At 34.2% G+C, this 72,089-nt stretch overlaps 1 protein-coding gene, 1 long non-coding RNA gene, 1 other non-coding gene and 1 pseudogene across 3 annotated transcripts; 3 read left to right on the top strand and 1 right to left on the bottom strand.

Moving 5' to 3' along the window:
• The first annotated feature begins 38,543 nt into the window (after positions 1–38,543).
• LOC131594133 (uncharacterized) lies at positions 38,544–40,068 on the top strand. Its single transcript, XR_009281287.1, has 4 exons — positions 38,544–38,768; positions 38,891–38,965; positions 39,495–39,588; positions 39,939–40,068. It is a non-coding gene; the product is annotated as an uncharacterized LOC131594133 (long non-coding RNA).
• Positions 40,069–45,021: 4,953 nt separating this feature from the next.
• LOC131596487 (protein SNOWY COTYLEDON 3-like) lies at positions 45,022–50,155 on the top strand. Its single transcript, XM_058869145.1, has 6 exons — positions 45,022–46,762; positions 47,405–47,524; positions 47,946–48,062; positions 48,190–48,279; positions 49,559–49,666; positions 49,800–50,155. The coding sequence occupies exons 1-6, from the start codon at positions 45,392–45,394 to the stop codon at positions 49,863–49,865; spliced, it is 1,872 nt and encodes a 623-aa protein (XP_058725128.1). The 5' UTR covers positions 45,022–45,391; the 3' UTR covers positions 49,866–50,155.
• Positions 50,156–51,168: 1,013 nt separating this feature from the next.
• Positions 51,169–55,969, top strand: LOC131598584 (F-box protein At2g32560-like; annotated as a pseudogene).
• Positions 55,970–61,562: 5,593 nt separating this feature from the next.
• On the bottom strand, positions 61,563–61,642 carry TRNAL-UAG (transfer RNA leucine (anticodon UAG)). Its single transcript has one exon. It is a non-coding gene; the product is annotated as a tRNA-Leu (tRNA).
• Positions 61,643–72,089: the final 10,447 nt, after the last annotated feature.

The following is a 72,089-nucleotide window of genomic DNA, read 5'->3' as shown; positions in this document are numbered from 1 at the left end:
ATTTTACTGTAAACAGTTTTGAACAATCCCTTGACAGAGACAAATCGGGTCATATATATTTGTAATTGTTCAAAACTATGAATTAAAATTCTGAATTCTCAGTACAAAGTTGATTGATCAGACCTCTTTATGTTGCTGAGTGTCCTCTTTCTTGTTTTATTTGTTGCAGGAAACTTCAAGAGTAAGTAAATTGATTAGACCTCTTATTGTTGGTGAGTGTCTTCTATATGATCAATCCAATCACGTATTATAAAATGAATCCAAGCTGCTGCTAACACATTTATAACCATCCTAACTGTTTCACTAAGTACTAACCACCTATAAGAGTTTCATAACAAATTATAAAACCTCACAACTAACAGTTTCAAACCCACCAAAATCTACAGCATCTTACCATAAATACCAATTAAAATTTGCAATTCAAAACAGCATTTTGCACTTCTATGAATGACAGAATTCGACCACTTCGTACATACGAGAAACGCAAAGCACTCAGCAATACTGCAAGAATAAGAATATAAAAAACATATACAAAAAATTCAAGTCAGCAATCTAATAAACACAAAACTAATTATCAAAGTATGTTTCTACACTACCTGTATCACACAAGAAACCCAAACCATACTTATCATCATTTTTTTTCATATTAATCACAATGTTGGTATCATGGGATTAAAAATTGATAATGACATGATTTCCAAGATGTAAATGAAAAGAAATACCCATCTATTGAATAGTAGAAGAAACGGAGTTACCATTCAGTTTTAGGAGTGTGAAGATTTTGTTGTCGTCAAGTAAAGCAGCAAAGTAGTCGGACGGATGAAAAGCATTTACTGCAGCGTCGAAAACGGGAACCACGTTAGAAGCAGCTGCAATGTAAGCAAAAATATACATGTGGAGCTTTGGCAGCACCCTTTTGGAGAGGTTGCATGAGAGTAGCCACAAATAAAATATACCTGTGGAGCATCAGCTCAATTTGTCAATCTTTCAAGTTGAATCCTCCGATAGCTCTATCCACCAAAACCGAGAATTCTGTTTTATTATCCTTTATGTATATCCCGAGATTAATCTGAAAGAACAAACTAAATTATATTGTAAACCTAAATGATGGATATAATTCGATATTGAATACTACTAATGAATTTAACTGAAATTTTCTATAAAATTTCACATACCGGATAATAATCTATGATTTTTAAAGATATCGGTACAAAAAATGTAAGCTATGATTTACCACTATCCACCGTTGACACGGTATTGATATGCCTAGCAACAGAGACATCTCTTTAGGGAAGGTGTTCACCAGTCCCAACATATCGCACAAACCCGTTAGCATCATCAACACCAAACCAATCAAAAGACTTTAGGAAGGCCGCAAGATGAGGAGTACGAATCGGTCGGAGTTGGAAAAACGGTTGTCGGCAGGGGATTGTTTGAAACTACACAGAACACTCAACCAACCAAAATCATTACTCAATCAATGAAAATTGAACAGAAAATTCAGCCAACAGAAAAATAGATAATGAGGACGGTCAGAGACAGTTGGTGCTGAAAGAAGTAGCAAAAGAAGTAGCAGTTCTACTGTTCACCGTCTGTAAAACCCAACCGCAGAATACAGAACCAAAACCCTAAAATTCCATCATCATCATCCTCATCTATACAAATTTTCCAAAAACAATGAGAAGAAGAAAAAGAACGCAGTTCATATTCAATAAACCCGATACAACACTAACGTTCATGAAACCCTATTTCATCATCATCTTCCTCATTTTTTACACAAACCCTTCAGAAAGTATTGAGAGAAGAAGAGAGATTATAGAACTCAAAATACTAAAAACAAATAAAGATCTCACCGATTTGCTGTGACTTTCAGTGTCACCAACATCATCATCCATTTCCACGACCGTAACCCTCAACAACAACCATTAACGGTTCAGAATCAACATCACCATATAATCAACAAACGTGTAGAAGGAGAAGAAATGAGAAGATTTAGGGTTAGGGATTTGAGAAAAATATGAGAACTCAGAGAAAGAGAGATCGTCAAAAGGAAGTGAGAGAAAAAGAGAGAAAAAATAAAGTGGATTATGTGAAAGAGAGAGAAAGATAACAAAAGTGATAGAATTATTTAATAATATAATAATTGGTAAAAAATAAAAGACAGTAGCAATTGAAATGGAACTTTTTAAGAGCATCCACGTGGCAAGCTGTGAGAAAAGAAGGACAAAAATGGTTTTTCCAGAACAGTTTATTTTCTTATATGGTAGATAATAGATGAGTTGTATCGATTCTAGAAATAAATACAAAAAAATATAACAAAGATTTCAATTTTGCTTATTTATGTAATTAGATTTAATTATAATTAGCAATTAGAATATTCATCTTGTTTATAAAAAATACATCCTTAGCTTTTAGGTAAGATTAATTACCTTGTACATATTTTTAGATCTCCCAATTCACTCAAATCATCTTTCATAATCAAAATTTCAAACTTCGATTTAATGCCGAGTTGTATTTTTAAAACACTTTCACAATAAACTTGAATGTGAAAAAGGATGGTTGAGCACCACTTGTTCCTCCAACTCCGAATATTTAGATCGTTGGTTTTTAGACCTATTGTTTAAGACTCGTCCTCCATGTGTAAAAGACATAATAAAGTAAGAAAATTTCTTTACCCACCTCCCTATCTTCTTGGCCACCTCTGGCGAAAAACCCAAAATACCTTCACTTCGGAAATGTATTTCCGAAACGTTTTTTTTTTTTTTCAAAATTTGTCTTATTTCGAAAATGCACTTCCGGAAAAAAAAAACTGTTTTCGGAGATGCATTTCCGAAAACACCCTTTTTATAGGTTTTCGGAGATGCATTTCCGAAAACACTTTTTTTCGGAGGGGGTGTCTTCGGAGATGCATATCCGAAATATTCCAAGACCAAATTGGTCTTGGAATGTTTCGGATATACACTAATTATTAAAAAATTAAAATCAAGGTGAATCAATATAATTAATAGGTATAAAATGAAGGTGAATCAATAAAATCAAGGTGAATCAAAATTTCCTAAACAATTTTAAAGTTAAAAATTATTTTACTAACTTATATAAATCAAAAACATTTTAATTCCATAAATAAATTTTGAATTATATAGAATTAAATATAAAATTTGTTCATTAAATAAAATCAAGACAAAATCTTTTTTAATTTTTTTTAAAACTATAAAAAAAATTATAACTAATTTTTAATTATGAATCAGAATAGAAATATATAAATATATAATAATAATTATTAATTTTGTAAGTGAAATATATAAATATATAATATATAAATATATAATATATAAATATATAATAATTAATATATAAATATATAAACATATAATAATTATTATAAATTAAAACACTCATTTTTTTAATTTTTATAATTATTATATAAATATATAAATATATTTATAATTAATATATAATAATTATTATATAAATATATAATAATTTTTATAAATATATAATAATAATTATAATTATTATATAAATATATAAATTAAAACACTCATTTTTTTTAATTTTTTTAGTAAATAGATAATAATTATTTTAAATATATAAATATATAAATAAAAAATTATAACTCATTTTGTAAGTGAAATTATTTTAGTTTTTTTAATGAAAATTATTTTAAATTTTAAAATATGAATTAGAATAGAAATATATAATAATTATTATTCATAACTCATAAATTATATCAAAATATTTAATTATTATTATTTATTACTCAATAATTATATCAAATTTATGATATATGAATTAATTAATATCCTAAAATTAATTTTTGGGATTTTTAGATTTTTTTTTGTTTTTCGGAGATGCATCTCCGAATTAATCAAAATCTCAATTTTTGGGATTTTTTCGGAAATGCACTTCTGAAGTCTGGAAAAATTTAGAAAAAAAAATATTTCGGAAATGCATTTTCCAAAGCAGGGGTAAAGTGGGGTTTTCGCTGGGGGTGACCCCCATAGGGAGGTGGATAAAGAAAAAATCTAAAGTAAACCTTGTTTCACTTCACCATTTTCGTAAGATAAACTTTTGGGATGAAAGACAATTGGTTGAGCACCGCTTGCTCCTCTGATTTCTAGTAATTGGATCGTTGGTTGTTCTAGACTTGTGATCTAATACTTGTCACCCACATAAAAATAACTTCAACCCATCAAACTACCTTTTCGCCCTTGTGCGACTTTCCGAAAACCTTTTCAAAATGAATGTACCTTAGCCATTTCAACACGAAACGAACACAAAGAATTAGCCTCTCAGACGAGCAAACAAGTCAAAGTTCAATCGTTTCAAATGTCTAACGCATCGTTCTTCTAAAATCAACCAACAAACCCGTGGTTTTTTAACCCCGAACTACGGAGCTCTGACTTTCCCATTGCACGAGGGAATACGTAGGCACAAGACGCGATGTCTTGGCGAGCCCAATAAACTAAAAAACAAAAACCCGTCTTTTATTTTTTTTCTCGCTCACTAAGTAAAAGGTAGCAAATGATTCACGATAACACTCAAATACATAACTAATTAAATGGGTCCCGTTGAGTACAAAGGACGTGAGGGGTGCTAACACCTTCCCCTTGCGGAACCGACTCCCGAACCCGATATGGTTGCGATGACCATTCCCTTTCCTTTGTAGGTTTTATTCGACATTTTCCCCGTTCTTTAGGAACAAATAAATATCGATGGATACTTTGTTAATTTTTCCGGCCGCGACAACATCATTTAAAAACATGATAATCTGATTTCATCTTAAAAAATGAATAAAATTATCAAGAAAATTATTTTTTCAATTAAATATTATTAACTTAATTCATTAAACATATTCATTAAACTTATAAAACCACTAACATTCAAATACCTTATAATCTAATGAGCTTCCTTCTAAAGAGCCCTAAAACCAATCATTAATTCCCCTTCCTTGTGAAGAACTCTAAAGCCATTTCCATTCGTTCACAAATCTCCAAACCCAAAAATCGCGATTCAAGAATATGTAGATTTGTACTTCCATAATCGTTTTTCATCAATATTCAGAAATAGTCATGAACAAGATTGTCGCAGCAATAGAGAAAAACAATGAAAAGGTGAAATTATTTCTCAGGTATGTATTAATCTATCTCCCAAGATAGAAACTAGGTTGTATGCTTTTTTAAATGTACATGGTGGTTCCATTGTGTTTTAGATTTGTGATCCTTTATCTTTAGGGTTTGTGATCCTTTATCTTTTAGGGTTTGTGGTCCCACAGTTCTGTATTAATCTGACTCGCATGTATTATCTATTCCAGGCCATCTATGTGTCAAAAACTTAGGTTTATAATCCATCATGGAGGTAGGCTTGTTGACACCCCTATGTGATTATATGTTGGTGGGTTTGTTTCAGAAATGAGTTGAAAATGGGATGTTAAATACATGTCCGATATGGGATTGTTGGAATTGATTAAGAAAGAGGTATATAGAGACAATAAGTGTATCTGGTTTTGAACCCTAGGTTTAGCTTTACTCATGGCCTTAGAACACTTAATTGTGACAATGATGTGTTGCAACATATTAAAGATGGTGATGGATGTGAGTTAGTAGAATTGTACGTTGAGCCTAGAATTAGTTAACCTGGCATTATAGATGAGGAATAAATATGGTATGACATATTTTCTTATGATGTTGAAGTTGAAGTGGTTGATGAAGTTGAAGTGGATAATGAAGTTGAACTGGATGATGAAGTTGAAGTGGATAATGAAATTAGTGATGGTGAGGACAATGACCATAAATTAGGTTGGACAATTGTACTACCTAAAAAAAAAACCATATGTGAATCACTTTGACTATGGGTAGGATTTTTACCAACTTCAAACACCACCCAAGAGTGAAGATGATGAAGAATATGAGAAATTTGCAACCTATAAGGTTGTGAGGGAACCAAGTTTCAGTTAGGAGTGATATTTAACACTAAGGAGATGGTAAAGGATGCAATAAAGGATTATGCCATGATGGAGAAAAAATCTATACCTACATAAGAATGATGGAAAAAGGGTGGTTGTTAGGTGTATTGTCGACTGCAAGTTTTATATGAGAATTGTAAAAGGGTTGGTAACCAATATTGGCAAGTAGAGACTTTATATGATGGCCACACTTTTCATAGAACAACCCAAAATAAACAAGCAAAGACTGAATGGTTGGGCAAGCAATGTAGCCATATGCTAAGGCATATTCCTAACATGAAGCCAACTCGTCTAGTAACTTTGTGCTTTGAGAGATGGGGTGTTAAACTGTCGTATGATCAGGCTTATAGAGCTAAGAGAAAAGCAATAGAGATTATTCAAGGAGCAGGAAGGGACTAGTTCACACATCTAAGAACATATGCTAATGAACTTCTCAAGTCAAAACCTAATAGTAACATTGTGTTGCAATGCTCAGACTCTGCTGATGGACCTGTGTTAGAGAGAATATACATCTATTTAGAGGCATGTGAGGATGGTTTTGCATGCTATTGTAGACCACCTATAGATATGTATGCATGTTTTCTAAAAGGAGACTATGGTGGGAAGTTGATGTCAGTTGTAGGAAGGGATGAAAATAACCAGATATTTCTAATAACATGTGTTGTTGTAGAGGTATAAACAAAGGACTATTTGGAGTGGTTCTTAAATCTATTACTTGATTACTTGAAATGCCTAAATCAAAGGGCATATGCTTTCATTTCAGATCAGCAAAAGGTACTTTAATTGACTTTATAGTTTTCCTGTGACATTATTTGTGACTTTAATTATGACATGTAGGGTCTTGTCCCAATTGTTCAAGGTTTGCGTGAGCATGTGAAACAAAGGCTATGTGTGAAGAATTTGTATTGAAATTGGATGAAGAACAATACCTTCTGATCTTTTTTCCTTAGGTCACGCTGAGTATTTCTTTGCGCATCAGTTGCATCTTTTGGAAGTGCAACTGAGACATAACCAACATTGACGAGATGAAGAATATATTGAGCGCCAAGCAACACATGCATCTGAATCTTCTAGCGATTCCAGTTCTTACCATCGAACACTGGAAGTTTGATACAGACTGACGTTTTCGTTCATCCTCAACCTCGTGCAAGTCACTCAGATCTCACCAAACACAGTGTTTTCCAATCCCGCAGAATTAGAAAATGTGATTATGTTTCGATTTTGTTCAAGATTCAACACGAATACAAGAACCAAAATCAATCACACAACGCCTTACCGTTTCACTCGTGTTTTCCATGGATCTGAATCGGAGCTCTGATACCAATTGTTAGTGCACAAGGTTAAAGAACAAAAATAATAACAGAATAAAAGTGTTATGCAAATGACGGCGGAAACAATGATTCTATTAGATAATTGACAGCTACTACTCTATTTATACAGAAAATTAGGGTCACATGGACAACAAAACAAAATATTGAATTACCCTTCAATACTCTTGGATTGTAGCTTAATGAAAGTACTATATGTACTATTAGTACGATGTAATGAAGGCAAGCAAAAATAAAATGAAAATAGTACATTCTCTAACATTTAGGATGTAATAAGCTTATGTCTGTGTACCTTGTTTTATAATGTGATAGTTGTATATCTTAGTATCCAAGAAAAGAGATAAAGAAGAAGAAAAATTCATTATAATTCAATCAATAGAACTGTTGTTTATTACTGATATGTTTATTACTGATACAGTAGGCACCACACCTTTTATACAAGAGGTGCATAACAGAAAATAACAGAAAGTTGTTATGATACACCAAAACATAAAAACTAATACTAACTGTAATTAACTATATAAAGTAATAAAACTAATAATATTAATAGCATACTTACTAGCTTCTGAAAATCCTCTGCAGGAAAGGTGTGAACGTGCGGTAGTGGTAGCCTACGGGTTACTAAAAATCTCTGTTAGGAATATTACTTGGCAGGATTGGGTAGTGGATATTTTGATGGTTGCATATTCTCAATAATCATTCAAATTGCATTTAACATTTCATATTTAGGATTTTGGTTATCGGTACAATTCTCTATCCAACAACAAAATTAAATAAAACAGTATGAGAATTTCAAATCAACAACAAAATAATGATTGAACAAAGTAATCAACCAATTTATTTTTTATTTTCTTGTTAGACATAGTTAATTATAGAAATGACATAGAGGAATTGAAATATTTGTCTTCAATTACTCCAACTCTCCCTTTTTACATAGTTTTGATTGTCCCAACTATGATAGAAACCATCATTTCTTACCGACCAATAAACAGATTCATGATCTGTGTCATATGCAACCTCGAATGCGATAAATGTGCCCTCCAAATTGTTCCAAACCGCGTGACAAACACTATCCTTGGATGGTTCAACAGAAAACTTATGAGTTGATCCAAACTCGCCAGAAAAGGCTTCACCAGGGACACAACTATAGTGTACTGAAAGAGATACTTCAGTGTGGATAAAAACATCTACTGAAGCATTACATAAAGAAAACATAAGAACAACAAAGAGAGTAACATAGCCTGAGGTTAGCATTTTGACTTTTTGATGGGAATAAAGTTTGAAACATATAGTATGTATGTATACATATAGAGCAAATCAAATGAAAATAATTATTATTTATTGCTAGTTAAATGCACATAATGCACACAATGATGGAGAATTCAAAGTGCCTGCAGAAACCGTCATAGCAATCATGCCTCTCCTTCCAATTATAGAAACAATATTAATAGCATTTCATTGGTGGAAATGAATGATGATAATGTGGAGAAGGACTATAATGAGCAACCAAATCTTGTTCATGCTAATATAGAGGATGATGTTTTCTATTGAAAATATAATAGAGTATGTTTAATGTTGAAGAATTGATTAAATAATTAAAAACAAAGAAATACTACAATCACCACTAGTTTATTATATTAGAATTTTTGCATAACTTTTTTATTAATATTTGTGATATATTGACTTATAAAGACAATAGCTATTATATGAAGATAAAATTAAAAAATATAAGTTATTTTTAAACAAAAAATAATAATATATGCGCGGGCTAATGAATAAGTGAAGTAACAGAATATTCATATTATTAAAAACTTTATTGTTTGAGTTTACAATTGTAGCAAATATATATATATATATATATATATATATATATATATATATATATATATATATATATATATATATATATATATATATATATATATATATATATATATATATATATATATATATATATATATATATATATTTAGGCAGTTATATTTTTAGAAACATTTGATAAGAGAGAAAATTTAAATTTATTTAAAATTTAATTATTTTTAATTAAATTTGTGGGGGTGATTGTGATAAGAAAAAAGAGAAAAAAATATTTATTTATTTTTTAATTAATAAAAAATTATAATTAATTGTGTGTAAAATCAAGTGTTATAGTTGTATCTATCTAAGAATTTTTCGAATTATAATTTTCATAACAAGTCTAGTTATAGTTTAAATTATCATAACAAGTCTAATCATTTTAAATTTTTGTTTTCTTTCAGAACATTTATTACACCTCCTTGCAAATCGTGAGTGAAACAATGTGAACTCTGAGTTTGGTTTTAAATTTGAGAAAAATGGAGATGGAGGTAGGTTTAGTGAGAATATCATTTGCTTGTTCAGTTGATAATATATGTTTTATATACATGACTTCTAGAGATTTGACTTGAAATTTTTATTTTTTGATAAAGTAAAGATCCAAATCAAAATGTTTGGCGCAAGAGTGTAGAATAGGACTTGAAGCAACTAAGACACGCTTATGTTGTCACAGTGAATGATAGGTGGTTAGAAATTTTGAGGTGAAATTCATGTAGAAGAGACTGAAGTCATATGATTTCTTATGAGACATTCGCAAGGGTTTGATATTCAGTTGCAATACTTGATCTAGATAGCACAAACTACTTTTTAGAGGATTAAGAGACAAGATTGTTGCTCAAGTAAATAAATAGGGTAACCTATAACCTATAGAGGATCTCCTATTATTAGGATATGAAATTCTAATAACAAGATCTCACAGACAATTGAAACAATATAAGATAATCTAAACTGAATAATTAAACATGTAATAAATAAAAAACATAAGAAATTGATAATTCAATTTGGTGCAACTATCATTTACATCTAGATGGTTGCAACCCAGTGAATATCATTAATCAACCGTGAATTTTCATTTCCCACGAGTGAGTACAAATTGCTGTCACTTAATTAACAATTTGTACAACTGCGGTGATGGCGACCAAAACTGTGTAGGAAAGAAGTAATACCGTATGGAGAATAGAACCTAAAATAAAATAGAAATAGTGGTGAAACAAATATATTATTTTTGTGTTTTCTATAATATAAGAAAGGAAGATGTTCTAGAAAAAACATTTTTGCCCTTCTTTCTTTGTCTGTCACCTCATCAAAATGGGGGTATTTTGTGTCCAAAAATTACTTTATACAACCAAAGATGTCACTCAATTTCTTTGATTTTCATGATTGAACAAAATGCTGATGTCATTTTGTTATCTTTGGTTTCAAATAAATTTTTATGCTTTTTCACTTATACCAATGTCTCGTCACATCACTTTTTATTTTTTTCTAGCCATTTTCTCTTTCTTCCTCCACAAATTTGTTCTCCTCTCTCTTTATTTGTTATTCCTCCTCTTCATGTTTCTAACTCTCTCTCTCTTCCTTAGTTGAACTAAAAAACAAAAATCAACATTGTTATAACAAAACAACCTCAACCAAAAAGACCAAACGGATTTGAAAAATGATGTTTCAAATTTTTTTTTTCTTATTCACTTTAAATCTTACAAAATGTAAGCATAAAACTGCATATAGATCTATAATAAAATGCAAGCATAAATTTGTGGCGAAGGAGAACGAAAACGATAAAAAGTACTTGAATTAAAATTTGTTTGATTCGATAGAGAGCTTGCGTGAAAGGGAGTGCGAAAAACACTTCCTTTTTTCATTTCCAATCGCGGCGGTCAACGGCAAGGTTGATCAAAACAAAAAATCAATTGAATTAATAAGAAGACTACACAAAGATATGTACAAAACGAACCTTATTTCATCAATAGGCGGCACAGTGGCTAAAGATTTGGGTAGAAGGGGTGCAGCGGCGGTTAGGGCTTTGGGGGGAGAGGAGATAGTGTTTCTGCTTTTTCTGTTTTACTGATAAGGAAAAAGACATGGGAGATGAAGGAGACAGATTGAAGTTTGATACAAATCAAACATTATACAACACAACACAACACGAACAAGAGAGAAGAGGGAGAAATTTTTTTGGTTATAGCTAATAAATTAGGGTTACCTTTTCAATTGATGGATTGGGCCAACCCATTATTCCTTTGTACAACTCATTGTCTTTTTCTCATTACCATTTAATTTAGGAATAAATATTTATTGTTGATCATGTTTTACTATCATTTTCCATTGAATATGTGTTTTTTATTTATGCACTATTTTTTAAAATTATTTACCACTTAATTGAATATATTTAGTTTTACCAGATAAAATTGAACTTTTTCTTATAATATTGAAAAAATATTAGTTATTTTATAAATATAAAATATAAATGGAATATAGTTGTCATTGATAAATAAATATTTATTATTCATATACTCATTATTACAATTAAACTAATTATTCAAATAAATATTTTCAATTAATACATACCAAAAGTTGAATTAAATATTTGTATTTATTAATATAAATATAAATAACTCACGGGACAAATAGTAGTAAAAGGAAATAAAATTTTAATAAATACTATTTTTTTAATGTGAAAATTATATGAAACGGGAAAAATGAAGAAAAAAGAGAATAATAACATTATTTTCCAATCTTATATTAAATGATATAAGAAAAAAGAGAATCAATAACTCTTTCAATAAAAATTTAAGATGAGTTATCGATTTCAAATCAAGGTTGAGATAATAATAATTTTACTATTTAAGAATTATTATTATTATTATTATTATTATTATTATTATTATTATTATTAATATAAAATATTTATAGAACCATTTTATTTTTTATGCATCAACTTTACAAATTAAAACTTTATCAAATCTAACATATTATTTTGTAAACATAAACACCATATACCAATTTTTTAAACTTTATTTTGACTATATTGTCTTATCTAATTAGCTTGACAAAGTTATTATGTTAGCGTATAAGAAAAAATCACTTTATAAAGGAATATAAAATAATTGTATTAATCAATTTTGATTATTGTGGTGTTATTTTAAAAAATAATATATTAACCACTTAGTCTCAATAAAATAGAGAATGAATGCGTATCCAATACATACATAGATTAAATATTATCGAAATTAAATCTATAATATAAGAAAATTAAATGTTATGAAAAATATAATTTTAACTTTTTGTTTTTGTCCGCCACCTCATAATTTTTGGGGCATTTTGTGTAAAATTTACTTTTTACAACTATACTTTTGCAACTAAATTGTACCATTTTGTGAGCATTTTGTGTCAAAGTTTACTTTATGCATGTGTAAAATAATTATACGTTTTGGGTGCATGAGTATTATTTTCTTTTTTTAATTCACAAGTAAATTAGTTTCTAAAATATATGTTATTAGTCTAATTATGTGTCAAATGTTTGTTATAGGTCAAAGTCAAATTCTATTATTAATTTAAATACTTTTATAAATGATGCCTACAAAAAATTAATATTTTTGTATGGGGTAAAATATATTTGATCCATGTATTTTTATAAACGGTGTTATTTTTATATACGGGAAAGAAATCTATTATTGATCTAAATATTTTTATATACGAAAAATTTACTATTGATCCATATATTTTTGAAAATGATACATAAACATAAATAATATTTGTGTACAAAATTTTTTTTTATTAATCATCTAAATATTTTTTATATACGAAAGATGATATTTATGATCCAAATATGGTATACAGTAAAAAATCTATTATTGATCTAAATATTTTTATATATAAAAATTTACTATTGTTCCATTTATTTTTGTAAATGATACCTAAACAAAAATAATATTTGTGTTGTTCTGTTGGCTGGATCGTGAGCGATTGCCGTGTATAGAGTGTTTTTTGAATTAATCAAATACCATTGATTCAAAAAAAATAAAATATTTGTATACACAAAAAATCTATTATTGATCTAAATATTTTTATATAAAAAAATGATATTTATGATCCACAAAATTCTGATTCAAAAATGGTATACGAGAACAAAATCTATTATTGATCTAAATATTTTTATATACAAAAATTTACAATTGATCCAAATATTTTTGTAAATGATACATAAACATAAATAATATTTGTATACAGGAAAAAAATTATTATTGATCTAAATATTTTTATATATGAAAGATGATAAGTATACGGGAAAAAATCTATTATTGATTTAAATATTTTTATATACGAAAATTTACTATTGATCTAGATATTTTTATAAATGATACTTAAACATAAATAATATTTGTATACGGAAAAAAAATTATTATTGATCTAAATATTTTTATATACAAAATATGGTATTTATGATCTAAAAATTGTATACGGGAAAAAATCTATTATTGATTTAAATATTTTTATATACGAAAAAATTCATTATTGATTTAAATATTTTTTTTTCTTTAATCTTTTATTTAATATAAATATATTATGTAAATAAATGCGCGTACCAGACCAGAACCCGTGCGTATGCACGGGTTTGGTACTAATGTAAATAAAAGAGAAAAGTTATTTGGGATTGTTTCAACTCTTTAATTGATCTAATGACACGTATAAAATTAATTGTTTTAAATCCTATGTAAACCTTCTTATTGCATCTTATAACAGTACTGTAGTTAAATTTTTATATTTGGACTAAGTGCGCAAACAATAGTTCGTTAAGGTCGCTGGAAAGCTACTATCTGTAAGAACCAATAAACATGTTTGAAGTGTTTCTGAAGTGATCATGTATCTAATAATCATATTATAATGCAATTAATTTAATAATATACGGATTGTTCGGTTATTGATTTTAACTAATCATCAAGTTAAGTAATACAAGCTTTAAACGGACCACTTAACCAACTATTCATCATATTTTACTTTTCTTTCTCTTATGATTATGTACTTTCTTTTCTTAAAATGTGATCAAACTCTTTCTTCTAGTCAAATCTATTCACTTTCTCTTTAATTAGCAATCTAGTCACATATTAATATGATTTCAATCTAACAAAGTTTATGAAAGTGGCAAAGTAAGAAAAAAAAATTTAAATAACAAGGTTTAAAAAAAAAATTACCAAAAAAACAAGTTTTTCAAAAAATTTACTAAAGTGTCTAGGTTTTGAAGACCCCCTGGAGTATGCGCCAAATGAATTGGCGCATTAGTTAAAAAATTAGGAGTATGCGCCATATGGTTTGGCGCAAATGTGGAATTAATTTTTTTTTTTTACTTTTCACAACACATATACGCCAATTCATTTGGCTAATTCAAAAAATTTTATACTAATGCGCCAAATGGTTTGGCGCATACTCTAAGGGGTCCCGCAAAACCTAGACATTTTGGTAAAATTTCTGAAAACCTTGTTTTTTATGTAATTTTTTTTATAAACATTGTTATTTAAATTTTTTCATCGCAAAGTAAAGTGATGCTTAAATTAAAATATATACTTGAATCGGTTAGAAGTTAGGAGGAAATTATATTAGTACTTGATGAAAAGTTTATCTGCTTTTGTTACGTCCCATACTTGTCTGTTTTCAGAAATTTCCTCTCCCATTAATCCAATCTATACGACAATACGACATTCTCTTGTCATTATTAATTAAAGTAATTACATGCTTACAAAATCAAATAGGAAGAAGTTATAAGCAATTTTTCTATTTTTTCTGTCCATATATAGTAGTTATTGCTAATTATGTTCTTGCGTCAAATAGTGACTTACCACCTTAATTAATATAAAGTCAATGAAAAAAAGAACAAATCTAAATATTTAAAAAAACCAATGATAAAAAACAATAAAAAAAAACCATTATTAATAGAGTTAGGATCAAATGATATAAAAATGTCAAACTTAATAACATGACACATTCGATAACTCTTTACCGTATATTCATATAATAAAATACACTGTTAAATTAAAAACTATTATCATATCTCATGTATGCCAAAGTTTACATCAATTGAAAATATTATTTGACGTGATATTTTAGCTAAAGTAAAAACTTTTTTTTAATTTTTTAATTAAGTAAAAAAAATAGGCCTAGGCCTCTTACCCTACTAATTTGGGCCATGGGACAATCCCTACTAATTATGTAAAGAGAATTGATATTCCTACACTAAAAATCAACACTTACACTGTATAAAATACGGTTTTGGTATCTTAAAAGATTTAATTAATATTTATACGGTGTAGAGGTAATATATTTGTTTTTGGTGTATAGATAGCACCACTCTTATGTAAATGGATAGTGATTTAGAAGATAGTATACTGTAGTGCATCCCTACTAATTAATTAAAGAAGTGCATAACAAAGACACTACAGGTAGGAGCATCCATAAAAGTGATGTTTTTTGTTTGCCTTGTAAAATCATATCATTGATTAAACATCAAAGAACCTTTATTCCTTCTTTCTGTTTTCTGTTTGGGATAAAGTTCATAATGAAAATTTTCAGTTGATGTTAAACAATCATTGATTAGCAATAAAACACTGGTAAAACCATCATTAGCAATAACTCATTAGTCAATTAAACAAAATTTAACACTTTTTCCATCTTAGCCGTGGGTATTGTTTTTTCTCAATGGACAAAATGATCATTTTGTACAAACCAATATAAAAAGCTATCTTCATTGATCTTTAATTAATGCTTGTCTTGTAGAGGTTATGGGCCTCAAGTGTGGAGAATATAATGTGTCCATTTTTTAAAAACATAGTGATCGTACCTGATCAGAAGAATCGTCGTAGGCTGCTCGGACTGGATCTTCTGGGAAGGAAAAAAGGGGGGAGGTGTACCTGCAAGGTACTCCAATGCCAAAGTAAGTTGACGAGCAAAGGAGCGCAAGTACTAGCTAAGAGTGAGTAAGAATTGAATACCTGACCCTCTACTGAGAGAGGGTATTTATAGCCCCCAGCGCTGGGCCATGATCACGCTAGTGGACTGGATTTCCAAGCCCAACTAGGAGACTGCCAGGTTTCCTAGGCGGAAATATCGGAGGTGCGTGATGCCCTCTGTCCTGGTTAACCGCTCCGGAATCCAAGGGAGACGCGGTCTTATAGGGGCCACGTGGACTCCGTAGTATTCGGAGGATTGGGTGTGAAGGACCACTGCGCGGAGCAGGGTCCTCGGCAACGAAGGTGTTTGCGGGGTCGTCAATGCCGAGCATGTCTGAGATGGGTGTCCTAAGTGCGTAGGAGGGCCGAGGAGGACGTGGGCCTCTGAGGTTTATTGGGCCGAAAATCATAGTGGGCCTAACCTTGGCCCAGTCCAGAACAGGAGCCCCCCAAGTCGGAGTTTTCTGGTCAAGAAGCTGTGACTTTACCTGATGCTCGGGCCGGGGAGATGCTCGATGAGATGGCTCCTCGTCAACCAGGCGTGCTCGGAGGAACAACCTGTGGAGAGACGAAACGTCGCGCGTGGGTGGCACGCGCTGACGTGGCATAGGTAATAATGGCCTAGGGTCTAGGAGGCGGCGTTTGTCAGAAGAGGCGACGCTTCGCCTTCCGAGCCCTTTCCCTATAAAAAGGGGGCGAATCCTCTCACTTGGAAGTTTCACTCTCTCTGTTTACCTGCTCGGCATCAGACAGGCGTTCCCCGGAAGATACTTTTCCAGATTGTTCACCATACCATTCGTCTACCGAGAAGCTCATCCGGTCATCGTTACCATGTCTTCACGTAAGTTCGCTTCCCTCTTCGTTGCTTTATTCTTTTCCGTAGGGTTTGTGTGCTTTATTTTCGCGGTCGTCGTCGTAGACGTAGGCTGGAATCAACGAGCGATCGTTGTTTCCTCCTCGGGTTATCCAGGCGATGCCCGGGGGTTAGTATGGGTCGGCGGACTAGATGACGTGGCGTTGGGCCACCGTGTTTGTTCGGATGATTTTTCGTTGTCATGTCGCGTGCTTTCGCGAGTCCTCGGCTGACGGGCGTCTTTCCTCGATGGGGGTTTAGCCGGGGGCTCCGCCGCTCCTGCTCTACCCTTTCGCTTGCATTGCGGTGGAAGGGTGGATTTGATGAACTGTCGAATTCACTTTCTCCCTTCTGCGTGCAGGTGAATCTGATTCGAGCGCTAGCTCGGAGTCCGGCTCGGGATCTGGTTCGTCGTGGAGTAGCGAGTCGGATGCCTCGACGGCCACAAGTTCAGACGTCGAGATTATCGAGGATCAAAATGCGCCCTCTCTGGCCGACGACGACCATGTTGATTCACCCGGCCCGGACGCCGAGGGAGGGGTCTCCCCGATGCCCCTGTTTAGTTACGAATGCACGGTTGCGGCCGACTGGATAGCCGAGGAAGCCTTAACGGTCACTTCCCGATATACCGAGTCTCTAGATGGGGTCTTTACAGAAATCGAGGTTTTGAGAGAGGGCGAAGCGCCGAATTACCAAGTGACGTGCCCGTCTCAGGACGAGCGCATATGTTCTCGATTCAACGGGGATGGCTTCGCGATGTACGAGTACGTGTTCAAGGAGCTCGGCTTCCGACTGCCCTTCTCCGACTTCCAGAAATCGATGATGGCGTTTCTGAATTTGGCGCCGTCCCAATTGCACCCCAATGCTTTTGCTTTTATGCGAGCATTCGAGATTGTTTGTGACTACTTGGGTATTGGCGCCACGACCGCATTGTTCGGCCGGTGCTTTCGTGTTCAAAGACAGGCGGCAGACGGGCGATATGGTTGGGTGTCGTTCAAGAATGCCGAGCGGAAGCTCTTCGGGATGTACACGGACTCTGTGAAAGGTTTCAAGGATCGATACTTTGTCGTTCGTCCGCTCAGCCCGGCGGCTTACCACGATGTGTCGGATTCTGTGGTCCTTCGTGACGACGACGGGGAGTTAGTGAGGGGTGAGGACGGGCAGGTAGCAAGGGAATTCTGTACGAGGTTCCCGTTTTTCTGGTGGAAAGGTCACTTCTCGTCTCCCCCTAAACATTACGTTTGGGAAGATGGGGACCTGGACGAGCAAGACGCAGAGTCCTATTCGGTCCTATGCAAATATGTGGACAGCTTTACCATGTCCCGGTGGGTGACGAGGAATGGGAGTCCCATATTGGACGAGAATGGTGTGCCGGTCGTGGAGCAGCGGCCTATTAATACCAAGGCTCTGCTATCTTGTCGGACTCCCGAGGAGACTCGGGCGTTGTTAGGTTGTGCCTATTCACCCTGCTTTCCTTTTTCTGTCCTGTGTTTTCGCTAACTCCTTTTATTTTTTCTTTGCAGATGCCATGCCGGAGAAGGAGGACCCAGTCCTGAAGATGGCCCTGGATGCAAAGAGGAATCAGAAGAAGAAGAATCGGGGCACTGGTGCTGCAGAGAACTCGGCCTCAGCAGGTTCTCCTCGGATGAAGGAGGACGAGAGGTCTTCCAAGAGACCTCGTGCTACCGAGGGGCGTCATGAGCCGTCGAGCTTAGGTCCCGAGCGTGGTTTTGTATTGCCTCCTTGCTACAAGGATGGAGGTTATTTTGAAAAGTTTCCCATGGTTACTTCTCCGGATGAAGCTCGTCGGATCGGTGAGATGGACCCTCCGTCCCTTCAGAAACAGCTGGCGTGCGACGCTGCCGCCGTGGTGAGGGTTTTGGGGATGGCCCAAATGTTAGCCAGTGGTGGCTCGGGCTCGTCCGAGGCCCTGAAAGAGGCGGAGGCGGCAAAGAAGACTGCCGAGGACAGGGTGAAGACCCTGGAGACCGACCGCAAGGAGTTGAAGAGAAAGATCGACGCGGTTCTCAAGCAGAAGGACGGAGAGATTGCGGCGGAGAAGAAAAAGCTCGCCGACCTTCAGCTTGAGTGGGCTCCCTCGGCTGACGAGTCGTCGGATGTGGCCGTTCTGCGGACTAGGGCTGAATTCGTGGAGAAGATAGATAGCCTGAAGATAAGCTTGGCCGACATGGCTGAAGTCGGTTTCGAGCGTGCTGTCCGTCAACTTAGGCTTCTAAACCCTGGTTTGAAGGAGGATAACGTCGGGCTTTCTTCGAAGATTGTGGACGGCGCGTTGGTGCCCGAGTCTCCAGAGAGTGAAGAGTAGGTAGTGGTCCTGGGCCTGCGTGCCCTTCTTCTTCGGCCTGCGTGCCATTTTATCTTTTGTTGGGTAATGCCCGGATTACTTTGGGGGCCTGCGTGCCCGGTATTTTGATTGTAACTTTTGGACATCGTCGACCATGTTGGTCGGCAATTTAATGTTTTATAACTTTGCTTGCTTATATCTGTTTATCTGCACCTTCGGTGTTATCGTTGTAGCTCGTGTTTTGATAACTTTCCTGTTGTGCTCGTATGACGAGGTATTTCCTCCATACTTAGAATATTTTTCGATTGTTTTAGGTAACTGATGGCTTATGCTCGGAACGCCGGAGAGTTACTCATATACTTGTGATATTATCGGTTTTGTGGACTATGCTCGGCCTAGATTGATTGCCCGGGCGTGTTGAGTACGGCCCGGGTGCGCAGAGCAGGTGTGCGCTTTTAGCGAGTACGAGTCCATGATCATGGCCAAGTCCTCGCGGCGTGAACGGTCCCATCGCGAGCTGGGGTTCTGCCATGCAGGTACTTCCACGGAGGGTCTAGGTGTAGAGTCTTCCGTGTGGTCGGTTCTCCCATTTTGTGGTAGTATCCGACCGCTGCTGTCGTGGAGTCCTCGCGTTCGTACCTACGACGCGGGTCCATACCCGGTTAGCACCTGTGTCGGATACAGGCGTCCGGGAGTGTTAGGTCGGGTCTAACTGTAGTAACGTCTGAGTTTTTCAGCGTTCCAGGGCCGAGCAAGTCTTACTCCGAGGAGATCCTCGAGGTAATAGGCACCGTTCTCTGTTTTATCGTAAACTCGGTACGGGCCTTCCCAGTTTGGGGCCAGTTTTCCCTCGCGTGAGTCTTTCATGTTTCTGCGGAGCACTAGGGCGCCGATTTCAAATTCGCGCTTTATAACTTTGGCGTTATGGCGAAGGGCTATTTGCTGTTTTAGTTTAGCTTCTCGGAGGGAGGATCCTGCTCAGATCTCCTCTACCATATCGAGCTCTTCCCTCATGGCCTCGTCGTTAAGTTCTTCCTCGAGGGGGTATTCGGTGCGCCGAGAAGGTTCTCGGATTTCCACGGGGATTACGGCTTCGGTGCCGTAGGTTAATCTGAAGGGAGTCTCGCCCGTGCTCGAATGGGGCGTCGTTCTATACGCCCAAAGTACACTATGTAGTTCCTCGACCCAAGCCTTTTTAGCTTCGCCGAGCCTCCTTTTCAGTCCTCGGAGAATGACTCGGTTGGCTGCCTCCGCCTGCCCGTTCGTTTGAGGGTGTTCGACTGAGGTGAAGTGATGTTTTGTGCCGAGCTTGGCCATGAATTCTTGGAACTTCCTATCAGTGAATTGGGTGCCATTGTCGGTGATTATAGCCTGTGGCACCCCGAACCGAGCGAGTATGTTTCGTTTGTAGAAGCGTAGTACGTTTTGAGACGTGATCTTGGCGAGAGGTTCGGCCTCTATCCATTTCGTGAAGTAATCCACGGCGACCACCAGGTACTTATTCTGGTATGATCCGACCGGGAAGGGGCCGAGGAGGTCCATTCCCCAGGTGGAGAAAGGCCAAGGAGAGGAAAGGGATTTAAGCTCGTTGGGGGGAGCTAGGTGCATGTCGGCATGCCGCTGACATCTGTCGCATTTCTGAACATGCTCTTTGGCGTCCTGCTGCATAGTCGGCCAATAATAGCCGGCTCTGAGGGCTTTTCTCGCCAGCGACCGACCGCCGAGATGCTGACCGTTAATCCCCTCGTGAAGCTCTTGCAGTACTTCTAGTGCTTGCGAGCCGTCGATGCATTTAAGGAGTGGGACGGAGAAGCCTCGTCGGTAGAGTTTGTTTTCGATGACTGTGTACGAGCATGCTCTCCTCTTAATGGCTGAGGCTTCCTCCGGGTCCTCGGGGAGCTCGTCGTTCGTGATGTATTTGTACACCGGGGTCATCCAGCAATGGTCGTCTCCGATGGCAAACACTTGTATGGCTTGCGCGTTTTTGCCTATGCTTGGATCGGACAAGATTTCCTGTATCACTGACTTGTTCCCTCCTTTCTTCCTCGTACTCGCAAGCTTGGATAAAAGGTCGGCCCGTGAGTTGTGCTCCCGAGGGATGTGTGCGACGTCTGCCTTTGTGAATCCTTTCATCTTTTCTTTGACGAGCGATAGATACTCGGCTAGAGTGTCGTTTTTGGCCTGGTAGTCGCCGCTGACTTGGGACGCGACCAGTTGAGAGTCGGTATAAATCATGACTTCTTGAGCGCCCACGTCCTCGGCGAGGCGCAGGCCCGCTAGGAGGGCTTCGTACTCAGCCTGGTTGTTCGACGTGGTGAAGGATAGGACTAGGGATACTTCGATGACGAGCCCCTCGTCGTTCTCCAAGATGATACCGGCTCCGCTGCCCGCGTGACTTGAGGCGCCATCAACATAGATGGTCCACTTATTCTCGGTGGGTGTTAGGGAGTTGGAGATCGTCGTCATCTCGGCTACGAAGTCGGCGAGTGCTTGGGCTTTTAGCGCTTTCCTGCCCTCGTATTGTATGTCGAACTCGGACAGTTCGAGGGACCACCTCAGCATTCTCCCGGCCATGTCCGGTCGGCTGAGTAGCTGTTTAATTGGTTGGTCTGTTCGGACGACAATAGTGTGGGCGAGGAAGTAGTACCTCAGTCTTCTGGCGGCCGTTATTAGGGCTAGCGCGATTTTTTCTATCTGTTGATAGCGGACCTCGGGTCCCTGAAGGGCTTTGCTAGTGAAGTACACCGGCTTCTGCCCGTCTTCCGTTTCTCGGATTAGGGCCGCGCTGGCCGCCTCGCCTGAAACGGCCAAGTAGAGATAGAGAACCTCGTTGCTGTCTGGTCGGGATAGCACCGGGGGTTTGGATAGCACTTGTTTGAGGTGGGACAATGCTTGTTCGCATTCCTCGGACCACTCGAAAGCTGCTTCCTTCCGAAGAAGCTTAAAGAATGGAAGTGCATGCTGGGCGGATTTCGCGACGAAGCGGGATAATGCCGTGAGCATTCCGTTTAGTACTTGGATGGATTTTTTATTGGTGGGGGTAGGGAGGTCTGAGAATGCTCGGCATTTGTCGGGGTTGGCTTCTATTCCTCGTTCTGTTAAGTAAAAGCCGAGGAATTTACCTGCCCGTACTCCGAAGGTGCACTTCTCTGGATTGAAGCGCATCCTGCAGGACCTGGCCTGCTTGAAGACCCGCTCGAGATGTAGCGTGTGGTCGGAGTCCTCTCGAGATTTGACGATCATGTCGTCCATATATACCTCGAGCGTGTCGCCGATCTCTCCTCGGAAGACCTTGTTCATCATCCGCTGGTAAGTGGCCCCGGCGTTTTTGAGTCCGAAGGGCATTACGTTGTAGTAATAATTGCCCGATTCGGTCATGAAAGTCGTGCATTGCTTGTCGCATTTCGCCATGGGAATCTGGTTGTAACCAGAATAAGCGTCCATGAAGGACAACAATTTATAGCCGGTCGAGTTGTCGACCAGTCTATCAATACTAGGTAAAGGGTAGGCGTCCTTTGGACATGCCCGGTTAACATCAGTATAATCAACACACATTCTCCATTTTCCATTAGATTTTTTAACAAGTACAACGTTTGAGAGCCAAGTTGAATACTTGGCCTCGGAAATAAAATTTGCCTCTAGGAGGTCTTTTACAGCTTTCTCGGCAGCCTCCGCTTTCTCGGGAGACTGCCGACGCCTACGTTGTACTACGGCCTTGGCGGTTGGATTGATGGAGAGGTGGTAGCAGGCGACCTCAGGGTCGAGTCCGGGCATCTCTGCGGCGCTCCAGGCGAACAGGTCGGCATTGGCTCGAAGGCAGGCTACGAGTTGCTTCTTTGGCAGGTCAGGGATGCCTTTGCCGATCTTCACTGCTCTGTCGGCGTTGTCTCCCAGGGGGATCAGCTCGAAATCTCCGTCGGGGACAGGCCGGACGGGATGGGGGGCCGGCGTCTCTTCCCCGGTCTTCAGTTCTTCTTGTGTGAACCTTGCATCGAGGTCGACTGAGCTGACGTTGGCTGTTGGAACCTGATCTTCCCGGGGGCGTTTGTCTTCGGCTCTCGGTTTTTTGTTGGAGCTGGTCGGAGGGGCGATCAGCTCTAGTCCTTTGACGGAGGCATCGAAGATTCTCCTTGCAGCTTCAATGTCGGCGTTGATGGTGGCCACTTTCCCCGTCCTCGTGTAGAACTTCATTTTCAGATGGACCGTGGAGGGCACGGCGGTTAGCTCGGCCAGTGTTGGGCGTCCGATGATGCAGTTGTACAATGTTTTGCAGTCGATCACCAAAAACCTGGTTTTGACTTGTCTGGACGCTTCCCCTTCCCCGAAGGTGACAATCAGCTCGACGTAGCCCCATGGTTTGGTGGTGGCTCCGTTAAAACCCTGGAGGTCGGAACCCACATAGGGAGTGAGGTGCGAGTCGTCCAGCTGAAGTGTTCGGAAAAGGTGAGAGTACATGATGTCGACCGAACTACCTTCATCCACCAGGACTCGTCGAACATCGAAGTTTGCCATTCTGGCTCGGACGAGGAGGGGAATGGTGGCGTTTGGAGCTCCGCCGGGCAGTTCCTCGAGGTAGAAAGTGATTGGCTCCGACTTTCCTCGGAATTTCCGCAGAGTAGGGCCGAGGTCGGCATTGGCGCTGAGTAACTCGTCGAACTTTCTCTTGACTGAACTGACGGTGAGAGAGCCGGGGTCGCCGCCGTTGGAGATGACCATCGCGGTGGGGAAATGTTCCCAGGTGCTGAGGGCGGTTGTCACGCCGAGTGAAGGGATGAAGTCTTCCGGTCGGGTCACGGACAACGCGACTTGAAGCGGTCTGCTGTCTGGTGAGTTCCCCTCGTCAGAGTTTCGAGGGATGTCTCTTCTGGAGGGTTCTCCCTTCTTGGTATATTTTGCCAGGTGGCCCTCTTTAATCAGGGTCTCTATGGCATCTTTGAGATGTATGCATTCGTCGGTCAAGTGCCCGTGACTCTTGTGGTACTTGCAGTACTTGGACTTGTCCGTCCCCGGTCTTGTAGGATTTGACTTCGGGGGCCTGATGTTGGATTTTTTGAATTCGGCGTTCTGGAAGTCGGCCAGGATTCTCTCTCGGGAGGTGTTCAAAGGAGTGTAGTCGTTGAAACGCCCTGCCGGTCCTCGCCGTTCTTTGACATCTCGGGACCTGTCGTCCCTTCTTTTGTCTTGTCCTCGGCGTGACCCTGGATCCTCGAGGTTTGAGCTGCGAGCGGCATTATTGCCTCTCGAGGCCTTGACCGCGGCTGCCTCGGCTTCTTCAAAGTCGATGAATGCCTTCGCTTTGCGAAGGAGGGCATTCATCGAGTGCACCTCCTCCATCTTGATGGCCTTCTTGAAGTCACTGCCGGGGAGTAGTCCTCGCTCCAAGAGGTACCTCTTCATGTAGTCGGCCGTCTGCACTTGGACGGCCTCCTTGTTGAATCTTTCAAGGTAATCCCGAAGAGGTTCGTTGGGTCCTTGTATCACGGCCTCGAGATTGGCTTCCGATTTCGGTTGTCGTCGGGAGGCTGTGAAGTGGCTCAAGAAGAGTTCTTTGAGCTCGGTCCAGGAGTGGATGGAGTTCGGAGGGAGGTTCCTGTACCAATTCATCGCTCCCTTCCTGAGGGTGGTCGGGAAAATGCGGCATTTGATCGAGCCTCTGACGACGTGATAGTCCATGACCGCTTCGATGCTCCGAATATGGTCGTCGGGGTCAGTGGTCCCGTCGTATTGGTCCAATATTGGCGGTTTTTCCATCCCCCGGGGGAGGTGAGCCCTCCGGATCTTGGCGGACAAGGGGCTGCGGAAGTCTTCCTCGTCGCTCGGACCTGGTGAACGGTAGTGCCTGTTTCGTCGGGAATCATCTTGGTTGTCACCCAACGCAGCCTTAGAGGGGCCCCGGCGGCCCTGTTCGGGGGGAGGGGCTCCTTTGTTCAGCGGCTTCAGGTTTCTGGTTCTTCCTGTTCTTTCTGGGTGGAGAACGGGAACGGGTCCTCCGGCGGCGATGTCTTCTCGGGGGAGACCTCGAAGAGGATGGAGATCGCCGACGGTATCTTCTCGGCGGTGAGCGCGAGGAGGAATAGGAGCGAGACCTGTGGCGCCTCCGCGGAGAGGGGCGACGTCGTCGCTGTCTTTCCAGTTCGTGAATTCGGTCGTCCTGGATTCTGAGGAGACTATTTGTCAACTGTATTTCTTTGAGCAAGCGGACGGTGATGGGATCAGTGTCCTCGGGAATGTTGAGTGGCTCCTCGTCTTCTCCATGACGGGTTCTCCGCCTCTCGGAGGTGTGGGTGAATGAGGAAGCATGTTGCCCGTCTCGGAGGTCGGTCTCATTCACATTCTGGGCATGTTCTGACCCGTTGGTCGTTCGGATCTGCTCGCCGTTCTGAACGTGACCCTCTGGAGGAACTTGGTCAACATTCTGGACCTGTTGTAGGACCTGCAGCAGCTGAGCGTCCTGGGTTATATGCCCGGACCTTTGTTGCCGACGATCCCCCCGACGACGATTAGCTAGTTCGCGGGAGGATTCCTCGATCAGCTCGTGGAGGAGGAAAGGGTCAGCGCTTGGGATGTTGTTGTTGTCAGCCATGACGATTGAAGATGATTAGCTTTGATCTTTGTTTGTTAAAGATGGGGAAGCAAGTTTCCCACAGACGGCGCCACTGATCGTACCTGATCAGAAGAATCGTCGTAGGCTGCTCGGACTGGATCTTCTGGGAAGGAAAAAAGGGGGGGCGTACCTGCAAGGTACTCCAATGCCAAAGTAAGTTGACGAGCAAAGGAGCGCAAGTACTAGCTAAGAGTGAGTAAGAATTGAATACCTGACCCTCTACTGAGAGAGGGTATTTATAGCCCCCAGCGCTGGGCCATGATCACGCTAGTGGACTGGATTTCCAAGCCCAACTAGGAGACTGCCAGGTTTCCTAGGCGGAAATATCGGAGGTGCGTGATGCCCTCTGTCCTGGTTAACCGCTCCGGAATCCAAGGGAGACGCGGTCTTATAGGGGCCACGTGGACTCCGTAGTATTCGGAGGATTGGGTGTGAAGGACCACTGCGCGGAGCAGGGTCCTCGGCAACGAAGGTGTTTGCGGGGTCGTCAATGCCGAGCATGTCTGAGATGGGTGTCCTAAGTGCGTAGGAGGGCCGAGGAGGACGTGGGCCTCTGAGGTTTATTGGGCCGAAAATCATAGTGGGCCTAACCTTGGCCCAGTCCAGAACACATAGTGATTATAATAAACCTCTCATTCAATCTTAAAATAATTTATTGTCGTTCTTTTAAATTAGTTGAGTTGACATCAATTATAGAGTGTGGATTCAAACTTGCAACATCATATTTGTTCATCTATTATAAAATGTGAATTTTAACTATTATTTATTTAAAAAAATTATTTTTTTATATATATTAAATAATTAATATATCTGATCTATTTTGTTCAGATACATTAAACTAAATTGAATATACTTAAAATAATTTCTTTTTTAAAACCAAAAGATATTAGCAATCACTTCTTTTTATATCTTTAACTGCATTTTCATTTTTTTTTTAAACTTGACTGGCATCTGCAATGATTTATGATAATTAAGTTGGTCAATTTGTACAATGGAAAGATAGGAACCATAATGAAATTGAGTGCAGAAGAAGGAAATTTGCTTTTAGGTGGTCCTAAAGATTATACGTGCTCCTATCTTTATATTACATACGCGTTAAAAGTGAATGCATGCATGTGCACCTAGCTGGCCAAAATATTTCTATAATTAAACTTTTTTCTTCTTATTTTTATATAAAAAGAATTAATGTAAATTTAAGTGCCTCCCATGCCTAGGAACTCATTGACACAGTTGAGTATAAATATTTGTGTCACAAATATTAATAAAGGGAGAGTGAAGGCTAGTTAAGATAAAACAAAAGCTAGGATCTTATTATACCATTAACTTCAATGTTAATACCTTTACTAAAATAATAATTTTGCAAGGACGAAAATATGCCATGCAATCATAAGATTGTGTATAAGAACAGAGCATAAACTTTCAATGTGAAAGAATAGTTGCCATTTATCGAAATTGGATGATATGTAGGAGAGCTTTGCCTTTTTATAGGTAGATAGGCACATAACTATATTTAGTTTAATCTTTTTTTACAAGCAAAGGTGAAATTATATTAAGAATAAAGACAAAGGTACTCAATCCTACATACAAGAATTCATCTCTTATAAATAGAATATAAATTTTGCTAGTTAGACCAAAAAAAAAACCAACACACTATAATTCAGAAAAAACATATTTTTTTTTATAAGCAAAATAGATTATAAAGAATACAGGGGTACTCAACCCTTCAACAAGAAGCGACCCAAGTAAAATTACAACGAAATCACACATATGCAAGTCAACATATTAACGAAACCGCGGGATCGATTAGCGAAAAGAGAAAACATAATTGATCAGGTTCTGATCCAACATATTATGATGTCTAAAAACAAATTTATAGATAAAGTTTTTATTAAAGTATGAATAGTATTTTTTGTAAAAATTTGCTAAGTTTTTAAATAAAAATAATATTTTTATATATTTTAATACAAATTATTTAATAAATTAATTACTTGATTTATTAAATATTTCTTTTGAAAGATAATAAAATAAGTCAATTTAATATTAATCATGACAATAAAATTAGTTAATTTAAAGATGAAGTTTTTTTTAAGTATGTAAATTGTAATAGTATTTTTGTGAAATTACTAAATTTTAGGTTAATAATAATTTTATACATTTTAATATAAATTTTTTAATCAAATAATATACTTGATTTAGTTAAATATTTTGTAAAAAAACAATAAATCAATTAATTTAATATTTATTAAGAAAATATTATTTTTATATAAGATTTTGTTAACTTTAATTTAAAAAAAAAAACGAAATCTTTTGAAATTTCTATATTTTTTTAAAGACCCATGTAATTATTCTGGGATCTTATTTTTAATCGGCTTTGCATTTAGTATAACTTCTCAAAAAATAGTTTAAATATTAATTTGAAAAATAAATTATATAAAAGAATTCTGTAAATCAATTTTCTATTTGGAAATAAATTTTCTTAATTTTAAACCTATCAGCCATTCGAGGATTGTTTGAATCAGCTTTTCACATTATATATAAAAAAAAATTTAAAAAATATTATGATCTCTAATTTGAAAAAAATATTACATTTAAAGTTTTATTTTTTTTTAAAAAAGCACAAGATTTATAAGTAAAAAATATCACGACTAAAACCCTTTAAATTTCAACAACCCTTCACACATATAAATACAATTTATATTAAATGAAAAATCACAATGTACAAAACATATACTAGTTGCATATACTTTTAATGAAATGAAAATGGTAATTGTCCCACTCTTTTAGTTACGGTGAGTGGCTGTCACTACTCCCTAGCTATAGTAGCTATGTCTTGCAACCTCCACACTATTCAAATAACTCACATTAATTGATTACTACTTCCCTTCCTAAAAGAAATAATATCTACATAATATGATAAAGGTTACTCATCCTCTTCCAAAATGAATGATCTAATTCAATGAAAATTATTTAAATAATTAAAAAAATATCATTACTATGTACTGACGAATTCAATTTTTTTTTATAACTACCGATTTAATTCGGTTCGGGGATCAGTTCTAGCATCAAGTGGTTCCAGCCTTCTTCTGATCGTAGTTGTGGGGATTGAACCGTAATCCTCCCTATCAAGTTCAGCGTCAATCACCACTGAACTAACTAACAATTGGTTACTGACGAATTCACTTTTATTATAAATATAAAATATTATCTATAAGGTAATGCAACTAGTAATAGTTAAAATATAATTAAAAGAAATTAATGTAGTATTAAAAATTGAAAAGATTAGTTATTTTGAAAGTTTTTTTCCAAGAATCTTCGTACTTGTCATTTAATGTTTTTATTAGAGATGGTAAACGGGCATGTCCGCCTCGTTTGGATCCGTCCAACAAAAATTCAAAAAAAAAACGACGGGGCAGAATGGACATAATTAATTAGAATACGGGCTTAAAATCTAGTCTCGTCCCGCAAAATTCAAAGTCTTGAATCCATGGAAAATTGATGAATTGGGCGGTAATTGATGCATATTGGATGGTTTGATTGTTGTATAATATATATATATATATATATATATATATATATATATATATATATATATATATATATATATATATATATATATATATATGTATTATTTTCTATGTGATTTGGGGTGTTAGGGGTCGCAATCGGAGCTTTGAATGAGCTCCCATGGTGAAAACGTTGGTTCTAAATTTTTTGCAACAATGTGACAGTCGTCACGAGCATTACGGGTTGGTCGTCACGCGTCTGGACAAACTGACGGACGTCAGCATGATGACGGGGAGAGCGTCATGGTCTCCAAGTGGAAATTTCCTGTCGATCGTCATGGGGTAACAGTTTGTGAAGGAAGAGTACGGCAGGATGGGTGACGAGCTGGTCGTCACAATCATCAAGGATTGTTTTTGGGCATTTGGTCCGAATTTTGATGTTGTTTTCTCATATGGTCGATGTTAGCCTATTGTCTTGGTGTATTTGATGAATCAATTAATTAAGGTGCATTATTTTGATGATGAAATAATAGTTGAATTAATTCCATAATTACCAGTGATGTGAATATGTTTAAGAGTTCTAATATTGTGATTATAATTATGTACTGTTAAGGTAATTATAATTGATTGTGTTGAGGTAGGTAGTTCAGAAGTGGGGACTATTGTAAATATTGTATTGCATGTTGTTTATGGTCAGAAGTGGAACCATAAGTGTTGTTGTTGCATTATTTTGTATGTCATGCATCATTTTGTGTGAGTGTTTTGAAAGAGGAGATTCACGGGTTCAGACGTGAGGACCAGTGACTAGTTCGGGGTTCAGAAGTGGGGACCAGTGACTAGTCTAACGGTTCAAATGAGGAAACATTGTTGAGTGGACGAGATCAGTAACAAACCTCTGATGTCCAAATTGGTACCACATGCATAGAGTCGAGTTGTGAGTCACATTGCATACATGAAGGCTATGTGAGATGATTGTTGTGTTGTTGTGTAAATTAAATGTGTGTCGGTGATTGTGCGGTTTAAGCTACCCTTTAATTTTTTTACATCGTTAATATATTTGAGTGTACTCTCATCCTTTTGTTATTTGTTTTGTGTTGTTCTGTATAATGTTGTACAGATATTCACGAGGAGTAAGTGCTGCAGCGAGTTGGCGATGACTATAAAGCTCTCTCAGTTTTCTTTATTTTTTATCATTGCTTAGTTGGAACTATTGCTCTGATCTTTAACATCGAGGATGTGGTTGTTTAATTTTTTCTGAGTAGATGTGTGGATTTTGTTAATTTCATTAAGTACTTTATTTGACGATATAATGGAAGTTTATGGTATTTATTTGAGATCCGCTGCGAGTTTTTGAAATGAATTTGGAAAGTATGCATGTTATGTTGAGTAGCATCTTAAAATGATGATTTTATTCTTTTAAATTAAGAGTCGGAATTTTAGGGTGTTACACATATCACATGTTGTTGTAGCAAGGGCTTGATACTCAACTTCATTTGTATGGCAACCAAACTCGAGGAGGTTGGTTGGTTACCATTAATCATGTGTTTTTGACCTTACCTTATTGTGTTTGATTCCAGAAACAGGGAATGATTAAAAAAGATGATCCAGAAACAATCAATTGTTTCTTGATGTGCCATGATATGAAAGACTTGCTACAAAAGAAACACTAGCCTGAGATGGATTTCAAGATTGAACTCAACTAGCTCAATCAACATCTCAAAAACTAAAAAGTTATAGGGAAAAGTCTATCTAGGGAACATAAGCCTTGGATATAGACATATTTTAAGTATCTCAGTGTTCTGGTGGCAACATTATAATGATTTATTGTGGGATTGGTGAGAAATTGACTAAATGTTTGTGTGATGAATTTGATGCGGGGCTTGTGGTGGTGAGGTATAACAGTCTTCCAGTTGGGATTTTAGGGTGTTACACATATCAAATGTTGTTAGAGCAAGGACATGATACTCAACTTCACTTGTATGGTAACCAAAATCAAGTAGCTTGGTTAGTTACCATTAATCATGTGTTTCTGACCTTACCTTATTCTGTTTGATTCCAGAAACAGGGCATAATTTAAAAAGATGATCCAGAAACAATCAATTGTTTCTTGATGTGCCATGATATGAAAGACTTGCTACAAACTAAACACTAGCCTAAGATGGATTTCAAGATTGAACTTAACCAGCTAAATCAACATTTGAAAAACCAAAAAGTTATAGAGAAAAGTCTCTCTAGGGAACATAAGCCTTGGATATGGACATATTTTAAGTATCTCAGTGTTCTTCTGGCAACATTATAATGATTTAAGGCGGGATTTGTGAGAAATTGACTAAATGTTTGCGTGATGAATTTGATATTGGGCCTTGTGGTGGTGAGGTATAACAGTCTTCCAATCGTGCACCCATAAGCAAGAATATCTATGAATGCATGACTTGAATCATTATGTAGCTTGTTTAATGTATCTGTAGAAGTGGTGATTGGTTTAGAATAAAGTAGGTATTCATCTAAAAGAAAGTTTAAGCAATATTTTCTTTAGCACCAAGTGATTCCTTATTTAGAATGGGCAACCTCGAGGGCACCATCTTTGAATTTTTCAACCAGTAAATCTTACAACACAAATAAAAGTTCATCTTTACCAAATTGAATTAACTAATATAAGTAATGTTGACAAAAATATCTACTTACAATATTTTCTGCAAATTCCCGTGTAGCCTCTGATGTGAACTCGCCTCCTGGTCTTTGACGTGCCCTCTTCCACTTCTCATGGCATGGTGGTGGAGATGGGCTACAATCAAGGCTTTTAGAAGGATCTTCCAACTCTAGTTTTCTTTATTTTCTTTTTTCTTTAATCATTTTTCGTTCTAGTTTATCATATCCTCCATAAGACAATCTATGTGGACACATATTTATTTCCTTATTTTCCTTTCCTTTTTGGATCTTAGATAAGAAATCAGAGCTCCCCTCAAATGGTAGGTGTCCGTAATGTTGAACAATTGTTTAACGCCCATATTCTTAGCCCTCTAAATGCCATTTGGAAGGTTGAGGTGATCATGTATGAAGCCCCATCATCAAAATTCTTATCTCTAAGCAAGGGAGCTTCTTCATTTCCATAATGGGCCAAAGAAGATGTTCTTTGATGGAGCGTGACCACATCACCGCCTTAAGGTGCGTCATCTTCCAAATATATGGAGGATCCCGACGTTAGGTCAATGTAAATTTTCCTGTATGGAGATTTCTTCTTTTAATTTGGGGGGGGGGGGGGGTGGTCAGGCCTCACAAAAGAGGCAAGGTTTATGCTTGAAAGAGGGATCACATGGATGATCTGAGCTGCCCACTACCTTCTTCTTCTATGCAGCTCGAGTCATCAAGCCAGAATGCTCACTCTTCTAGTTGGACGCCCCTATCCTGCCTTGCTCATCTTTCTTCCTCTATAGCCATATTTCTTCTTTGAAACCGCCGAAGGAGGCATCCTCTTTGAAAAAGAAGCAAAATTTTAATATGCGTAACAAAGATAAAATGGGTATATAATTAAACCTTTCTTAAGTATCTGTCAAGTTATTTATTGTCTTCCTCACGATCCATCAACTCCCTCACATTCATAATGCAAAACTCTCCTAAGAAATCAATGGTTCTTTCTTCATCTCGCTAAGATTATCATTAATGAAGTCATTTATCGGCATACAATCATTCGTCCAATATAAAAGAAATCAATACTTGCCGATATCTTCAAAAATGACTATCAAACACTCCCTGTTACTTTGCACTCGTACAATTTATCCTTCAAACTCCTATAGTTTGACGAGTATGGATTGAGCAGGCCTCAATTGGAGAATATGCTTATAGAAACCCAAATTTCCTTGTCAACTCCCTTGGTACCATAGAAAGAAAAAACATGCCTGTCATAGGTAGGGGTGTGCAAAATATCCGGTTGTAATGCCCAAATCCATAACTAAATCTAAACCACTTTTAAATATCCGGATATAATTGAATGGTTATTAACCGGTTTAGTTATTATTGGTTTGGTTATTCATTTATATAATCCAGATATAATTAAATGGTTATTAACCGGTTAAATTATTTTGGATTCGGTTATAATCCGGTTATTATCCAGATCCAAATATTTTAATTGTCAAAATAAATTACTTTTTTTGGAAAATTATTTTTTAAATTGGATTTTTTTTTAAAACCGGTTATATAATAATAACCAAATTTGTAACCGATTTTACAACCAATTTTTGATTAAAATGTGGTTATGGTTATAAATCTAAACCATTTAAATGGTTTTAAAATGGTTATGGTTTGGTTTTTGAAAATAGCCAACCATGCACAGCCCTAATCATAGGCGTGATTCCAAGACCCTTACAAAAAAACTCAAAACCCCTAATGAAAGCTTAACCATTCAAATGTACTTGCAAGGAGGGGGTATTAACAATTTGCAAGACCCTGAACTCAAACACATTGAATGGGATCCTCATTCCCATGTCAAAAATAACACATGTTTACATATAAAAAATTGCTCCCTATCCCTCATTGCATCATCAGACTAGCTTTCTTGCCCTTAGTACATGACTCTAATAGATTGTCGTCTTCATCTCCAGTAATGGATATAAATAAAATTTTATGAAACAAAACCACCTCGACCACATTATTGAAAGCATAACTAATAGTCTTAACATAGTCATTGAAGCGAGCAATACTCGTAGTCACCATCAAGGATCCCTCCCATCCACCGAAAGAATAGGGCAAAATAATGTCACCATCACTGCCCTCGTTCCAATTAGAGTTAATAGATATACTTTCATAACTCCCAAACATCCCTAGTTCAACAAGTTTTAAATTGAACCTCCCATTATGTCGTCGTGAATTCTTCAAACAGTGATTCATATCCTACACCTCTTATCACGCATTTTAAGCTTGCTTAAATCGCCATTTTTCTCCACACTCTATAATGAACACGATCACCTAAGCATTTAAAAAGATAAAATAGGCAAGAGAAGCATAACTTAATATTTGTAGTGAAGATTCACTAGACAAAGTGTTTGATGAACGAACATTACTACGAAAAACACGTTTAACCTCGAACGCGAAATTGTTTTAACATCAGTCATAGAGACGAGGTAACGAAATACGGCATAATAAATTGCCATTTAACCCCTCAATTTTAGAATAACCGAGGGGATAATTAAAATGGTTGTTAGTTTGATCCCCTACTATAGTTTTTTTTTTATATTTTTTAAAACTAGCGCCACACACCTCTCGGTTTATGACCAAAACCGAGGGGAAAGAAAAAAACTTTTTTTTTAATAAAAATTATATTGTTTACATAGAATATTAATAAGTTAATTTTTTTTATAAACTACATTTTTTACACAAAATATTAAAGTAAAAACATATAACAAAATTTGAATTCGATTCATTGTCATCACTATCAATGAAGATCAGGTGTTGAATCTTTGAATCATTGAATCTCGTGGAAGACAAGTGTTGGATATTGCTTGCATTTGTTTCAGATAAAAAAAAAGGATTAGATAAATAAAATAAATATTCAGCTATATGATTGTTTAAGAACACAAATCTTGAACCCAAATAATTTTCTGCGCTGTCAATCCATCATAGAGAACTTTTTCAAGCTTCTTTAAGTTTCAAGTGTTTCATTATCAATTTTTGATATTCATAATATTTTTATAATGAATCCCTTTTAGGTTTTATGCGGATTACTAATGGAAGTGTCTTGAGCGTTGATACTCGTTAAATGGACGACAAAGTTTTTTTAAAGACGATGAAGAAACTCAATAAATACGTTTATATTTCTCCTCGGTTATGACTCAACACCAAGGTAAAAAATATAATAAAAATAGATTCCATCTCAAGCAACATATACCTCTCGGTTTCTGTTAAAAACCAAGGGGAAATAGCTTCTTTTTTTATAAATAAATTACATTATTTACACAAAATATTAAAATACATTGTTTACAACAAATTTGATTCATCATCGTCGCTGTTATTCTTGAAGAATAAAAAACCTTTGTTTTTATCCAAATTTTGTTGTATACACTTTATGCGCATTATTTTCAAGTTCAATAGATTGAAAGCATCCAACTTCTAATAAGTTATATGTTCAAACATGAGAAATTTTTGCTGCACTTGCAATCTGTTCCAAGATATCTTTATCTTGAGCAAATGTTTTCATGGCAAATGCTTTCACAAGAAAGAGAACAAGATATATAGTGGTGAATGTAGAGACTTTATGAATGTATAACATAGATTCGTTGTTGTAACTGAGTAACAAAACCCCTCGGTTCTTTTTTAAAATTGAAGGGAAAGGTTTTTTTTTCTTTTTTAACAAAAATAAAATAAAATAAGGAAACCCCTCGGTTTTATCAAAAAATCGAGGTAATATCTTACTTGCAAAAAATGGTGAATGATAAAAAAAATTGAAGGTTTCCATTTTAATTTCTTACCATTTACCATTTTTGAGTGCTGCAATTGCTTGCAATTTACATGCATGTTTAGCAATAAATTTCTCAATGTCAACTGAGGAAAGCAATGTTGTTTTTTTATTGACAATATAGGAAGGTTATTCCAAAAATACAACAACAACATCAACATCGTTATGTGAGATAGATTGCAAGAGCAAAAAATATATTTTGTTAAATATAGAAGATCAACATACTACACAAAACATTAAAGATTTTTTCTGTCTTGCAATCCATCGCAAGGAATGATGCGTACGAGTTCGGAGCAACTACATATAAGTTAGGTTTAGGGTAAAACTTTATTAACGAGTACTTTTATAGTAAATTTTGATTATTTAATCTCTCAGTTATTACAGAAATTGAATGAATAGATCATTTAATTTACAAATTAAAAATAAAATAAAAATAAAGGCACCACTTTTAGAGAAATACAAACATAAACAACATTTGCTGGGACTCGAAACATGTCCTGAATTATTTTTCCCTCGATTATATTCTGAAACTGAGGGATTAAATGGTATTTATTTATATAAAAAATAAAACATGGCGCGCCTTGGTATTATACCTCGATTTTTATTGGGTGAGATGAAAGTTTTGTCATGAAATGTATTATTTGTAGTGGTGGAACTAGTGGAACGAAAAATGGTATTTGTAATACAAAAGGGGCCAATATTGAGTAAATGGTGAAAATAGAAAGAAAGAGGATCATACATTTATAAAGAAAGAGTTTCCTTCTTGACCAAGTAGACATCCATAGGGTCTCATCTGTTATTGATGTGACAGAGCATCAACAACCCTAATTATAGGCATGCAAATAAAAAAACATGTGGAATTATTCGGTCATTTCCAAAATAGTTGTAATAATTTCTTTGCATTAATTGCACGCCACGGTCGAAAATCAAACCTAAACGCACATGTTAATTAGCAAGCTAGTTGGTGTCCACTTCAAACATGCCCTAATTATTTCGCTCTTACAAGACTCGTGCTCGAGGGACTGTAGACTATAATTGTAGTGTTATATTTCTAGGACACCTAAAACAGGGCGCCCTCTCCTAACAACTGTACCGCCCAGGCGTAATCTAAGAGACTCGCTCAAAGGAATCCACGACGTGGGGGGCAAAGGAAGATGGAGTCTCCACTAACTCCTAGAAAGTAGGTGGTCAATAACTTCTCCTACTAAAGATGGAGCAATTACTACCACAAAAGGGAACTTGCCTTAAAACACCACCGTATAGGGAACTTGCATATCCCCGCCCTTGTCATGGAAACATGTACATATGTACTTTTTTATCAATAATATTCTAACTTCACTCATACAAACCTAATGCTTAAAGGATTGTGGAATCAAATGTTCAAGCATAATCACTTCGTCTAAATAAGCCTCATGCTTAAGGGACTACGAACATGAATATCTTTGGTCAGACCCAAAGATCTCGTCCGGTCGACTTTTCAACTCCTAAATGACATGATGAATACTTTAGATAATAAGTGGCAAGGTTATGTGGAGAATTCATGATCAAACTCGTCCCACATCTTCTATGTTGTGTCTCATGGGAGAACATGTCAAGCCACGTGTTAAGCGAGTCAAACAAGATTCTCTCAATCAATAACTGAAGTATTCGCTAGTCATGAGGTTAACCCCGCTTCCGTCATAAAATGATGAGATTCCACTAGTAATCAAATCGATCTCTTCAATGGCTCTTCTACCAGATGGTCACGTCTATAAATACCCAACTAGATAATTGGGTAGATTTATTCACTATTTCACATATTCAAACCTAAAGACCTTTTGTGCTCCATAACACAAGCATGTTCTATATTATTGTATTTATAGCTAGTATACATTCTCTCACTATTTACCATCACTCGTTTGTAGGCAAATTTTATATATATTGGATGAATACACTTCGATATTATATTTATTTTACTAATAATTATCGTTGCATTTAATTATATTGAATAAAAATTAGTTTAAAAAATACTATATAAAAAGTAATAGCATAATTAAATTATTAATTAAAAATATTTTTTCATGTCGTTTTACATTTTTCCTCTAATAGAATAACTAATTTATCAAATATTTAAATTAACTTATCAATTATAATCGACCATCTATCAATTATCGGAAATTTGATGCAAACAATCATTTTTTTCAATTTTATTCTCATAATAACCATCATTTCCACCTACTTCTTAAAGTAACTCATTTTTAAACAAAACAAATATTGGAGCTAAATGTGACACCAATTGAATTAACGATTTTATATGGTGTAGCAAATTCAATTGGCGACTGCATGTATTTCATAAGAGATATCACCACTTAGATCTTGTACAGTATCGCTAATTCAATTGACGACATCTCTTATTTTTTAAATAGAGGCGCCAATTCATCCAACAACACCTCTTCATTCAATTTTTTCAAGGTGAATTTTTATCTACCCATCTCAAAAAGTTGGGTAAGGTTATCTTCAATGTAAAATATTTTAAAAACAACAAATAATTATCTATCATATAAGAAAATTAAATGTTCTTGAAATCTCAATTTTGCCCTTCTGTTCTCTCAGCTTGCCACGTGGATATTCTTAGAAAGCTCCATTTCAATTGTTTTTGTCTTTCACCTTTCTCAATGCCTTGCTTTGTTTTCTTATTGAAACAATATTTTATTCACTTCTTTTTCACTTTTAACCTCTTAAACAACTTCTTTTTCCAACTTCACACTCATCCTTTTAAATCACAACTTTCTTTGTTACAGCTTCTACATCTTTCTCCCTCCTTCCCTTTTCTCTTTCTCTCTACCACTCAAATTCATCTTTGTCTCAACTTATGTGTTTATTCATCATCAAATTTCTTTCTTATATATTTTTTCTTCATCTGCTATGTAGGTTGACTTTGGAGATATAAAAATGGAAGATCTACAAATCATATTCGAAATCAAGCACAAGGTATGTCGAGAATCCCCTATATCATAATCTGTAACTACATCACTTTGTTTTTCTGGTCAACAACATTGTCAATTTTTTAATGATTTTAACTTTTCATTTTTGTAATACATCTACAAATATAGTTGTGACAAGCTTGCAGATCTAAGGTTGAAAACATAGATCTGTGATTCTCCAATGTGTTCATTTCTACATAATAGGTAATGTCATACACTATGTTTCAACTCTATTTACTTCAACTCTCTCTGATTTGTATATTTATTTTTTTTTAGATCTGGAAATTTCTCTGCTTCATCCTTCCAAACCTTACAAATAGTATATTCAAATTGAACGTTTTCGAAATTTTCATTTTGTTTTCTCTTCTTTATCGTTCCGCACCTTATATGTAGTATATAAAAATCAAACCTTTTTAATGATTTCGTTTCGTTTTCTTTGCATAACCTTTCCACATTTTACAAGTAGTCAATAAAAATAAAAACTTTTGAAAATTAAATCATTTAATATGATGTTTCAATTTAGTATTACTGTAAAATGAAAAGGGATGTAGAATCAAAATTTACCTAATATTACAACTATGGTATTGTATTTTCAGTCCTTTTTCTTGATGATTTATTCCTGCTAAAACTCTCATGACTTTATGAAATGATTATTTAGGTTTTGGACCTATTTTCAGTCCTTTTTGGATCTATTTTTTTATTTTTAACACAATTTTATTTCTCTTTGTTTTAGAATTTCCAATGAAGCATGTTATTGATATGATATTTCCTTAATATATTTGGTATATGGAAGTTATAGCATATGGAATTGATTCAAGAAATCACAAGTAAGTTTTTCCTACCTCTCTATTTACTATTTTTATTTTTCATTTGATATTAAGGCCTTTGTTTTTCATTAAAATTTTATATATCTCCCAATATCAAGAACATAAGTTAAGTATTTGATTTAACAATTTTAATTGTATGTGTTGTATTTATAAAAGAAGTAAATATATATATACATCTGGATTATTATGTACTTTTGTATTATTATTATTTTTTGGGTGAATGTTACATAAATCTGAACTCAAGAATGATAAAAATACTTTACATTTTTCATTCATGGTTATGTTTCCCATGTCTTGTCCTATTTGAATTATAGCTATGCAAATCTAATACATTCATTTATAAATTGCAGTAACCAATGAACATTGCAGCTATCAAAAGACATTATTACTCCTACAATATAGTGCCATCATTTTATGATTTTGAGAAATGTTGATTAACTATTAATTATATTTTATCTTTTAGTACTTAAATATTTTATTTTATTTTATATGCATTATGTATTATTATTTTGTATAACTAATAATTATAAATGTTATTTTTATTACATTCAAAGAATTATATGGAAATTATAAAAAAAAATTATAGTTTTTATTACATATATATATATATATATATATATATATATATATATATATATATATATATATATATATATATATAAATATATATAATTAATATTTATATATAGCAAATAAGAAAATTATTTAGTAATTAATAAATTGTTTTTGATTATCATAAAAATATTAACTATGCCAAACCAACAAATATGTTAAATTTGCAATAATTTTTAATTAAGAACATGAACATAGTTTAAATGGTAATTAAGTTATAGTTGTGAGAAGAATAAAGAAAATTATTCATTTTAAATGCATATTTATGAGTGAATCATATTCAAAGCATTTACATATAAAAATGGTACATTTGCACAACCAATAAAAAATGTTAAATATGAAATAATTTCTAATTAAAAAAATGAACATATTTTAAATGGTAATTAGCTATATTTCTGAGAAGAATAAAGAAATTAATCATGTATGTTAAAAAAAAGAAATTAATCATTTTAAATGCATATTTATAAATGAATGGATATTCAAAGCATTTTTGGATTTTGAAATGATAATGTTTTTCAGATCAACATTTAAAATAGTTTTCCAAATTTATAAATGATCAGCATTTTTATAAATAGCAATTTTTTTTATCATTCACATCAGCATTTTTTGTATGATCAACATTAATGATTTTTAATTAGCATTTAAAATAATTTTCTAAATTTAATTTTTACATTTATTTCATCCTTTTTTATAATTATTCTTTCCCTAAACTTATCAAGTATTTAGCACTTCATGCCCTTTATAGTTTATAATTTATAATATCTATCTTATAAAAAGCTAACTAAACACAAATTTAGATCTCTATAAGTTTTTATATGTATTCATCATTTTTAATAAGTCAAATCATTATTGAAAACTTTATAAGCCAACTCACTTACAAATTTTAAATAGATATATTTTTACCAATGCCAAGTTTTTAGATAATTACACTACAAAAAATATGTCCATTTTATAGAAAGAGATGGAAAAAAATATGAATCATGATTCATGACTAACCTATCAAGTCTATAGTTTTATAATGTCTATAGTTAGACTCCACATGCTCTCTCTTTTTTTCATTTCTCCATTGTTCATTATTATTTTCTTCACCTACTTCATGATTTGCACTAGATTTTTTGTACAAAATTTCTTGGGAAGACAAAACTTTTCTGCACCATATTTTTTACCTATCTAACATATCATATAACATCATTACACAAGTTATTATCTCATAAATTTATTATGAGAGGAAAGAGATTTGTTTCCATATTCTAATTTGATCTCCTTTCAACGACCATTTATCACATTAATTTACTATTATATAATTTTTTTATTGAAAAAGTGTACCGAAAATCATGTTGGAGAGAGAATAATTTTTGCCTTTTCAAATATTTGACACTTCTATTAGATGCATGCAACTCTTCCTACTTCCCAATGTTCCAATGCATGCTACTTTTAAAAAAAAAATCCAAATTTCAAAAGACAACTTTTTCTTCCCCTACTAAAGTTATTTTTAAATATATTGTGGAAAAGAGATTCTACTGCATGCAAGATCTTTTTCTTCAAATATATTGTGGAGAGAGTTGATTTCTCAACCAACATTAAGGACAAGTGTAATTTGTTTTCCTATTTTTCATGTTATGGTATATTTGTCTATAACTTTTCATCACAAACGTACATTTTTGCCTCTATATTCATGTCTCACAATAGGATTGAAAGTTTAATAAATGGGACATTAATTTTTTTTTATCAAATACTTATTTTTTAATTAAACACATGTGGACTCAGTATCAGCAAAAAGTTAAAAAGTATGAATAATCACACTTTACCATAATGGTTTTGTGATACTACATCTTTTTAAGTGAAGTTTGATCCAAACACCCTACATATGATATGACACACTCATGATAACTTATTTCTTCCAACTTTTTACAGTTTCCCATTTACAATTTTTGTCACAACTTCCAATGTATCACGTTTCACGGATCCCTACCACGACTATTTTGTTTTGGTACCTAAAGAATTATGGCTTACTGAAATGTCTATGGTCTAAACAAATAACAAAACTTCTATCAACTATTGAAAATGTAAGCACATGTCTATGTCATTAACAATATAAAAAAAAATCATTGTTCTTGAAAATACCATTAATATATATATATATATATATATATATATATATATATATAATATAATATCAATTAATTTTAAAAAAATTCTTGGAAAGACAAATATCTGCTTTCCCCTTCTATTATTCTATTGACAGTATGGTGCAAACTGCATTTTCCTACTTCTCTATTCCAATGCCTTTTCTATATTGTGTTGTCAAATCATCATTTTCTTTCCTCATTTCTTTTATTCATTATAGTATAACATAATCAAATCAATTTCAAATAAAAACACTCTTTTTTAATGCAACTTTTTCAAATCTATTCAATCATTTCCTATCTTAGAAAATTATTTTGTCATTATAAAAAGTCTTATTTTTCTAAAATAATAAATCTATTAAATCTATATATATATATATATATATATATATATATATATATATATATATATATATATATATATATATATAAGTAAAAAGATATTGGATAAAAAAGCATAAGTAAAGTATGAGTTAAATGATGTTAAAATGATATGCTAATATAAATAATTCATAATTATTTTACTAATTGTGTAAATTATATAATAATAAATATTTTATCATTTAAATAAACTACATAACACAAATTATAATAATAGAATGAGCTAGCTCTTTGCCAAACATGACTTTAAATCCAACACTATCCCAATTAACTAATTTCCTTTTAATTTTCTTCTAATAACTATTCTATTTTTTATTAATTTATACTTATGTTGAATAATATATAAGAAAATTTATGCTTCTAAAATGAAATTAATAATATTTTTAAGTTAGTTTTAGTGTATAAAATGTGATGCAAAAATAAGATTATATTTTACTAAACCTTTTTGTACATGGAACATGAAGTTATTGATCAAAATATTGATTATTAACGGGACATGAAATTACTGATTAAAATATTGATTATTAACGGGACATGAAGTTACTGATCAAAATATTTTTTAAGGTACACGAGTCATGATGATACATACATTGATTCCAATATTGCATGGTTTGGCTAAAATATAATATAGTATCCAATATTTTAAATCTTTCCTTAGAAACACAAATATTTTATCTCAATTTTCTCTTTCTTCATAAATTTCAAATTCAAATAATATTCTTCTACTCCTAATGAGTTAATATATATCTTCCTATCTTTTATTCTTATTTTCAAATATTATTTTCTTTTTTATATTCATAAGATTTCTCTTTAATTTTTCTCATATTTTTTTCATTCATAATTTTTTTAGCTTTTATTTTTTATTATATTTTTTATATTCTATTATTCACATATTTTATATTAAAATTTTTTATTGATCTATACATTTTTTTTATATATTTAATTAATTTTTTTACGGGTATCAGACATTTTTCTATACATTCAATTATTATTTTTTCACGGGTACCAGACACTTTTCTACACATTCAATTATTCTTTTTTCACGGGTACCAGACATATTTCTATACATTCAATTATTATTTTTTAACGGGTACCAGACATTTTTCTATTAAAAAATGTACATCTGAAACAAATGCGCGTCCCGTACCAGAACCCGTGCGGACGCACGGGTTTGTTACTAGTACTATTTAATAAATAATTAAATATATTAAAATTAAATAATATCAAATAATTAATTAAAGGTATATATCCAACTTTTCGTAATGGGTAAGAAAGTTATTTTTTATTTATTTAAAAGTGAGTTACTTTAGAAAATAGGTGAAAATGATAGTTATTATGAAAATAAAATTAAAAAAATAAGTTATTTGCATAAAATTTTCTCAATTACCATCTATAAAATATTAGGTAACTTTCAACTATTTTTTAACAGAACATTTTTTTTCTCTCGGAGTTGAAAACTGCACAATTATAGAGTAGGGACAAATAGGCGGGATGTGAACTTTTACATCCACTATGGAACTTAATGAATGTATTTCCATTAGAAAATAATCCAAACATGATCAACAACCATCATCATCTTGTTTTCTAACTTAATTTAGCTCCTAACAAAATCTTACTTATAATAAGCTTCTAATGTCATCATTAGCATAAGTAAAACAAAAATCATTATTTTCAATTCTTAGAGAATTGGCAATATAAATATAAAATATCAATAAAATTATTTAAAAAATAGACCATAATTGAAAATGCACGATGTTAAAACTCAACAAGTTTCAAAGCAACCTCAAAATCATACAAGCTCTAAAACTCAATTAATTATAATAATAATCATAAAGTAATACTGGATGCTACATTATTATTGAGTAAAAAATGAAGTTCATTCTAAATTCGTAAATTAATATATCAATAAAAAAAACAATAATTTGTACACGTAGGCAAAATGGAACCGTTATTTTGATTTTTTTTTCTCATATACGTCCCTTTTACAAAATTTACAAGCAGTGTCGTTTGCGTAACGTCTCTTAGAAGATTCATTCCCACGGCAAAACGCAAATATCCACTTCCAACTTCAAGGTTTGTTCTTTATACTCTTCTACGTCGTTTTCATCGTTTACTATATTTATTTATTTCATAATATAACAATAAATAAATTTAGTAAGAAAATTTAATTAAATAAATATAATAAATAGCGTGTCAACAAAGGATCAAGCGTCAAGCCCCACGTATCCACAACAAAATGACGCAAACTTATTCAAATTGACAAAAATACCCTTCTTCAACAACAACTTCAGTCTCGGCGAGTGCATTTATTCTTTCTTACTACGCGCGTACGTGTGTCACAGTTTTCGCTTCACTCTTTCTGGTGGCTCAGCTTCCACCTTCTCATTTTCGGTGTTAAATTTTCCAAAATCCAAATTCACAATCACGCGGCGTGTGGCTCTCTCATCATATACGACAGTTACACTCATCACGCACAGTTTTAGCAACGCCGAATCGTAACGGTCAAATTTTCGCTCCCATTTTTCAATCACTGAAGAAAATCACACTCGCGATTTTTTCTCTGCTACATTATGATTCTTAATGCTTCACGGTACTGGTTTGATTTTTAGGGTTCTGGTTTTGAGCGATGAGTTTCGTGCATTTATTCGTACATTTAGCATTGGAATTGAAATTTTGAGAGAGAAATGGTGACTGCGGTTTCCACGACGAAAGTTACGAAGAGAGCACCAACACCGAAGAGACCACCGTTGTTACCGTCTGAATCGGATAATGCAATCGCTCCGCCTGCTCCGCCGAGAAGGCCGAAAGCACGAGAAGTTACTTCTCGGTACATGTCTTCGTCTTCTTCGTCGTCGTCTTTTTCGTCGCCTCCTAAAAGAAGTAACTCGCCGTTGGTGACTAGAGCAGTGAATTCGAATATGAATTTGACGAGGCAGAAATTGACGCCGGCGGTGATGCAGAGGTCTCAGTCGACGGAGCGGCGGAGGCAAGGAACTCCTCGACCTAACAACGGTGAGACTCCGGTTGCTCAGAGAATGTTGTTTACTTCGACTAGGAGTTTGTCTGTTTCGTTCCAGGGAGAGTCATTTTCGTTTCAGGTCAGCAAAGCGAAACCGCCGCCGGCGAGTCAGAGTGTGAGGAAAAGTACGCCGGAGAGGAGGAAAGTAACGGCGACTACACCGATAGCTACGAGAGGGAGAGTTAACGGAAATTCCGATCAGATGGAGAATTCGGTTTCGAGGTCATTAGATCAGCACCGGTGGCCGGGGAAATCACAACAGCAACAAGCGAATTTCATGAACAGAAGCTTGGATTGTGGTATTTCATTGAGATATTCGAATGGACCTGGAAACAACGTGGTTAGGTCATTGCGTGATTCGTTGTTGGATCCTCGAGTGTCTCAGGAAGCTGCATTGAGATTTGAAAGCAACAAAAATGGCGGATCTGAACCTGAAATTGAACCTGAAGAACTTGTTCCTTCTGATAATGATAGCGTAACTTCTGGTAGTTCTTCTGGAGCTCATGATAATGGAGGAAAAGAAATGCACGGAGGTTCTCGTGTTGTGCCGGCGAGGTTCTTGCAAGAGGCTAATAATCCGTTACGGCGCCAAACAGATCTTCCGTCTCCAAGGAACGGTGGAATTGGAAATAAAGCCGTGGATCCTCCAAAGCTTTTGGTGCCGAAGAAATCAGCGTTGTTTAGTCCTGCATCCTCTCCACGAGGAATTGTGAATAGCCGGTTACAAGGTTCTCCTATTCGTTCTGCTGTTCGTCCTGCTTCTCCGAGTCCGCTAGCCTCATCATCACCGTGGTCTCCTTCCCGTGGCGCGAGTCCTTCTCGAGGAAGAAATGGAATCGTTAGTAGTCTGACTAGTAGATTTGTTAACGAGCCTTCTGTTTTGAGTTTTGCTGTTGATGTTCCGAGGGGGAAGACGGGAGAGAACAGGGTAGCTGATGCACATTCATTGAGACTTATGCATAACAGGCTAATGCAATGGCGATTTGTGAATGCTAGAGCAGATGCTTCCCTCTCTGTACAAACATCGAATGCTGAGGTATCTTTTCTCTTTCCATATTCCAAATTTAGTTTTGTATCGAAATGTTACTATTAATGTCGTGATTGCTTGTGAATTACTCTTTGCAGTTGTATTGAGTCGTTGTGTTGATTGTATGAATGTAAATGGAAAGATAGTTAATGGATTTTCTGTTAATGTATATTCTATGTTTTTACCTGCTAATTGTTTTAAATTTAAAAGCTAGTTATGATACTAATACTTTACTTGTATGTGCATTACTCTTTCAAGTTGTGATTACTTGGGAATTACTCTTTGAAATTGTATTGAAACTCATGTTGATTGAATGGAAAGATAGTTAATAGGTTTTGTGTTGATTTTAGTTCCATTTTAGCAGAGGCCAGTTATGGTTTTATTTGCTAGTTGATGAAGTTAAACGGTAGTTATGCTTCTGATAACATGATTTTTTTTTTTACGGTATTGGATCTCATGTTGATTTGGATGTTAAAAGAAAGATAGTGAATGTATTTTGTTATGATTCTAGTTTAGATCAATTCATATATAGGATCTTATATGTTAATACAACTTACTAATATATGTTTTGTTTTTTCCATTTTGGTTTTTTGGTTATTTATTTATTTTTTTAAATATATATTTTTACCGAAATAATCTCTCTTGTATCAGAAAAGCCTCTATGGTGCTTGGGTAGCTACATTGAACCTACGTGAATCTGTTATAGCCAAAAGAGTAGAGTTGCAGCTGTTGAAACAACATTTCAAGCTAATATCGATCCTGAAGGAGCAAGTATGATCCTTAGCTTCATGTGTTGAATTTACTGTTGTATTTTAGCACTGATATGATTTTTTTAATCATTTCACCATTATTTAAATATGCGTGTGAGTTGTGCCTTCATAGAATGACAAATTACAATCATTCCATGGCATTTGGCTTCATGTAGATAGTTTTATTACTTGTCCATTTGTATCATGTCTGGGCACATTAGCCAAAACTCATTTGTGCGGTGTTGTTCTCTGCTAGAGTTTAATATGAATATATTTGGCAAATTGAAATTGTGCCAAAATGTATTCATTATCTATACTTTTCTCTTTTCATCATATGCATATGCTCGAGGCATATTTACTTCTACTTGTAGGTAACGTGGATATGGTTACATTGACTTCATTTTCAGCTTTCATAAGTTCTTAATGGAAACTATTTTACTCAGATGATCTATTTGGAAGACTGGGCTATTCTCGACCGGGTGTACTCTGACTCGCTATCCGGAGCAACTGAAGCGCTAAAGGCCAGCACCTTACGCCTTCCTGTTTTTGGTGGGGCCAAGGTATTATCATCTTCTCTTTGTTATTTCTTTGATTATTATATTATAGTTACTCAGTTACAAAGTAATTCAATTGCTATTACCTATTAGCATATCTGGATTAATATGGAACCCCTGTATTCTGCTACAGATAGATCTACTAAATTTGAAGGATGCCATCTGTTCAGCAATGGATGTGATGCAGGCTATGGCTTCCTCCATATGTCTCTTGTTACCAAAAGTATGCAATCCTTTTATATGCTGTCTTCATGAATGTTGGATCTCAATTATATTTGTGACAAAATGATCGTATATTCTATGAATGTGGTATATTATCATTTTCAAGCTAGATTGTGGTAGAAAAATCAACTGAAGTTATTTATTCTATGCATATTTGTGTCCCTTTTCCATGATGTCTTAATGAATGTTGGATCTCAATTATATTTGTTTTAAAGTGATGGGTAAATTCTATGGTTGTGGAAGAAAATCAACTGAATGTATTCTAGGCAATAGGCATATATTTGTGTGTGTTTCTTACCAAGCAACCTAAAAATAAAAGCACAAAAGTTTTAAGAGGTTAATACACAGGCATAAGAATCAATGCAAGCAAGTGGAATGTCATTATAGAGTTTGTTTTGTTTTAGTACAATCTCGCATCTTAAAACTTTCCATCTGAATCACTTCAATCAATTTCACTTAAAAATGTGGTCCAGCATCACAGAAGATTTTAAGACTTTAAGTTACAAATAATTGGATGATGTCTGTCACGGTCAATAAAACTAACCAGTTCCGGATTCAAACATATACTAAGTAAGAATTGCATCTTTACTGTAATAATAATATCATCTCTGTCTCTAAAATCTTCTTAACATATTATCAAACTCTGCTTTTATAATCATTAGAAGTTATATTTCCGTTCCTATTTCCATATACTATTATTATACTGTAATAGCAGTAGTTTCAGATTTCAAATTAGCTGACTTTACTTATAATTTACTAGCTGTACGTAACTTAATGCCCCATCCTCCCTATATAGATCTATTTTATTTTATTTGCTTCTGTCTTATATTATCATTTTAAGATTTCATTTTGTAAATGAGTGTTCATGTATATATAGAATTGTCTACAATACAGCCTTCCTTTTAGTCTTTTGATTACCACATTCAAATGTACGAACTAACATCATTTGATGTGAGGAATGCCATTTTTACACCACATCTTTTTAGTGAGAAGGAAATCTATCCAAGTCACTAAAAGAATCAATGTTGCTTTGCTTTAGAATATCGTTTCTTGTTTTATGATTTTCCCCCTCATTGTCAATATAGTTCGACTAAACCTATATTTGCTTGGTGCATTTGTCCATTTCATTTTATGAGTTGGTTTGTCTAGTTCACTTTATTTGCTTTGTAATCTTCTTTTGTTATGATTGGGAATTTACATATTTACATTTTATCGATAACAAGCATTTGGACTTTAGCAATCAGCATTTAAAAATACCTGAAAGCATTTGCCATTGATAGGTTGTAAATGTAAAGTCACTGGTAGCTGAACTTGTCAACTTAAGTGCAAAGGAGCGATGTTTGCTTGAAGAGTGCCAAGATCTTTTGTCAACAATTAGAACTATGCAGGTAAGTTTTGTAATCTGGAAATAAGTGTTTAAGCGTAAAAGCACTTATCTTTAATTTTATTGGATGATTTTGTTGTATAAAATTGTGGCAGGTATAACTCTAAACTCATTGAAAAATTCTTAATCATTTGCAGGTCAGAGAGAGTAGCCTGATATCACATACTATACAAATGAAATGCTTAACCAGAAATCAGCAATGAAATTACAAGTAAATAACTATATTGTATGACCTGCTCCCTTTTTTGGTGCTAACATCATAACATAGGAGTGGTTAGTTTTTTTAGTTTGGGGTCTTGAGTTCAATGCATGAAACCATCTTGATTGATTAGCAGAGTGAGTATTGCAAAGAGTGGATTTGAATTTGTGGTTCTTCAAATGGAAGTTTGCATAGTTTTTTTTTTGGTCCTTGTATCCTTTTTTTTGTTCAATGATGTATATAAATTGTGTAGCATTTTATATTTTAATTGATTTTATTCTATTTTGTATTTAATTGTGAAATGATATGATTTTATATTTTAATTGATATATTTCATATCATTACTCAGAGAAATATTATGTCTAGTACTAATTGATATATTTAAATACGGATTAGATAAGGAGTTTTTTTTTTTTAATTTTGTTTTCTATTTTATGAAAAAACTATATATTTTCATGTCGGAACATTGTCAGCTTTTTTATATGATTGGAAGAGAGAGAAAAGTAATTAAAAATAGAGAAATGATGTTCCGACATGAAAATCAGCTTAAAAATATATTGGATCTTACACCGTATCAGACTATGATGTTCGGCCTAAAGAAACGTCAAACAGCTTAATTTGCATTTTGTTATTGTATGTATATATTTTTTGATTTAATTGTATGAAATATTAATGATTTTAAAATAATTCTCTCCCCGTCTCACAACCCTTGACTCATTAGGTCATTTCACACCTATTAAGAAAAGAGTATAAAAATAAAAGAGAGAATAATATTTTTACTATAATGACCCTAATATAAATTGATATATGTTTGAGTAAATTCTTAAAGTGATGTGAATTATATCTTAATTCAGTATAAAAATCACGTTTAAATTTAAAAACAAAAATTTTAAATTTTAAATAGAATTTTATTTGAGACAATTAAGCATGTTAAAATTAATTTCACACATCTAATATACATTTTAAATATTTCAAACGTGAAAACATAAACTTATGTGAAAATAAGAAGCGTAACCATAGTAATATCAATAGAAACGAGCAGTAATGTGAGATCAAACGCATAAACAATCAAATGCTAAGTGAAGCTATGAAATGAAATATGTTTTGGGCAGAATGTTGTTAGGTTTTCACTTTTCTTTTAATTTGGACTTATTTGGATGGATGAAAATCTGAATGGGATGAAGGGCACTCCTATCTAGTTTATCTAATTTTAAATCAAAATTGTTTGATTTTAATCTAAAGGCTACTAAAGCTTGAATGCATAACTACATGAATTTTTTTGATAGCAACGAATCTAAGTCCAAGTCATGGCCGGCAAAGTAGGTGAAAATAACAAGGAAGAAATGGTAATCATCGAACATTGATATACACTCTTGTTTCCTTTTTATTGGCTTTAAGAATGAGGAATTGCATTGTCTATGTAGAATATTTATAGAGTAAGGTAACTGATCAACCTAAAGAATATGCCATCCCTCTTGAATTTGCCTGAAGTGAACTTAGATTTAATCCTCAACCAACTTTCACCAAAAGAACTATGTAGAATGTTAGAGGTGTGTACTTTTTTAAGGGACAAATGTAAAAGTGATGATTTATGGGAAAAGCACTTGAGAAACAAATGGGGTAGAGTCATTGGTGAGGCTGCCTATAAAGAGTGGCATTTGCATATTACAATAGCAAAGGAAGGGAATCATAGACCCAACAATCACAATGGATCATTAGGTTCCTTTGTTGGTGTTTGGCCTAATCTCTATCTTTGTTCTTACTTACAAGATTCTTCGTTGCTAATCAATAGTCATCTGTCAAACCACTTCATGATGTCTTTGTATTTCTCTTTGGAACGTGGTAGGTTTTGGTTTCCTGCTCAGGTTTACAAGGTAATTAACAAGTCAATGATTTATAGTTAATTTTAGACTTAGATTTCAATTTTTGTTATGCATAATTATATATTAAATTTGTTTGCAGGGGTTAGTGGTTCACAATGCCTTGGTTAGATATGATTCTGAATCAAATACCTTTCAAGCTAGGTATGCCAAATGTTTATTATCTTATTTTATATTTACTGAATTAATTACATAGAACTAGAGGAGAAAATGTGTTTAATTGATTAACAATAATTTACGAATTTTTTATTTAAATAACTAAATTTTTTTTAAAAAAATCTCTTTTTTCTCAATATTTTCTTAAGTATCCATGTTTTAAATAAAAAATTGGCAACGCAGAGCACGTATATAATTGTCAATTTAATTGGGCTTCCATCTACTTGTCATGTAGTGTCGTCAATTCAATTAGCGTTTTCATATTTATTTGCCAATTTAATTGGTGATACCTCTATTTATTTAAATGCATACATCAACTCAATTGACATATGTACCCTACGTTGTATTTATTTTATTTAAAACTTAGGTATTTTGGTATTAACTTAGTTATTAAAAAATTTGAATTTGAGTGGATTAACTTATTTGAGCTTATCTTATGCCATAAATTGTGACATTATTTGAAAAAACTTATTAAAAATAACTTATAGTATTATTTATAATTTTTTTGAGCTTATTTTTATAAATTCTCAACTATAACTTATAAAAATAAGTATATTATTATTATTGTTATATATTATTATTTTTCGTATTATTACTATTATTATTATTATTATTATTTTTATTATTATATTGTATATAGTTAGATTTTATAAAACACCCAGTTGAATATAAAATAAATTTTAATTATCTTGAAGAATTTAATAATTTGAAAACACCTTATAAATAAATGAAATAAATTACTTTTAAATAAATAATCTTATAAAATATATGTTATTAGACAAATTCAAATAAATAAACATAAACAAAGATGTAGGGTCTGTTTGGTAAAAATAGCGGTTGACTGATAAGTTAGCTGATAGCTTATAGCTTTTGACTGATGGCTGATGACTTATGGCTTATAGAAGATGGTTGAGACGGATAACTTATAAGCTCATTGAACTGTTTGGTAAAATTAGCGGTTCAATTAATTTATAAATGTAAAATGACATAAAAGATATTAATATATAATTATTTTATTTTAAATTAAAATAAATTATAAGAGTTGAAAATAAATTTTAATTAAAATAATTAGGATAAAAAAGGATGAAAAAATAATAAGCTATAAAACATAAGCTAAAACGCTATTTAAAATAGCGTCCGTAAAATAAACTATAAGCTCTTGATGAAAAGACCATTATCAAACGGATCTAAATTATCATATGAGCTTATAAGACATAAGATATAAATTGTAAGCTCAGAAACTTGTCTTACCAAACAGAACCGTAGTCTCACTATCTTTTAGTTTTAGACTTTTAATTGGTCAGTCTACTTAAACATTATTAAAATTACTTATTTAAATAACTTTAAATATGCTAACAAGTCAACCAAATTAAAAAAAAATATTAGACTCCAAAAAATAAAATAAAAAAGTCTATAACATGTTACAAACAAGACTTAGGCCTTGACCTTTTAAGAGACAAGTCTTAAGATTAATAAATTCTAACTTGACTGGATCTATTTTCACACTACACATAACTAATAACCATCTATATGATGTTTCAATTTTTAAAAAAATAATTTTAATACATTTTTCTTTAAAAAATATATAATGTTTTAAAACAAACATCTACAAATAAATTTATTTTAAACAAAACTTCTACAAATAAATTTACTAAATAGTTTTTCATAAAATTTTATAATATATATTTTATCTTTTTGTTATACCCTTTTTATATCACTTTTTTTAGAAAAATTACTTAAATTTAGATCTAGTTTAATAACTTTTTAATAAAGCTCATTTTTAAAAAAACATATTTTAAAAAAAATTAAGTAATATTAATTATATTTTAATCTTCATTAATATATTTATGTTATTGCAAATTAAAATTTTTTCTATAAAAATATCATTATTAAAAATACAAAAAAAAAAAATACTTTTTAAAATTAAAATAACCGAGCATTAATTTAATTTTATTTGATTGATGCAATATGTATAAAACTATTAAATTTATGAGTTAAAAGGTAGTGCACTGACAGTGTAAAATAATTTTACACTGTCATCGAATAGAAAATCATAAATGTGTCATGTCATTAAGTTTTTTTTAAATAAAAAAATGGTTTAATTGGATACATGGGTGTGATTGGTTGACAGGGTAAAAATATTTTACACTGTCAGTGCATCACCCCTTTTCTCTAAATTTATTTTTTCCTTTTCCATCTCTGTTTTCAAATCTTAATGACAAATTGTGTATTTATTTTTGCATGAATAATTTGTGTTAGGTATCAATATGGAGGTTGGCGATTATTTGGAAACAGTGTGGACTGGGATATGGTGAGAGTTCCACCAGTTGATTGTCATCCGTATGTTGTCCATATCTCTGATTGTTTAGACAAGTTAAAACCAGGAAATCATATTGAGATCCAGTGGAGAGCAAGTAATCAAAGTCCTTATGGTATATAACATATATGTTTTCTTTTGCTTGTTTTTATTAATATTGGCAAGATCCTGCAACTGGTTATTATGTTTCTACAAATAATAACTTTGTGAAATGTATATTGCAGATTGGTGGTACGCTGTTATTAGCCACTTAGAATCGTGTAACAAGAATGAGAATTATTGCCAGTGCCATTGCAGTGGTGAGAAATTTTTTGTAATTATTTTATTAACTCTATTGAATATGTTTAGTTTTGGAGGTTAGTGCTAAAAAAAAATTATATATAGTTTTTATTGATGTTTTTTCCTTCAAATCTGTGAGATATTGGATCGAATTCTAGGGTTAAACATGTTAAATTAGGTTTTAGTGTTTAAACCCTAATTTGTTAAGTTAACTTGTTTATTAAGTTGGCTTGTGCAATGGGCCTTGTGGAAAAAGCCCATTAGTTAGTATGTTAGGTTTTATTATAAATAGCATATTAGTCTCTCATCATTGCTAAGCTGCAAATCCTAATTTAGGGTGAGAGAGGTTATTTGTTATTCTTGTAAACTTGTAACCTTGTTTTAAGAGAAAGTAAAAGAATAGCAGTTATAATCAATATTTGTGTTCTCCTCTTCTTCCTTGTTCTTTATTCATCCCTTATTTTATACTTTTTTCGTGGTATTGAATTCACAACAAAATCCTTCAAATACATTCCTTAATGTGTCTGTTTCTAACGGGACCCTCTTTGAGGTTCATAAACAATTTTATGTGCTATAGTTGCTAGGTTATCTGCTATAATCTTTATGATGATCTTGAATTAAAAATCAGCTAAAGCAAGATGCCTAAGATTTTCTGTGTATATGATAGATACGTTGATAGTGGAGTTCAAGCAATATCCTGAAAGATCAAATATGAGACGAATAACATTATTAAGAAAGAATGGCGAACAAGGTGATCGAGCAGGTGGAGGTGGATTCTATGGAGGAATTAGAAAGCTTTATAGTCTTGATGAAATTGAAACATGGAACAAATTATTCCTTCTGGTAACCAATGTATGTAATTTGGTAGTCTAATAAAATGAATATAGCTTAACCTTTTAAATCTGTTTTTAAGATGGAAGTGTTTATCAATGAATAATTCATATACTTATGTATTACTTTTACTAACAGTTGGAGCATAGATTCTTTATGCATCCAGTGGCAGCACAGTTCCCAATCCACTAGATTTTCAACTGAATTTCAGGTAATGTGATGATTGTGTTTATATAGAAATTAAATATTGTTTTTATTTGGGTTAACCGTTAAAAAGTAAAATTTATTTTGCACCTTGGATATGGCTTCTGATTTTTATATCTTTTTACCAATTTAATTTTTATATTAGGTTGGTTTTGGTGATGTTTTTATCACTAACCCTTTATATTGAAATCGTTTCTTAAGCCGAGAACTTGTGCATCCCCTTACTCAAACATTCTTGATTGATTTTTAACTGAATCAGATTATTTATTCAATGTATCTAAAAAAAGAATTTTTTCTTATAAATGGGACCAGAGGGAGTAGTTCAGAATTCTAAAGCATGGCGCCAAACAAAATATTTGCCCGGATAAGACAAGTTGATTTGCAAGGAGAATGAAGAACAATATATACATATCTTGTAATTGTTATTTGTTATTTTGAAGAACAAGTTAATTTCACGTAATTGGTCAAAGAGTGGAAATAAAATATCTCAAATGGGAATTTTGTCCCTCAGTGATAAATTTACCATTTAACAATGTTATCAAAATGTCATCCTTTTGAATTCACTAATTATCTATTAATCTCAACTAACAACAAATAAAGCACTTAGGAATTTAGTTTGTCTCAACTGACAACAATTAGAGAACGTAAGAGGATATGGGATATTAAATCCCCCCTTAACTTGAAATTTGGTAAGGATAAGAAGAAAGAAAACGGGAAACCAGAAGAGAGAAAGAAAGAAGGGAAGAGAGAAAGGAAGGAGGAAGAGGCAGCCATGGAAATCATTATTCTCACCACCAAATCATCTCAATTTATCCATCATCATCATCATCTATCAAGGTGTATTCCTAGATAGTGTTAGCTTTAGGGGGAATATTTCATGCTTTAGGAAAGTTAGGGTTTGTGTCAAAACATGTTATTTCTGAATCTTTGTGCTATACTTGATATTCTTGATGCTTGATAGGTTTTTGCTATGATAAGTTATGCTAGTTTGTGTTATTTGATGCATTAGTTTTGAGATGTGGTGGCGTTTTTCCTATTGTTGTGTTTCTGATAAACCTGAGACATGTCATCCTCGCTAAGCAGGAATGGGCTCTCTAAGAGAGATAAGGGGAATTTGTGAAGAAAACTACCTGCCAGGCCTCGCTACAAACTCTCTAGCCCTCGTTAAGCAAGTGTTCGCTCGCTGTGTCCTTGCTAGACCTTGCTAAGCGAGTTGTGGAATTCTCTAGTTTTATGGTTACTGTATTGTCTCACTAAGAGCTCACTAAGTGAGTGAAAACATGGAGAAACGTAAATGTTTCTTGTTTCCACCATAAAATTGAAACTATAGTTTTGATGGGTATGAGGTATGATACATTGGAATAACATTTATTTCATAATATGGAATGTTAGAGTATGTTATGGCGTGTTTGGGTATAGTTTGGAGGGTCAAAGAATGAAGAAGTTGAGTTTAGAGTTGATTTATGGTGTTTTTGTAATGTCCATGTTCACTTAGCGAGGTAGATTCACGCTTAGCGAAAACTACTGTCATGGAAATTCTGACAGATTTGAAATTAGCGTATATTGAATTCCATAACTCGAATTCAGATGCGGTTAGATACGTTTGATTGCTTATTTTAATATCTATCTGATGATGGTGCTTGATGATACTTGTTTTCATGTTTTCTATTGATGAATGAATTATACTTTCCTTTGCTTATGTGTGTCTTATGACTTATATTATAATATGTTTCATCGAATAAAAAAAATGGATTAAAACCTATGATAATGAGGAAGGTAAAACCTAGGTATGTAACTACGTGAATGAATTAGAAAGGTAACTTAGGTTATAAAAATAACTTAGGTGGTGATGCTTGGACACGAAGGTACCTCGGTGTGTACCTCGGACGAGTAGTCGCTTGAGTATGAATAGATGGACTTCGTCTGAAACATGTTGTGATAATATGAGAATTGGTGGATGTGATCACCTAGTGATTAATGAGTGCAATCACGAGAATATTGAGAACTAGTCACATATTCAGAATTTACCCTTGTTCGTGCACATCCCAATTGAGATGCTTATGTAAAATGGAATTGGAATGTGACACCAATGATTCGTGCCTCACAATGAGTTTGAGTCCCAATTATGGATTGAGCCCATGGAGGAGAGGTGGACGCCTAAGTGGGTTCGAGTCTCATACGAGTGACAGTTTTTAAAGTGGGTTTGAGTCCCATGGAGAACTCGAATCCACAAGAAAGCCAAATAATACGGACATGCATGAACCGACCAGTGGTTAAAACATAAAAATTTAACAAAGTCACGGCAGTTTACTGCAGCCACTACAGTTTATTCAAACTACTTCATTTACAATTAATTATTATTATTTTCTGACATAAGAGAGGCTTAAGTCCAGAAAAGCTACTCTCTATATTTATGCTCTTAAATGCATTTATTAACTTGATTGATAGAGTATTTTAAAATATATATTTACCGCCAAATTCAGCACAACACATTAATCGTGGAAGATATCACCATCACAACAACCCCTTAAAGTTTAAGATAGTACCAAATCAATATAGAACAAACAAATCTGGTAATGGGAAAGTTTAAAGTTGGTATGTAGAACATCTGGCAAAAGCATGTACACAAGTTTTTTTGCGTTTATTAGCATTTAATTGATCAACCAGCTAGTCAAGTGAAGTTAGTGAGGAAAGGTGTATGGATGTAAAGACGAGTGACTTGGAAATATAATGGCACCTTGATTTGTAGACAGATGTGCCCTCAGAGAACGTGTGAACATTAAACCAAAGATGTGTTGTGTTTGTGAGATGCTTGTAGTAGTGTGTAGAAGCCAAATGTCATGTAATTGAGATTGATGCCAACTTGTATAGTATAGTTGTATTGTGTGGACAACAACTACACCACAACATCAATGAGATTCTATATGTTTAATTAATATATGCTCATTTAAATTCAGTATTTAATTATTATTAGCGTAAGAAGAAACAATTTTCTTGAGAAAAACAAAAAAAAAATGAAAAAGTTAAGGATTTAAAAAGTTGTTAAGTTTTTTAAGTTACTTTTAGTGTCAAAAATAAGATTAATTTAATAATTTTATTTATTTATATATCTTTATTATTATTAATTAAATTTTTATTTATAGTTTATTTATTTACTATTTTTAATTAAAATTTCTTCCACTAAATTTTAATAATTACTATCTAACCACTATTTTTTGTGAAGACACGAAGAAAAGAAAATGAAGCGGAAAAAAATAAAAATAATGAAAAGTAAAAGATAATCACTATTTTTAAAGAGACGAAGAAGAAGAAAAGGAAATGAAGCGGAAAGAAATAAAAATAATAAAAAGTAAAGAGATAAGGTAAGAAAAAAATGCACCAACTATTTATAGATATTTGATTTAATTATTTGGCCTATTTTTGTTCTCAAACTTTTTTCTTGAGAGTTTCTATTATATCAAATGTGAGTTTTTTATATGTTATGTCCACAGACCTTCCCACAATAAAAAACAGGAGATAATTAACCTATAGAGAAAAAAAAAACTCATTTAACTACTTTGCTAATTTTTTTTTGTTTAAGCAAGATGATATAAAATAGAGAACTAAGGATTCTCAAAACCTGAATACAAAACTAAACGAGAAAACCCCGATAAAAAATGAGAGGAATTACAAACCAATTAGAGTTACGAAAGAAATAACAAATGATCTTTGTTAAATTCGTAAAAGCTACAAATTGGATGAGTAATTTCTCCTATTAAAGCCCATTTCCAAATCAAAGATTTGATACTCCAAACCGTATTATCCACATTCAAACCTTAGTTCTAGAAGCATATCCCATTCCTAGATAACCAAATGATCCACAGAATAGCTAACCACATAACTCTTAATTTTCCCTCTTTAACCTCCTTTTTTTACAAGGACACCGGGTTTGGCGCTTTTGAAATCAATGTCAGAAAAGAAGAAATCACCGCCTTTGAAATTTCGCAACCGGTATGAAAATAGTTGAAAAACGCACAAAATCCTCTTTAAGGAAATACCAACACATTTTTATAAACAAAAAAGAATAACCATCCAGACCCGAACTCTTAGAGCTCCCATAACTCCAAATAGCTTCCTTGATTTCTTCTTCTTGAAAAGGACTTTCAAGAGACAAACAATCCTCGGAACTAATGCCCTTAAACGTGATTCCATCTAAAAACATTATATTTGTTTCCAACTCAATAAATTCATTAGAGAACTGTTTTCGAACCTTTTCCTTAACATCCTCCTCCTTCTCCAACAAGCCATTAGGAGTGTTAATCGAACCTATATGATTATAACTTCTTCTTTCCTTCACTACTTTGTGGAAAAACTACTATTGGAATTGTCATCGTTAAGCCATTTGAGTCTTGACTTTTGGACGAGCATATTCTCCTTTATCTTCAAATTCAACCAAAACCTCTTGTTCGCTTCATTCATATCGTTGAGAGTAACGAAATGCAATTCATCCGACACTACTTCCAAACTTACATCCCCAACATTTAGATCCCTCACATTTTCCTCCACTTCCAAATCAATCTTTTCAAACACCATTTTGTTCTACCATTTGAGTTTATCTTTAAGGCGTCTAAGTTTTTCTTTAAGAACAAAATCCTCTCTACCATCCACTACCAACTCTTTTCATTCCCTCTCCCCAAAAGGAATGAAAGAATTCAAGAAAAACCACTCATTATTGAACTTGAATGGTTTTGGTCCCCAATTGACATTGTCCACCACTATCCAAACCGAACAATGATGAGAAATATCTCTCCGACCAATAAGTTGACCCACCACCCCCTCATCTATTCCCAATGATATTCGACACAAGGAATCGATCAGTTATACTCATGGACCTCACATCCCCACTATGCCAAGAATATTGTTTTCCTTTGCAAGGAATGCCCACCAAACCACTATCTTCAATGAAGTTACTAAAAAGCTCTGAACCATTATCAATCTCCCCCGCCCTCCTCCCTTTCCTTTCACTTTGATTCTTAGTAGCGTTGAAGTCCCCACCAAATATCCACTCCCTATCATTATAAGCTTCCTTCAAATTCAACAACTTACCCCACAACTCTTTCTTCTTGCTAAGATTACAAGAAGAGTACACATTAACCATATAATAAAGATTATTCTTCCACGAAACTTTGACCCCCAAGTAACCCTCTCATTTGAAACTATACAATACTTCCACCCTACCGACCCTCCAAAGAGTTAGAATCCCTCCCGACATACCTACCGAATTCGAGAAAGAGAATCCAATATTCGTGTTACTCCACATACTATTCGCGTAAAAATCTTCCGTTTCGGTTAACTTTGTTTCTTGAATCAAAAAAATGTCTCCATCACCCTTGTTAATTAAAGAACTTATTCTTCTCTTTTTAAGAGCATTGTCTTCCCCTCTAGCATTTAGAGATTCTATAATCATTTCAAACAATTGTTGTTCGCCTTCCCTGAAAATTTTCTCTCTAGCTCCGCTCTCTCCAATTCCCCAATCTTTCATAAATTTATTAATTTTTTTTAATTGTCTTATTGACTTATTTAAATCTTTAAACAATAAATCGATTTTATTGGTGTATATTTTAATTGCTTTGAATTTTTATTTTTGATAATATTTGTATGAATTTTTGGTTAATATGTTCTTAAAGTATAAATTGATATTGAGCCATATAAACTTATTATTATTATTTGGTCTCAAATTATTATTAATATATAAGTCCACGAAGAAAGTTATTTCATATATTTATTTTTATTTAAAGTTATTATTCTTCTTTACCTACAAGTTATAAGTGAACGATTTCAATCCAATTTTCACATGTTAATTGAAAAAAATACAGTCAAAATTGTATTATTTATTGTTAAATAAAAAAATGTTCACGTGTGAGATTTTTGATTTAGGCCTTATGATCTATCTAAAGTTAGTTTAGTAGCACGCGCCGTGGAAGGAAGAAAGAAATTGAAGAAAATCACACGCGCCGTGGAAGTAAGAAAAAAATTGAAATATAACGCAAAATATTGACGGCTGTGGGATTTGAACCCACGCCCTTTCGGACCAGAGCCTAAATCTGGAGCCTTAGACCACTCGGCCAAACCGTCCTTGTGGTCTAAGGTGTTCAGTATTAATACTAATCGTATTTTAAATTTTATATTTCACTTATTTTGTTTTTTTATCACACCTCCCTATGGGGTCACCCCCAGCGAAAATCTCAGTTTACACCTGCTTCGGAAATGCATTTTCGAAGTTTTTTTTTTTTTTTTAAATTTTCCCAGACTTCGGAAATGCATCTCCGAAAACACCAAAAGGGGAGTGTTTTCGGAGATGCACTTCCGAAAACACCTTTTTTCAGATTTTAGTGTAATTCGGAAGTGCATTTCCAAATTATGCAGAAGTCTATTTTTTTTATGCTTTTTCTAATAGTCCCGTTTGAAAGATATACAAAACGTATAATATATACAAAACGGAAAAGCCGAACAAAACAAATGACATATCAACGTAAAATACTAATATAATAAATAAAATTCAAATAATATATAAAGACCGAGTCATAGTGTGCGAAATATATAATCTGAATACCAAAACAATAAACCCGAACCCCTACTGAGTATGCCTAACCCTCTCTCCCTGGGACCTCCTCTGCCGCCTGTATGCCGCCGCACGGCCCGTATCAGTGACGATCCTCTCCATCACGGCGACTGCCTCTGGACCGCCCTGATCAACGATACCTCGATCCAACGTGTCTCGCCCAAGCATCTCTATCCGCAGGCAGATCGGCAGGAGATCAATGGCGTGGTCATCCTCGCCCTGCTGGTTCTCCAGGATCTCCTCGTGTGTTGGCCTAGGAGCGCCGGGAGCGTCGGGTCTCATCAGAGGATACTCCACACTGTGCCAGTCTTGGGTGACCCGAATACGACGATACTCCTCCGGGACCACATGACGCTCCCAATCTGCAAATATGCCAGTGAGCTGCACTCGGGTCATTGTGTTGGGAGCAACCTCAAAAGGTGACCTAGGTATCATCTGCACAAATCCAAATTGCCGCATGCACCGCTCAGGGAGATACTGCACCATGGTGTTGGTCCCGCATGCCAACCAGCCAGAATATAACGAGATGCTGTCAAAGGGGACAACATCAATGTAGTCGCTGAATGGCCTCCAACAGATGTCATTGTGCATCGTGAGGTCGAGGTACCCACAGTATGGTGCCATTGCATTGTTCCCCCTCTGGAGAACGTATCGGGCGGCCCTGGGCATGGCGTCCTCGTACTCAGGATCAACGCGGAAGTCGTGGATGCGGGGGATGTAGGAGATGATCCAGCTCTGAAACACAAACACGATAATGTATTAAAAATAAATACGAAACATAAATAAATGTGAAACAATTAAAATGAAACATACCGTAAGTAGTGTGCAGGATCCGGTCAACTGCTTGGTCCTCCAGTTGGAGGCCTCATTCAGCTTCTGGTATAGGTATGCCAGAATAGCTGACCCCCAGTTCCAGTGGTGAACGGTAGTCAAGTCCATGAAATAGCGGAGGTAGGTCACGTCGACGTACCTTGCACTCTTGTCCACAAAGAGTGCAGCGCCTATCACAAACATGTACCAACACCGGAGAGCGCAGCCACGATGATACTGCACAAATAGGGCGTCATCCTCCTCCTCGAATTCGGCCTCCGCCACAAGGTGGTGCTCGAAATAAGCGCTCAGTATGGAGAACCGGATATGAGGCCCATTTGTCGTCTGGCACTCAAAGTCAGCGACTTCTGGCTCCATACCCAAATAGAGCACCATCCACTCACTGGCTTCGATCCTCTGGATCCGGGAGTGGTCCAACAACGCCCCCCTGATCGACAAGTGGAGAAGACACTGCACATCGTCCAAGGTGATCGTCATCTCCCTAACCGGTAAGTGGAAAGAAGACGTCTCCCTGTGCCACCTCTCCACAAAGGCACCCTGCATGTCGTGGCTGATGGTGGTATACCCCGTCATGCTCAGCCCACTAAGCCCTGAAGCTCTCATCGCGTCGTTAAACCACTCAGCATTCGGTTTAAACAGACTGAAAACCTTCTGGGAGTGGTTCACCATTTTCAAAGTCTCTCTCTCCTGTTACAACAAAAACAAATAAAAAAGTATGTTAATTAGACCGTTAAGAAAATGTTGAGTAAACGGCTAAATTAAAAACGGTTAAATAATAAAGTCGGGCAAATTATAAAAAATACCTCTCCCCTCAGATACGCCGAGCGACGTGTTCGTGGTAGGTAATCAGCAAGGTAGTCTCACTGGGCCCTCCCGGGTAGCCCTCCTCCTGCTTCTCCTCCTCCCCGTGTGGAGGGTCAACATCTGGTACCTCCTCCGCCTCGTTGTATGTCACTGCCTCCTCCTCCTCTCGCTGGCGGGAAGAAGATATCCGAGCCAGACGACTCCTCGATCCAGATGCAGAGGTACCCTCGTCCATCTGCACGGGAACTCGCACCCGTCCCCGGCCCTGCCCCCGGCCCTGCGTCGACGTCAGCCGCGTCGCCCGCTCGCATCTAGCCGACGCAGTCTGGGTCTCTCTACCCTGTCTGATGCGTGCTTGGTTGTCTGCCATGTTCCTGAAAACAATTGAAATCAATAAGAATGCGAGACAATAGAAAAAACTAAATGAATGATAAGTATTACTCTTTGATTAGTGTTACCGCTATCTATGCATGAATATATATTACACATTCAATTTATATATATATATATATATATATATATATATATATATATATATATATACACTAAAAAATACATCCATATAATTTAAAACACAACAATGGTATGAACGTTACATTTAAAAAAAATAAGAATGCGAGACGATAGAAAAAACTAAAAAAAAATCATTTCTGGACAACTTCGGAAGTTCATTTCCGAAACTGAGAATGAAGGTGTTTTCGGAAATGAACTTCTGAAACACCCCTGCGAAGAAGTTTTCTGCAACTTCCATGGGAGACCCCAAAAACCAACATTAAAACAACTTGTAATGCTTCTAAACAACCTAAATACTACTAACAACCTACGTCTATATCATTTTTGCAATTTCTAAAAACCCTAACATGCATTTGAATTATGGATCTAAGGATTATAAAACTTACAAATTGAAGGTGATTGGAGGGCTTTTAAATGTAGTATAGCAAGTAGATGGAGCCTTTGATGCAGCCTTGGAAGTGGGTTTGCAGAAAATTTCAGAGGGGTTGAGTTTGATATTGGTTTAGGGTAAATGATTTGGGGGGAGGGGACTGTTTTGCTAAATCTGCAAAACGCGCAGTATTTCGGAAATACACTTCCGAAATGCTGTTTTCGGAAGTGCATTTCCGAAATAAGACAAATTTTGATAAAAAAAGGCGCTTTCGGAGATGCATCTCTGAAAAAAACATTTTCTTACATTTCAGAAATGCATTTGCAAAGTAAGGGGTATATTTGATTTTTCACCAGAGGTGACCAAGAAAGTTGGGAGATAAGTAAAGAAATTTTCTTATAGGATCCTTTATGTTATGTGTGGGAACATGATATCATAATAAATTTAATATATTTAAGTAGAAATTCACTTGCATATAGTTATAATATTCTTGCTATGATATGAACAAAAATTTAAAAACTTGTGCATCAAAGTCCACGCGTTCAGCACATTTAACTTACTATGACCAAAAAAATTGATTTTCAATAGAAAAAAAAGTCTAGTATGAACACTGTAGTAAGGGTATATATACCTTATCACCTTCATTCAATTTTCCCTCTTACACGCAAAGGGTTTTTGGCCTAAAATTAGGCACCTTCTTAACTATCCAAAAACGGTGTTTTATCTTTATCCATTCTTATCATAAGTTGGAATTTTCATGTTACTGAAGGAAAGTAATTTAGCGTCCTAAAAAATGACGTGAAGATTGAATACCGTAGCAATTATGTGATAAGTAATTGACACGTACAATACTAAGTAATTACACGACAAGAATTTCACGTTCCTTTTCTTCTACATCGTACACATAATAAGCACACATGTAAAACGTAACACACATCATTGTTTAATGTTTGTGGATGGTTGATTGGCTCTTAGCAATCTTATAGGACCATTAACATTCAATGAATATTATAAATTTCAGTACAAGTAAAGGTAATAACTATTTGAGGATATATCATATAAAGAAAATGCACGTGTCTTTTCCATCAACACAGTGTGATGATCAGTGTGTAAAATGCCAAATTTTTATTCTTATCTATAAACATTCTCATCCTCTACTCTACTACAATATTATTTTTTCTAAATCATTAGATAGATTGAAACTTTTTTGTTTGAGATAGAGACTTTTTTGTTGTTTATCTAACTTTACTTGTTAAAAATAAAGGAAAATGGGATAAGGAGGAAAAATAAAACGTGAGCAGCACTTTACATGTGTGAAACGCTACGATCACTTATGTCGGCAACGGGAATATAATATAGGTGAATACGCTGGTACCCATGAGTTTAGTTGGGTACCCGTACCTTCAACCAATCAAATAGAGGAATTCAATGCCACGTCATTCTTATATTTTATTTTAAAATAAACTAAAATTTAAATACATTTTGTACTAAGAGTACTGGTACCAACTTAAACTCATGGGTACCAAAGAATTTGCCTATAATATAATGCATTGTTGTATATTAGTATGAATTTTAAATTAACTATTAAGTGAATCACTCTTTTGATGTTTGAAATGATGAGATTCAGTGTAGTGTTTTAAGTTTATAAACGGATAAATGTCCCATAATATTTTTACAATTAAAAAAATATATTATAAAAATTGTTATTTTTAGTTTTTCAATAGAATATAATTACTTAATTTTTTTATACTATTTAATTTATGTTATGTGTTATTTCTAAATTATTATTTTTCACTTTATATTAATGATAATTGTACTAATAATAGTTCTATTAGATATCAATAAAGTCACATTTAAAAGATCGTGTAAATTGCGATTATGTTTTTATTTTGTGTTTTAAGTTCATTAGAGGTCAATCAATGTGATTAATTCAAATTACCACGACCTTTTAATGATGATTGAGAATCAGACTAGATTATCTCATCTCCCATATTCTTACACCACATTTTGTAAAAATGTCTTCTCAATCATATCTTCATCAAATATTAACTTATGTCATACTTCGACCGACATAATCAATTTTGGCCCAATACTTATTTTAGTTTGGTCACACTCTTCTAGATATATTACTTCAAGCAGGGTGAGCTCTACTGGATCCAATTTGACTCCGACCCACTTTATAACACAACCAAAGAGACCAAACATGTATAGAGTTCCTTAAGCATGAGTTGTGTAAGGGTGAGGTGTTTCTCTAAAGCCCTCAAAGAGAACAAACATGTACACAATCTCTAAAGCATGAGGTGTATAAAGGTGAGATGCTTCACTAAAGTTCTCCAAGAGAACGTACATGTACACTGCCTCTCAAGGATGAGTCGTATATGGGCGAATTGCTTTTAGGGACTGGGTAGCTATTAACTAGCGTGTCTAGAGGAGATATACTTTTGGGCGAGTTCACCTTTATTTATCAAAACGTGTTGGTCTTGGACTAAGGTTGGTCAATGTCTGTTGGTCATTTGACTATTTCATTTTTCCTAATTGTGATGTTGGCCAACTGTCTTATGAGTAAGAGCCACTCATGACCTACCTTATTTCCTGCAACCCTAATTAGATAACCATAAATACAGTCGCCACTTTGTTTATCATTCAAATTTTATAAAAGGAGTTTTTATGCTCTCATTTCTCTCATCTTCTCTCTTCAACAAAAAATCTCTTAACAAGCTTATCCATGCCATTCTCTCTTCTAAATTTCAAAATCTTCAACAGAAGCTCACGAAGTTAGGTAACACCCTATTTCTTCTGTGTTTTTATGCGCTTTCGTGGAATTTAATCAGAAGTGCGACTCCTCTACAAGAGTCATAAAGCATTGGAATAACGTTGGTGTATGCAAGATGTGGAATAGGTGCTTCTGAAGTTCAAACTCGAACTTCTTCTATAAAGCATCCATGAATATTGATCCGAATTGTCAAGAAGATGAATGGATTCAAGCCTTCCAGCTAGACCTGGAGCTTTCGAACCTCGAGATCGAAGTCGATGTATTTCTATATTTGTGTTTTCAATGTAAGAATATTTGCATACGACGACCTCGATGGGTGGAGGGCGAATATTCTATTTCTACACTAGGTGATCGAGGACTTTGAGGTTAGTATCCCTTTTACCATCTTACAATTTGAAATCATAAAGGTCATTAATGTTTCCCTTTCCTAGTTACATATGAATAGTTGGGCGTTTACCAGGGCCTTCGAGATCTTATGTTATGGTCTTAATATTGCTCTTATAAAGAGCATATTCTATTCCTTCTACGAGACCAAAGGAGTTAACATTGGCAGAGAATTTTCCTTCGCACCAACTGACAAGATCATGATTCATTTTTCCTTTAACAGCCTCACATGTCTTTTGAAGTTGTTGTGGGTGTGAAGTGGAGAAAACATCAGAGAAATGGTTGACAAGCAATCTCTCGCATTTACATATCCTTTCCACCAATTCTCGTGTTCATCTTTGAGCTTTTTTATCGAATTAGTCCCCCTCCTTTGTCCATCTTTCCCATGGAAAAACTTGGTGTTTCGATCTCCATGGTTAAGCCATACAACTCTAATTTTTGTCTCCAAATAATCTCCATGTCTTCATAGGATTGTTACGTTATGTCACGAAGGCTTTGTGAGTCTTGATTGCTTCAGCGCTAACCTCCCATCTGGGTTCCTCCTCAAGTAACTCCTTCAGTCTAGTTAACCCCTTAGTCATCGTACCAATCCTATATGCACCTCCATTGCATAGCTTGAATGCGATGATGTTGTAACACCCCGATAATTAGATTTAATTATTAATATATTATTTGATTATTTTGAGGTTATTATCTGAGTCATTGCGATTTATCGATGAGTTTGTGCGATGTTCATGTGACGTGTGATGCTTATGTTGATATAGGTGTAGGGTTTTGGAATTAAGGTGTTAGTTAGAATAATAAAATAATATAGTTATAATTAGCATTATTATTAAAATAAAATAAAATAAAATAAGAGATATTGCTAAGTCGAGTTAGTAAGGGTATATTAGGAAGTTCATAATGAGGGTCCTAAGGCTAACTAAGTAAAAAGAGGAAAAAGGGAGAGAATATTCATTCGACGTAAAATTTGGAGAAAACGTGAAAAGAAGAGAGAGCTAGGGCAAAAGAAGGGAGAAAGAGAATTGACCGTAGAATTGGGAAGAAGATCAATCTAGCCAACAATCTAAGCTAAAGGGGTTATCTTAGTTATTATATTTGATTTAAGGAGTTGATTATTGTATGTTGGGGTTTGGTGATATTTGATGAATGTGATGAATAATAATTATGAATTGTTTGGATTGTATGATTAACATGATGTATGATATTGATGATTGTTGTATTGGTGAATGATTACATGAACTAGAGTCAAATCTACCATGTTTATGGATTTGAAAGTATAGGGTTTGATGAAGATTGCTGGAGGTATGATTAATGTTTGTAATTTGGTGTTTCAGATAATTAACCCATGTTAGAACTATATTAATAGACCTAAAATCGTAGGAAAATAATGATTAAAATCAGTTTTTGGGCAAAAGTTGGGTCTGGTATGATGCTGGTCATGCAGAAATTCTCTGCATAATCACAAATCCCGCTTAGCGGGCTTCTGATTATAAAAAGAGGGTCAAATCAGCAGGCACCGCGCTTAGCGCGGACTCTTGAGACTAAATTTCATATTTTCGAAAAATGATTTCAGAACAAGGAAGCTTATATTTTAGTCTAATTTTTGAGAATTTTCTGAAATTTACTTTGCACATTTGGGTAGGTTTAGAGGGCAATTTGTGTGGAATTTTAAGAATTCATGTATTATATACTTAATTGTGATGGATGTTGTAGTGTTTATTGATAACATGATAATTGATGGTGATGTGTTGAGTTGACCAAGATGTTTATGAAGTTGTGTGTTTGAGATGATAATACGATTTTGATTAATAAATGAGTGATGATGCCATTTTGACTAGCCGTGGTTCTTGAATTTGTGACGTTGGGGGCAGTTTGGTCCAGTGACGACCCTTAATCCCATTGTGCGGATTGAGTGCAATTTGTTGATGTGCTCCGGTTTCAAGCGGGAATCAATCCTATGATAGGGATCTTTGGACGAAGATTGAGTCATTAGTGAATTATTGGTACCACATGCATGAGTCTATTGATTGTCATACCCCAAATTTGCCCGCCATATTTCTAACAGTCAAATTGTCTTAAACTTGAGTCTCATAATTTTTAGTTTATTTTTACTAATATTTTGACATCAATTTATTTGGCATATTCCAAAATATACAGCGTATTTTAAATTACTTGTAACAAATATTTACTTGCCCTTCATATGCTTTCAAATGCTATTTTATTTCAACTAAATCAAATAGTGCAATTAGTAAGAGGTATTGGTAAGAGGTAAGACATTCAAGCATAGGGTCATGAGTTCGACCCCCAAATTCTACATTTTTGTGTGTTTTTTTCTCTCTTGTCATCTTTTACAAATTATTACTATTGGAAGTGTATAAATTTTTACTTTCTCTTAACTCGCATAAATATTTTAGGCTTAAATGCAGTTTTGGTCTCCCTATATTAAATTTGATAACTTTTTAGTCCCCCTTTAAAAAAAATCAGCTTTTTAGTCCCCATTTATTATATTTCATGTTTTTTTGCTGGTCCCCCTTGACATGGCAGACTCATTTGCAGATGTGACATCTCAACTTATGACTTGTCAATTCTTTAATCTTGCCATGTCATTAAAAAATCACTAATAATTAAAATAATTTCAATTATTAATTAAAAGTATTAGCCCTTCAATATTGGGCCACTAATTAAATACTTTCAATTATTTTATTTTAAAAAATAAAAGGTATTATTTATTCATTAATCTCAAATATCTGTCTTTCAATTTATGTTCATCAATCATCATTCCTCATGTGTATCTCAGACACAAACCCAGAATTACTTATCATCCATCAAGCTTTTCAACCCCATTTTTCATCACTTACTTTATCAGCATATTCTCTCTCGGAAAGTAAACAGAAAAAGAAACGATTTTTCTTCTCAATCTCTCCTCTCATAGTTCACTATTATTGCAAACAAATGAAACACTAAATCAGATCTGAATAATGATGGAGTCAAAATTAGACAACAACACCAAAGAAATGAAACGCTAAAATAGATCTGAATATTCCTGATTTCGATTCCATCCAACGTTGTTGATTTTGGAGATTTTCTATTTTTGATAGTATTTGATTTCATCTATTTCAGATGAGTTTTTATTGAAATGTTTTAGGTTTTGATCTATTTCAACTTATATCGATTTCGATTTTGAGTTATGGATTTTGTTGATTTTGTATAAAGTTGTTTTAATTATTTTATGTTCTGGATTTTATGTTTAATTTTTTATGAGCTTGAAACTACCAAATAGAAAAATAAGCAGAAATTGTAGCAGACTATTTTGATTAAGAGGAAAAGATTTACTCAAAAGTTGTGGAATATAGAAAAAATATTTAGACTAAGGAAGAGATTTTTGTTGTTGTTATTGATGTTATCGGAGATAAAAAGGAAGAGATTTTTTGAGTTTAATTAAACCCAAATTGGTGAATATGGTGAGTTTATTTAGACCTAAAGCTTGGTATCGCTTGCTTGCTTCATCCAGTGTAAGAACATGTCTGCATTCAGCAAGGGAAGTTAAAATTTCTCCTCTCAACAACGCGTCATCATGAATTCCTCCTAGATTAGGATCCTAACCAAGCTTCCTGCAAAGCAATATTAAACAGAAATGTAATAGCATAAACACTTTAATTCCTCAATAATTCGTTAAATGCAAATAAGAATTTAAGAGAATTTAAGAAATCATCCTCTGTTAAAAAAAACTTGACAAGTCATAAGTTGAGATGCCACATCTGCAAATGAGTCTGCCATGTCAAGGGGGACCAGCAAAAAAACATGAAATATAATAAATGGGGACTAAAAAGCTGGATTTTTTTAAAGGGGGACTAAAAAGTTATCAAATTCAATATAGGGGGACCAAAACTGCATTTAAGCCAATATTTTATAAAATTTCTTTACTTTTAAAATCTTAAATTTATTTACTATTAGAATTATTTTTGGTCCAATTACCTCTTTTTATTAAACTTTATAAAAAAATCATTAGCATTACTATTCGGTTACTATTTTAAAGGAAAGTAATAAAACAAAATTTTAATGTTATTTAAAATTCTAATTATGGTATTAGGAATTGGTGTGGTTACTGTTAAATGCTTTCCTAAAAAAAGGGAATAGTCAATAACTGCTATCATTTTGGTTTCACGATTTCTAGGTTAGAATTTTTATATTTTTATTGGATATGTGTTATATTGTAGATTAAGTTAGCAAGACTAGAACTTTTTTATATATATTAAGTAGATTAAAGTTTATTTTCATTGGC

Source organism: Vicia villosa, linkage group LG4, assembly GCF_029867415.1.
Source record: "Vicia villosa cultivar HV-30 ecotype Madison, WI linkage group LG4, Vvil1.0, whole genome shotgun sequence".
NCBI lineage: Eukaryota > Viridiplantae > Streptophyta > Magnoliopsida > Fabales > Fabaceae > Vicia > Vicia villosa.
The sequence above is the reverse complement of the archived record's forward strand: the minus strand, read 5'-3'. Positions and strand labels throughout refer to the sequence as shown.

What these genes read in the sequence shown, in the direction of transcription:
- LOC131596487 (XM_058869145.1), top strand. Translation starts at nt 45,392, where the DNA reads ATGGTGACTGCGGTTTCCACGACGAAAGTTACGAAGAGAGCACCAACA. An exon ending in TATGTCTCTTGTTACCAAAA is followed by an intron (nt 48,280 to 49,558) that starts GTATGCAATCCT and finishes TGCCATTGATAG; the next exon opens with GTTGTAAATGTAAAGTCACT. An exon ending in CAACAATTAGAACTATGCAG is followed by an intron (nt 49,667 to 49,799) that starts GTAAGTTTTGTA and finishes AATCATTTGCAG; the next exon opens with GTCAGAGAGAGTAGCCTGAT.